At 34.2% G+C, this 72,089-nt stretch overlaps 2 protein-coding genes across 3 annotated transcripts; one reads left to right on the forward strand and one right to left on the reverse strand.

Annotated features, from left to right (window-relative positions):
* The first annotated feature begins 17,361 nt into the window (after nt 1–17,361).
* Nucleotides 17,362–18,096, forward strand: LOC139848872 (uncharacterized). The gene has a single exon (XM_071838558.1). It carries the CDS (start codon nt 17,362–17,364, stop codon nt 18,094–18,096), a length of 735 nt encoding a protein of 244 aa, XP_071694659.1.
* Nucleotides 18,097–20,219: 2,123 nt separating this feature from the next.
* On the reverse strand, nt 20,220–27,364 carry LOC139846912 (uncharacterized). 2 transcript variants are annotated; one of them, XM_071836487.1, is made up of 14 exons: nt 27,063–27,364; nt 25,958–26,662; nt 25,505–25,711; nt 25,105–25,413; nt 24,811–24,893; nt 23,278–24,225; nt 22,912–23,053; nt 22,669–22,828; nt 22,417–22,580; nt 22,182–22,267; nt 21,860–21,959; nt 21,538–21,599; nt 21,236–21,374; nt 20,220–21,112 (listed from the first exon to the last, which is right to left on the reverse strand). In XM_071836487.1, the coding sequence occupies exons 1-14, from the start codon at nt 27,228–27,230 to the stop codon at nt 20,936–20,938; spliced, it is 3,450 nt and encodes a 1,149-aa protein (XP_071692588.1). In that variant the 5' UTR covers nt 27,231–27,364; the 3' UTR covers nt 20,220–20,935. The 2 variants fall into 2 exon arrangements, with proteins under 2 accessions (XP_071692588.1, XP_071692589.1); XM_071836488.1 differs by lacking the exon at nt 20,220–21,112 and having other exon boundaries at nt 21,860–21,925.
* Nucleotides 27,365–72,089: the final 44,725 nt, after the last annotated feature.

Here is a 72,089-nt window from a genome sequence, read left to right on the forward strand (position 1 = left end):
TAAATAGAACAATTGTAACTAAAAGCTTGTCTTTCTTGAGGGATAATGCTATGAAATATATGTTCGTTTTTAGCATTATCAAATATTCCCACACTTGAGCGTTGCTTGTCCTCAAGCAATATAGTCTTGAAATAAAAATATTAGAATCACTTCTTTATTCTTCACACTTTGTACATCAGTGATTTTTAATACTGCGGTATGAACAATGGTAGTAGCGATGTGGTTTACAGTCCCACATGACTATGAAAATTTAGATCCTTAAGGAAATTGGATCTTTATGAAAATATTTGATCTTTTGAAAATTCAATCTAGCTTTTACCCTAGATAAATTTTCCGGAATAACTCTTCACCGGTGTTTGCAAATTGTTTTTGTGGGTTTGGTGGGTTTCAGATTTGAAAATTTTAGCTCAAAACTTACGGATTTGTGTCACCCACTTGATAACCTTGTATTAGGAAAGCAACACGTCCAGTATACTTTCTCCGTATATTACCTTTCGGTACACTATCGTCCGGTTGTAAAGGAAAGCATTGAACAAGCAACTTTTAAGGTAATGTCCCGTGACATGCTTTTAATTATGGTCTATATCGTGTCGGATGCAATTACTATCCTTTGTAGGAGCAATGGTAAAGCTCACCCTTATGGTTTTTCGGTCTGGCACAAGGTCCTGTCTTCGATCATGCTATGCAACCACCGTTCTTACGGTTGACACCTGATTTGGTTCAGGTGACCTAATGAATTCCAGGTGAATTCCTAGGATTTTACGTTCAATGGTAATGAACACATTAAAAATGGGTTTTTCAGAAAACAAATCGGTTTGTAATTTTTATCAAAATATTTTCTCGTTCAAGCTCGAGTTTAGATATCATCGAATTCCATGAGTTTGTAATTCTCAATCTTTAAAAGTCAATCTCAAGGATTGAGTAATATCAGTCTTAAAAGTTGATTTTTGATCTTTAAGGAGATTATCTTTTCTGGGGATCTGATTCATTAGTCTTATCAAGCTAATTTGCACGGCGCCCTCTCCATTTTACGAGACAGATCCTCTCATAGTTAGGATAAGTCTGACCACTTGGCGACCCTGTTTGATGCTGAGGTCCGTGGATTTCCTGCTGATTTTAGAGATGACTTTTCTAGATTTTTCGTCAACCTACAGCTGGTCTGGACGACAACTTCCTGACCTAAATCAAGAAAAGCGTGTCTTTTTCGGAAGACTTACTTCCTTTTAATGATGGAATTGATTCATCGTGTAGATCCATCTTTCTTTCAAATATCTTATAATTTACCGGGTAAAACGGTTAACTTTGTCCAAAACAAAAGTATCTTCAATTATTTGTACAAAAATATGTGATATATGTTTTAAATAACTTGGTAAATTTTCCCACACTTGGCTTTTATTTTCCTTTCTTTGCCTTTTTATTGTCCTCTATTCCATTTTAAATGAATTCTAACATTTTGGGTTGTTTCTCAATTTATGTCCTTTCCGAGGTAACAATAATTTCGGTGTTAACACCTAGTTTTATTGTTCATAAATTTGTATAAACATGATTTTGAATTCATTTATTTGAAAATTTTGAGCAATTTTACTAGAATTGGGTAGTCAGTATATAAGACTAGGGCTGTTCTTTATTATCAGAGAGCACTAGATTCTAATACAACTACTGCGTTACTAGTATTTTTAATGGTAACCAAGTGTTTAAGTCAAAAAAATTTAAAAATCCGAAAGAATTTAACCTCTTCCCACACTTAAGACCTTGCAATGCCCTCATTTGCAAGAAATCAGTTTTAATTTAAATTATAGAGGGTGATTAGCGTAGAAAAATGATTAAATTTTACCAAAGTTTCCAAACATATTGGCGTTTGTTTAATGAATGACAAATGGTGCACATCATTTGTTCATTCCGTCTTGTTGTTACATCACATTTGTTTTTCGTTTTGTCTTCAAAATTAGTAGCTTTTGCTGAACTTAATGTCAGTCTTTGAAAATGCGCTGTTTTACCCTGTTGTGTACAATTGACAAAATACATACATACATATATTAACATGCATGGTAATTTGAAATGGGACTTAACATCCCACCTTCAAATCAAATATGAAATATTAGTACAACATAATAAAAAATGTTTAAAACTTACATAAAAGTATCACAATATAATATGTTTAAACATAAATAAATAAAAATGATAAAAAGATAAAAATCATAAAAATCACCAACGGAACTATATCAATCTGGATAGGGGTTCCAGTTCATGTCGTCGGGCGGGTTCCATGGTTGGTTATAGGTGTACTGATAGGCCTGGTTAGGGTCGTAGAGAGTAAATGGTGGTCGCATATCGGGCTGGTGTGGAGGATAGTAAGCAGGTCGGGTCAGTACGTAGTGATCCTGAGGTGATAGCTGGCTCATGATCTGATGCTAATGATAGTGCCATCTATCATGCTGTCGTTGCCTAGAATGCTCGTACTCATTCCGGGCTTGCCACTGCTCGTATCGACTATGTCTATCCTGGTTTGTCATTTCTACCTCATCTATATGCTGGTAGACGTCAGTCATAGCCTCCCTAATGACATCCCTAATGTCATCCGCTTTCTCCATTTCCTCATCTGAACCTCTCTCTACCTGTGGATGACGACCAACACATGGTACTGCCTGATTGCATCTGCTCTTCAATACCTTAGCACCCTGATAGACCTTCAATCCTAAGGTATCATCCTGTTCCCTAAATACCATAAGTGGACCCCCTTGATCCCTATCTACACCCAAATACTCTCCAATGAGAGTAACAAAAATACCTCCTCCTATTATTCCCCCTTCCTGTATTCCGGCTACCACTTTGGACAGATAAAAACCAACACAGTAGGGAATATTAACAAAGCTTCTATTGTTTCGAATACACTTAAGGTAAAATAAGTCATGTAATGTCATCTTCTCCTTGTTTTTACCTCTTTGTGTAATCGAATTAGCTAAAAATCTATGTATAATACGTAGCTCTGCTTTGTTAATATCTAAGTAGGAGTGTCTTCCTCCTAGCGAAAAAACATTATAATTTGACATACGCCTCCAGACGGCGTTCGCGTCAAAATTCCTATCTACCCTTTCACCATGATAAATCAAATTCATACAATCAGGTAGTAGTAATTCACTAGGAGTGTAAATCTGTAAAGCCCTGGCCATGTCCAGCATGGACATCCTATACATCCTACGGCCAAGTATAAATCTAAGAAAACTTCTATCATCTAACCTATCTACATTCGCATTTAATGCTATAGTACTCATAAGCTCAACACACCATTCCTTATATACAGGCCTACGAATGGTGAATAAACGTTCCCAATCGGGAAAAGAAGAGCTGCCATACCTTTGGATCAGATGCAATCTAACTGAGTTAGCTAGTTGGACCCTTTCCAAAGGCTCCCAATCGATTACCCTCGGCACTTCTACATTTTTCGTTACCAATTTGAATTTGTTACTTTGATATGTTGGGTAATCTCTCCAGCTTCGATCAAATCTCAAATTGGGATGCAACTGTGCTTCATGAATCGTTGGGTGTTCTACTATCGGATGAATCGGAAAAATTACGTAGGCATTAATATATTCTTGCTGCGCATCATAATATGGTACGTGTTGATCAGGTTGTTGTTGTTGTTCCTGTTGTTGCTCCGGTTCATATTGCATTTCTGGTTCAGGTTCTGGAGCAGGTTGCCTAGATGATGATGATGCACCATCAATATCGGTAAATCTCTGCAAAACACATTAAACACAAAATTTGTGCATCCAAATATGCATTAGTGTTAGCAAAATAACAAATTAACACAATTACAATAACATGTTCAATCAAAATTAAACTTATACACATTTTCACAATTTTAACAATTCTACATTTTTTCAAATAAGCATTTATGAAAATGTTTACAAAGTTCATAAACATTCAACTCAAATAACATGTTAAAATAACCATTACTAGCAATTAAACAAGTTTCAAATGGCATTTACATCAATTTAATCAAGTTCATGAATTTTATAACTAAAAAGTCCACTTTAATTCTCAAAAATCATGTTTAGGATCAAAGTTTGGATCATTTAGCTATCTAAACATGTTACACTACTTAATTTAGCAATAATTCATGACAAAAATCAGCCATAACCTGTTTATATCAAAAAGCCCCAAATTGCTCAAGAACACAAACCCTAGATTTCTAAAAATTTTGAAGTTTTTGGCTTCAAATCATGTTAAATAGCATCAATCTAGGTTATACATGCATAATATACTAACAATTTAACTCTAATTACACTAGAAATTAACAAAATCAAATTAGGTAAATTATAGCTCAAGAACACTAAATATCAAATTTAAAGAGGTTTAGGGGTGAAATCTTTACCTTTTTTGATAAACTTCTGAACAATTTCATGATTAGAGCAAGAAATTTGATGAATTTTGGTAAAAAAATGCGAATTTTTTGAGTGTGTTTGGGAGAATTTTCGGGTATGTGTGTGTGTTTTGTGTTGAAAACAGAACTCGTCTGTCTTTATGATCTGCCCAGCATTTTTACTCTATGCGATCGCATAGATTTGAAGTGTAAACCCCATGCGATCGCATGGGGTCCGGGTTTTTTTTATTTTTTATTTTTTTATAAAAAACCTTATACTTTTAAAACATGAATCAATAAATTTTAAAAATTTGTTTCTTTTTATGAGTGAGGGCGTTTCGGATCGTTGTCCTAGTCCGTCCCTCAACAAAGTTTTAAAATTTGTTACTTTTTAAGCGTCGTTTTTAAAGCAAAGATTTTTTTTGGGTTTTTTAAATGTTTTTGGCATACTTTAATTCAATAAGATTAAAAATAATGATAATAAAAGTTCTCGTCCCGCCCTCGGGTAAAGCAATTTCGGTTCAACGACCTAGTTTTCAAATCACGACGAATTTTTAGAAATCACATTTTTAACTTAATGAAATAAAGTAAATTTTTGTTTTTAAATTCACACCAAACTTAAATTTAAAATGCATAAAATTAAAAATTCATATTAATATTATTAAAAATTCACACCAAATTCATATTATATTTTTGTTTTTATCCATACAAAATTATATTAAAAATATTAATTTTTCAAATATTTACAAACTTAAATATATTAATTTAAAAATTTACAATATTAATTTAATATTTATATATTAAATTTAAAAAATGGTAAAAATTAAAATTAAAAATCTTTTTGGTCTTTTATCCCACTTTAATCAATCAAATATTATCAAAAATATATGCCCCTCTTTTCGGTAAAATAATTTCGGCTATATTACCTAGTTTTACTCCTGACGAATTTTTGAAATATTTTGGGTTGATTGATTAAAGATATTTATACCTTAAGAATAAACGGTAAATTTCGCAGTGATGTAATAAATTTTTGTATGATATTAATAATTTCGGTTACGCATACCTAATTTTATTGAATACCAATTTAATACTTTATAGCGAACGATTCAGCATTTATTATCAAAAGGTTAAAAGCAATAAAAAAATAAAAACTGTACATACTTACCTGTGAGAAAGAATTCTCAGAGACCTGCTTTAGCCGACTCATAGGAAAGTAGTGTGATTTGGTTCTCCATAGCTACATAAGTGTAACCTCGATTCTTTAATATCTTTTCTTCTAAACATATGAACGGTCCTTCTCTGCATAGAGTAACAAATTCGGTATTTGAATATGTTTGATTATTTGAACATTTACCTTCGTGTGACCATTTTCCGCATTTATAACATCTTTCAAGGTGTCGTGCTCTTCTTTTTGTTGCGAATTTTGATTTTCCTTTACCAAAATGTATCTTATGTTGATCTTTCCTGATATTAGAGGAACTCGAGAATCTTCTTCCATGTCCAGAATAACAAAATCTACTGGAAATACTAAAGTACCAACTTTAACTAGCATGTTCTCCATTATCCCTCTAGGATATTTTACTGATCGATCTGCTAGTTGTATGCTTATTTGTGTTGGTTTCAATTCTCCAAGGTCTAGTTTAGCGTATAGTAAATACGGCATTAGATTTATACTAGCACGTAAGTCTGCCAATGCTTCTATTGAACTAAGACTACCCAGAAAACATGAAATTGTGAAACTTCCTGGATCAGATAATTTTTCTGGTATCTTATTCAACAGCACTGCGGAACAATTAGCATTCATTGTAACAGCCGAGAGTTCTTCCATTTTCTTTCTATTTGTGATTAGATCTTTCAAAAATTTAGCATATCTAGGCATTCCTGAAATCACATCAGTGAAAGGAAGGTTGACATTTATTTGTTTAAACATATCCAAGAATTTGGATTGCTCGGTTTCAAGTCTCTCTTTTCTCATTTTACTCGGGTAAGGAAGTGGTGGTTGGTATGGTTTAACATACGGTTTAGCCTTAACTGTGTTATCTTCATTAACCTTTTCAACTACCGGTTCTGTTTCCTTATCTTGCTCAGATTGTGGTTCTTGTGGAGTAGGAATAGCGTCATCAGAAATTACAGGTATTTCATGTGGTTTAAGTGTAATACCACTTCTTGTGGTGATGGCTTTAGCTGTTTCATTCCGGGGGTTAGCATTTGTATCGCTAGGTAGACTTCCCGGTTTTCTTTCACCTATCAACCTTGCTAGGTTGCTCACTTCTTGTTCCAAATTTTGAATCGAAGCTTGTTGATTTCTAAATGCTTGAGCATTTTGTTCATTGGTTTGTTTCTGAGATGTGAAAAACTGCGTTTGAGATTCAACTAGCTTCGACATCATATCTTCTAAATTTGGCTTTTTATCATCGGTTTGTGGTGGTTTGTTTTGAAAAATAGGCCTTTGCTGATTGTAAGTATTATTAGGTACTTGTTGATTTCTAGGACCTTGCTGGTTGTTGTATGGAACATTTCGATTATAATTCTGGTTTTGATTGTAGATTGGTCTTGGCGGTTGATAATTATTCTGATAATTATTTCCAGGCCTTTGGTTTATATATGAAACATTCTCTCGTTGTTCCATTGTTTGTTCAATACTGAGACAATCTTTTGTCAAAGGTGGTCCTCCACACTGCTCACAACTAATTCTTATTGAGTAAATATCTTTAGTCATCTTTTCCATTCGTCTCTCGACAGCATCTATCTTTGCAGAAATGGAATCAAAGTCATGGCTAGAATCGGCTCTAGCTGCTTTAGATGATCTAACGATATCTTTTTCTTGATGCCACTCATGTGAGTGGGAAGCAGTGTTATCAATAATTTTGTAAGCTTCAGTTGCTGTTTTCTTCATAATGGGACCACCAGCTGCTATATCTATGTCTTTTCTTGTAGTGATGTCGCATCCTTGGTAGAATATTTGTACTATTTGATAAGTGTCTAAATCATGTTGCGAACATCCTCTCAATAACTTTCCAAATCTTGTCCACGCTTCATATAGAGTTTCATTTGGCTTTTGTGTGAACGTAACAATTTCTCCTTGAAGTCTCACGGCTTTAGATGCCGGAAAGAATTGTTTAAAAATTTTTTCAACTAAAACATCCCATGTATCAATCGCCCCTTCAGGTAACGATTCTAACCAATCTTTGGCTTTTCCCTTTAAAGTCCAGAGAAATAACATGAGATATATCTGTTTATCCTCCACTTCTCTTATTTTAAATAAAGTTCAGATCCTATTAAAGGTACGAAGATGTTCATTTGGATCTTCCTTCGGCGCACCACTAAATTGGCATTGATTTATAACCATGTGTAGGATTTGTCCTTTTATTTCATAATCTGGCGCATTAATGTCTGGTTGAGTAATTGCGTGACCTTGGCCAGTGCGTTTAGCTCTCATTCGGTCTTCCATACTTAGAGGTTCCGAATTTTTCATGATTGAATTTGTTGAATCTGAATCACTAGAGGATTCTGATTTAATGGTTTGTTCCTCGACAATTTCTGTTTGAATGATTGGTGGTTCCGGAGGAAAGATTAGTGGTTCGGGATCTCTAAATTGTCCCTGAATATCCTCCGGATTCTCAATTGTGAGGTCGGGTTCAAAAAATGGATTATCGGAAATTTAAATTGGAGTACTTGGTTGACTAGATGACGATTCTAAAGAAAAATCAACGGCGACAATATTGGCTAGATGTCTTGATCGAGTTACAGGTGGTGAACGTATGAAAGGTGGTGAACGTTTTGCTCGGTGCATTCACTGAATATCTTATTAGTTATAAAAATAAAAATTATATAAGTTATCAAATTAATAGACTTTTCTGATTTTGCCCACGTTTCGAATAGCCAATAGATGCAGCAGGTAGCCAGGACCCTTTAAATCGGAAGCCCACAACTCGCCACTAACAAATCCAACTATTACTATGAACCAGAAAATTTTGGATGTCTATCAATTTAACCACTTAAAATAATTTTTCGTTGAAATTTAAAGAAATTTTAGAGAAGAAATAGAAAATTCTATGTCCTAAAAACTAGAGCGTCGTGAAATAAGAAAGAAAAAGAGCGCGTCGGAAAAACGTCAAAAAATAAATGGTCGAAAATTAATAAAAAGAATGTAGCGCGTCGAAACTTAAAAGTCTAAAAACTAAGAATTAAAAGTTGCGTCTAAAAATATTAAAGCTTAAAAGAAATTCTATATCCAAAATGATAATAACTTAAAAAGTACTAAAATTTATAAAACGGCATCGCAAAATTCTAAAGCACCTATATCTTAGTCTAAAGAAAAAGCACTTAAGGGATTTTACGGCAAATCGTAAAAATCTAGAAATAAAAATAACTACGGCAAAAACTATATCTTAAAACTAGATACGAACGATAAATATACAATTGCGTACTAAATAATAAAAAGATACAGAAATATAAAAATAAAACTAAAGTTATCAAAATACAATTTTTTTTATAAAAAATATATTATTTTATATTATTTATATAAAAGTTTTAGTTTTTTTAAAGTATTAAAACTAATTAAAACTAAAAAAACAAATTAAATACTAAAACTAAAAATAAAAACTAATTAAATATCTATAACCTAATTAGGGTTAATAATAATAATTATTATTAATTAAAAACCCTAATCGTACAGACTTAGGTACCAGGCCTGTCAACTCAGCTCATGCGATCGCATGAGTTGAGGATTAATTTTCCATGCGGTCGCATGGATCCAGAAATCAGGCCGGATAGTTGGGCTGCTACAGTACCGGGCCGAGTTCTTTTTATTTTTTTAAATTTTTTGTTTTAATATTTATATAAAATATTTATATAAGATAAATAAAAACTTAAATTTAAAAAAACTAAAATAGAAATAAAAATACTTTATAATTTATATATTTTAAACAACTCTTAAAAATATATATTTTTTTTTATTTTTTTTTTGTATTTTTAATATTTAAAACGTATTTTTACAAAAATAAATTAATTTTTTTTATATATATAGCGTTTCACTTCCGGCGTTTAAGCAGTCCCCGGCAGCGGCGCCAAAAATACTTGATGTTAAAGCGAAGGGGTATAAAATACTATTAATTTTTACTAGGAAATACTATTAAATACGATACAATTTTATACAAGTTATTTATTTATTTATAGAGTGGATATACCTAAACCTTGCTACAACACTTATAGGCAGTGTACCTAATCGTACAGTAGTGTAGTTTTTAGTAAGTCCGGTTCGTTCCACAGGGAGCTAGCTAAGTTTAACGCTATATTTTTAAAACTATATTTGTATATATATATATATATATATATATACATATATATATATATATATATATATATATATATATATATATATATAATATTATTATTATAAAAAGGGGGGTTTTTACCGTTTAATGACCGGTTTGTCGATTTTAAAACTTTAGTCGCAGTTAAAACCTAATGTAAAATATTAAAAATATAAAAGACTTAATTTAAAGCGTAAAGTAAATGACAATAATGAAATTGCGATAAATAAAAGTGCGATAAATAAAATGACGATAAATAAAATTGCGATAATTAAAAGTGCAATAATTAAAATGACAATAAATTAAAGTGCGATAATTAAAAGTGCAATTAAATATGAAATAAAGGAATTATGCTTATTTAAACTTCCGTAATCATGATGTTTGACGTGTTGATTTTAGTTTATTACCATGGGTTAATTGTCCTTTGTCCTGGATTATTCAATATGCCCGTCTGGTTTTTGTCCATAACAGTCCATCAGTCATAAATATAAAGTGCGAGTGTCCTCGTCAAATTATTCTTATATCCGAAGTCAAATATTCCAACTAATTGGGGACTTAAACTATAATTACACCAAGTGTCCTTGTATGTAATTCACCCCTGTTTTAATAAGTCCATTAACTATTAATCCATTCCCGTGTCCGGTTAATTGAACGATTATTAGTACTTATAAATATCCCGCCCATCGTGTCCGATCGAGTGTATATGGTTATTTATAGGTACATCCAATTGTAAATCTTTATATTAAATTAACAAACTATCATTTAACTAAACAAATATAAAGCCCATTAATAGCCCATAGTCTAATTTCCACAAGTGTCGTTCTTTTGTCCAAACCCCAATTATGGTACAAAGCCCAATTACCCAATCTTAATATTTTAGCCCAACATCATGATTACTTCGGCTTAAATAAGCATAATAATAACTTAGCTACGAGACATTAATTTAAAAAGGTTGAACATAACTTACAATGATTAATAATAGCGTAGCGTTACACGGACAGAATTTCGACTTACACCCTTGCAACATTCGCTAACATACCCTCAGTATTATATAAATGTACTCATATATATATATATATATATATATATATATATATATATATATATATATATATATAATACGTTGATAGATAGAGAAGAGAAAAAGATGTGTTAATATTCGGCCGAAACTGCGAAATTTATAGATGTGGCCAGCAATTTGGCTCCATGCGATCGCATGAAATTCCTTCTTCCTGGCCATGCGATCGCATGGCCAGCTAGGACAGCTTACATTTAGTTGTTTTCTTCTTGCCGACGGTTTTATTAAATAATATAATATATAAATAATTTTAAGAATTAATTATATATTATATTATATTCATGTGCATAGTTGACTTGTAATTTTTAGTCCGTTGCGTCGAGCGTTGAGAGTTGACTCTGGTCCCGGTTCTGGATTTTCGAACGTCCTTGCGTACAATTTAATATCTTGTATTTTGCGTTTTGCGTCTTGTACTCTTGTAATTTTTAGACGTTTCTCATCAATAATTTGAATCACTTTGATTGTACTTTGTACTTTTTAGCTTTTTGGTCGTTTGCGTCTTCAATTCGTCGAATCTGTCTTTTGTCTTCACCTTTTATTATTTAAACGAATATCACTTGTAAATAGAACAATTGCAACTAAAAGCTTGTCTTTCTTGAGGGATAATGCTATGAAATATATGTTCGTTTTTAGCATTATCAAATATCAAGTGTGTCTAGGTTTTGTATACAGACACAAATTGCCAATAAACCAAATTAAAAGTAATTATGAGTCAAAAAGGTATAAAAATAATCACTAAAATTACAAATTCAAGAGTTCACATTTCTTAAAGCAACATAGATAAAGAGTAAATTACCAACATAACTTACAGAAACAGAGGATGTGTCATAGAATCTTCTAGAATTAGTAGAAGACGTTGAAGTGGTAGGAGTGGGACCACTTTCAGTAGGTATTGATTCCCAAGGTCTAGGTGGAAGACATGGATCTTCTACTTTTAATTTATTTAATAGCGATTTGAAGTTTGTATCAACAGCCATGCGAGGGGTATGGTAATAGATTGGTGTTTATTATATTATAGGTTAATGTGAAATAGGGTTTCGGGAGACAAACGGCGAATTGGATATTGGCTGGGGGTGATCTCCGGCAATTGAACGGAGGGAGTGCGAGTGTGAGTTAAGAGGGGGGTGGAATTTAGTTTCTGAACTATTTTTGCTAAATGTTTTGTAAAAACTTCCCTCAAATATGAATTTCACAATTTTATGAATTACTAAATAATAAATAATAGTCCCCCTTCCATATTAATATTCCATTCCACAAATAAATTACCATATTACCTATTAGGCAAAAAAGGTGAACAGTACCAGCGGTATTTTCGTCATTTTTTTTTACTAACTTCCATTTTGGCAAAAAAAAAAACCCCCCACACTTTGTTCAAACATTAAAACCGGCCCCCCAAACAGGGGGGGTCAAATGCCAAATCAACATTTTCATAAAAAATCTTAAATAAACTCCACCCAAATATTCAACAGGTCATATCTTCTCGCTCGCAACGAGTTAAATTTTTCCGGCATCATCGTTAAACTCGAAATAATTTTACGAACACAACGTCACTAACTATACGCAAAACGGATTCTTTTAAAAAAACGCTAAATATTTGGGGCATACACATTGATTTTGCGTTAAATTTTTGAAAGTCGACAATTTCATAGCGAAACGTGGAGATGCACATATATTGTTAATTTAAAATAACATTTAAATCTTTCACGGGTTATACCTTTTAGTTCGACTCGAGTTGCGCTTCAACGACATTATCGTTAGCCACGAAATAATTTTACAAACTAAACGCATTAAAATACATTGAAAACCGAACCCCCGGCGCGAAGCGAGGGTTCGAAATCTAGTTAAAATAAAAGATCAATGGCTTATATGTAAATCTTCAAGGGGTGAAAGTGTAAAACAACAAGCTACATTATGCACATTGCAGATGCTTCCAATAACCTCAATCTGATTCCTCAGTTCTTTTGTATGAAGGTAAACCTCCAAAAGTGTAATTTCAGAGTGCCCAACAATTGAAAGACAGCCAAATCCCAAAGTAGAAACAGATGGCATATTTTTATCATTATTGGATAACCATCTGAAACAAACAGACGAAGATATTGTATCCAACGCAGCAATGTAACCATCCAAGATATCTTTAATCGCAACCGCAAATGCCTGGTTAACCAAACTGTATGGAGGATAACTTCTTGCTTTTACTTTTGACTCAACTTACATATTGCTTCTTCTTGAAGTGACATCATCCCAATTTAAGCTTGTGAAATGATCAACAAATTTATGAAGCAGGAAAACTTCAATTCCCATGCAACCTAAGGATCTAAGTATCTTCTCGAGAGCAAGTGTACTTACAGACTTATTCCACATGTTAGGAATTTGGTGAAACATTCTGCCTATTGGATCAGAACGGAAAATTGTGCATAGTTTCTCGATGCTTATTAGAGATGACTCTAAACCTTGAAGAGCATTCATGGCCAACCTAACTAAGCTAGCCTCGTGAACAATTCGCAATTATCAGTTTATCTGTTTGCTATCAGAGATATATAAACTCAATGACATTTGATATAAACAAATTCTAAGCCATATAAGAAATGTGAAATTCATCCAAATTTAATTCAAAGTACAACATTAAGTATAAAGAACTTTGTCGAAACCAAACTAAAGAATCTAGCTTGAGTTGCTTCTTACATTCACAGTGCTAAAATATGTATATGTAACATAAGTATTAACCTAAATTGGCCAAACACTTGAATATCAAGAGTGTCTAGGTTTTGCATACAGACACAAATTGCTAATAAACCAAATTAAAAGTAATTATGAGTCAAAAAGGTATAAAAATAATCACTAAAATTACAAATTCAAGAGTTCACATTTCTTAAAGCAACATATATAAGGAGTAAAGTACCAAAATAACTTACAGAAGCAGAGGATGTGTCATAGAATCGTCTAGAATTAGTAGAAGGCGTTGAAGTGGTAGGAGTGGGACCACTTTCAGTAGGTATTGATTCCCAAGGTCTAGGTGGAAGCCATAGATCTTTTATTTTTAATTTATTTAATAGCGATTTGAAGTATGTATCAACAGCCATGCGAGGGGTATGGTAATCGATTGGTGTTTATTATATTATAGGTTAATGTGAAATAGGGTTTCGGGAGACAAACGTCGAATTGGATATTGGCTGGGGGTGATCTCCAGCAATTGAATGGTGTGAGTGTGAGTTAAGAGGGGGTGGAATTTGGTTTCTGAACTATTTTTGCTAAATGTTTTGTAAAAACTTCCCTCAAATATGAATTTCACAATTTTATGAATTACTAAATAATAAATAATAGTCCCCCTTCCATATTAATATTCCATTCCACAAATAAATTACCATATTACCTATTAGGCAAAAAAGGTGAACAGTACCAGCGGTATTTTCGTAATTTTTTTTTACTAACTTCCACTTTACCAAAAAAACCCCCCCACACTTTGTTCAAACATTAAAACCGGCCCCCCAAACAGGGGGTCAAATGCCAAATCAACATTTTCATAAAAAATCTTAAATAAACTCCACCCAAATATTCAACAGGTCATATCTTCTCGCTCGCAACGAGTTAAATTTTTCCGACATCATCGTTAAACTCGAAATAATTTTACGAACACAACGTCACTAACTATACGCAAAACGGATTCTTTTTAAGAAACGCTAAATATTTGGGGTACTTTTCATACACGTTGATTTTGCGTTAAATTTTTAAAAGTCGGCAATTCCATAGCAAAAAACGGAGATGCACATATATTGTTAATTTTAAATAACATTTAAATCTTTCACGGGTTATACCTTTTAGTTCGACTCGAGTTGCGCTTCAACGACATTATCGTTAGCCACGAAATAATTTTACAAACTAAACGCAATAAAATACATTGAAAACCGAACCCCCCGCGCGAAGCAAGGGTTCAAAAACTAGTTAAAATAAAAGATCAATGGCTTATATATCTTATATTCAAAAGTTAAGGACATAAAAAAAATTATCTTATTATTTTTATCTATTTATAGAAATAAATTATTAATTTGGGACAACTCAAAAAGTAACACTGGACTATCAAGATGGAACGGAAGGAGTACTTCATACAAGCTCCACTTACTTTTATACGTATATATACTTTAGAAAGAAATTATTAACTTCATTTTCTACCAATAAAATATTTTAAGTATCTATTATAACATCTACTAATTTGTTAAAATATACAAAGTGAATATTTGAAATAGCACATTTATAATAATGTGGACACTTGAACTAAGAGGGTAAGAGTAAATAACATTAATTAGTCATTGGGTTAACCGTATTTAGAAAACATTCCAATTAAGAAGTTCTAGTTCGAGTCTAATAGGGAGCATTTTCTATAACATTGGTTTGAGCTATGCTTGAAATGTTAAACATAATATTTTGAGCTATGCTTATTTCATGTTAGTTCAATTTACAATCGGCAACCGAGTTAATGCTCCCACATCTATAACATTGGTTTCAAACGACTTCTAAATTTATAGTCATTATTCTTAATGTCTATGTAATACATAAAATAACGGGTTGGTTCCATACGAGGCAAATCTAAAGCATGTGAAGTGGAGTCATAGGATTCCACTATTTTAAAAAAGAAATTATATAATTTATTTTTTAAATTGTATAGAACACCATTAAAATTAACTACGAAACTCCATATAGTTTTAAAATTTATACTTTTTTTTAGGTAAACAATAACTAATTATCCTTCAAATATAATTAATTTTCAAAAAAAATTCTTAAACCCATTAAATTTTCATCCGGACTCAATAAGGGTTCCACACGCCTTTTAAAATTCACGTCACAACATGTCTATGTTTTACCCTAAAGTCCTAAACTCATACTTCTCAATCTCAAAATAACTATCCATCTTTATACTTCGATCAACTTCCAAAGTGGAGTTAAATATTAACTTTACTATTTCACGTGCTATTTCTTAAGGTTGTGTTCTTGAGTTTCTTTTGAGATAGAAAGTAAAGGGTTTGAGAGGAGAAATGAATAATCATTGATTCTTGAGTTTTTTTTAAGAAAGAAATGAGTAGATTGGAAAGGGTTTGAGATGATACTACATGAGCATTTTTTATAGATTGTAATCATCTCAATTTTGGGATGATTGGAGTGGAAAACAAATTAATAACCATTATTTATCAACTTTTACGTTTTTTTTATTGTTTGTTTCTCCAATCTTGAGAAGTAACGTAAGTAAATACGGAGTAATATTCATGAATATCATTATGCTTCGGTGAGTATTATATACGTTGACTAATATATATATATATATATATATATATACATGATCCTCTGCTTTGTATATTATAGAAAATAATCAAAAATGCATGTATTAATTCATATACTGAGTAGTATACATTTAGTTATTATATGTTTGGTAAGTTTGATTTATTTGCTTATGTTCATAAAAAAGTTTTATTTTTTGTTGCGCTACTAGCTTTACCATCAACGATAATTTATATCTTGTGGGTATTAAAGTCGTAGTTAAAATATTATGTAAATAAATCATTCTATTTTTTTTTCTTTCACTTTCCTTTTAACTCAAGAATACACTTTATTTCATATTATTACATCACTCTTCATCCTTATTCTTTCCTTCTCTCTCCACTTCACTCTTTTCCACGTAAAAAAAACTCGATTCATAGCAACTAGTGTTAGGTTGCGCGCGATGCCGCGCCATCGTATAATTTTTTTTTGACAATGTTTAGGAAAAATTGTAGGGGAAAAGAAGGGTAAAAATAACAAAATAAGAGGTAAACATAACGTTTTTTTATGAAAATTAGTTTAAAAAAATTGGGGCAACGTTTTTGTACAGTCCTTTAGTAAAGTTTGTAGGGGATAATGAGGAGGATGATTTAAAGAAAACACTGTTTCTGCACAACGTACAAGTCGATAAAATGTAAGAGTGGTTACTTTTCAATTACCGTTCCCAAACTATGTCAATTAGTATGTAGTAGTAAAGTAATTAGTATATAGTAGTAATTTTGATGAAAGTTAGTTTAAAAAAATGGGAGCAACGTTTTTGTACAGTTCTTTAGTAAAAATTTTAGGGGAGAATGAGGAGGAGAGTTTTTTTTAAAAAAAAAAAAAAAAAAAAAAAAAAAGGTTACTGTAGCACAGTAGTAGCCTTGTGGGTACAACTGTGCATGCAGAGCATACAAGTCGGTAAAGCGTGAAAGTGATAATATTCACTTACGACTTTGTCTATTAGGTTGCTCCCAACGTTGCCGTCCACCCAGCTGCCCAGGCCACCGCCCACCTGGGCGCCGTTGGCAGTAATCCGCCCAGGGGGGCCGCCCAGGCCATCGTCCACCCAGCCGTGCTCCCGTTCGTGCTTTTTGGTCATATCTGTGGATGGATCATTTGAATGAAATCAGACTCCAACGGTCAAATTTTTGGCCGTTGGAGATTAATATATTTTTTTTTTTATTTTTTTTTTCTTTTTTAAACTCTATATATACACACATATTTCATATACATTTCATACACACACATCTCATTCACATACATTTCTTACTCAACATCAAAACTATCTCAAATTATCAATCATTTTATAAATTAAAATGAATTCAAATAACTCAAATTCCGATCCCGATATAAATTTGGTATTAACGGTCTTGAATATCACAAATAATCGAGCGCTTGAAGATATCGCAAGACTTGATCATTTAGATGAGTTAAACGATGATGAAGAAGTTGAACCCGTACCAAGGACACCTAGAAGATATTTATATAGAGATCGTGAAGGCCGCACAAAAGCATTATGGAATGATTATTTTTCCGACAATTGTACGTTTCCAGACGATTATTTTCTTAGACGTTATCGAATGCGCAAACCTTTGTTTCTTCGTATATGTCAAGGTATAATGAATTTTTCCCAAACTCCGATTCCTGAGTATTTTACTTATTTTCATCAAAGACGTGATGCTTGTGGGCTACTTGGTTTTAATATTGTTCAAAAAGTAACATCAGCCATATGTCAACTAGCGTATGCTGCGACGGCCGATATTTTTGACAAGTATTTGCATATGGGTGAACAAACCTCATATAGTTGTTTAAACAAATTTTGCAAATGTATTTTTCACTTGTACGCAACAGAATATCTGAGAAAATCAACTGCACAAGATGTGCAACGTTTGACCACTAAACATGCTCAAATTCATGGATTTCCGGGGATGTTAGGAAGCATCGATTGTATGCATTGGAGATGGAGAAATTGTCCAGCACGTTGGAAGGGTCATTATACACGAGGTGACCATGGTTACCCGTCAATTATGCTTGAAGCGGTAGCGTCTTAAGATGGATGGTTTTGGCACGCTTTCTTTGGTACTGCGGGATCAAATAATGATATCAATGTACTTAATCAATCTGATTTGTTTAACGACTTATTAGCCGGCGAGGCTCCACTGTGCAAGTTTACGGTGAATGGGTGTACGTTTGATAAGGGTTATTATTTGGCGGATGAAATTTACCCGGAATGGTCCACACTAGTTAAGTCGTTCAGAAACCGATTGATCTAAAACAATCAAAGTTCAAGAGGTATCATGAATCGGCAAGAAAAGATATTGAACGAGCATTTGGAATACTACAAGGTCGATGGACGATTATTCAACATCCGGCAAGACCATATTATATCCGAAAAATTAGAAGGATTATGTTAACATGTGTGATATTAAACAATATGATAACCGAGGACAACGGCCGTGCATTTTGTGGACTTGAAGAGAATTATCGTCCGATTCGACGTGCACGAGGAACATTCCAAGAAAGGGTTGACGCGCATATCCGGGCGGACGCGGAATTAAGAGATGTGGGCATTCATCGACTACTACGAGATATGCTTGTAGAAAACGTTTATAATCTTCCACTTAATTATCGAATTTGACATGATCCAACAAGAAATCCAAACAATCAAGATGAGGAGGGACCTTCACATGTTAACGATGACGAAGACGAAGACGAAGACGAATAATTATTAAGTGTTTATGTAATTTTATTTTAAATTCTATGTTTTAATTTTAATTATTTGTAATTTTTTTTTTTATTTATCAATGAAACTTTAGTTTTATGTTATTAAATATTTATTATTTATAATATATATAACTAAATTAATATTATTTTTGAAATAAATAAAAAAATTTAAAAAAGGAAGGAAGGAGTGTCATGGTTGGGAGTGTTTAGTCCTGAGAATGAAGTAAGAAGAAAGTGCTGATGTGACGCTGAGGACTAAGATGGAGAAGTGTCTCCATTGGGAGCACTCTTAGTATATAGTATAGTATAATATAATATAATGTGTAGAATGCGTGAATAAAATTATCATTCCATTACACCATATAATGATTATGTGATTTCGATTGTATACCCTCGTTATGACTTATGAAACCAAAGAAAGAGTGAGGTTTTCCAAGTTCCGGTTATCACGAGGTTGAAAATGTTTACCTAACCGGATTATTTTTTGTCCTTTTTCAAAATCTTCCTGACAATCTTAATTTGAAACCTCTCGTAGGTCAAGTGTATAAATAATAGTCAAGTAAACTTTTCTCTACATCACTAATGGCTAGTAAAATAAAATGAAAATAATATAAAATTCCATTTTACTACTGTTTTATCTTTTAGGGGAGTTTTAATTTTGAAAGAAATGAAATGAAAGGAAGAGAATTTTAAAAAGATTGGTGTTCCTTTAGTTTTGATAGGAAGGAAAGGGAAAGAAGTGGATGGATGATTTCAATGTAATTTTTCATTAGACATTTCCTTTCAAATTGGAAGGATTCAAGTTCCCTTCCTTTCATTTCCCTTCATCTCATTTCATTTCTTTTATGAAAAAACTCTAGAACAGACCCTTAGAGCTGGTTAGATGTGAATCAACCAATTATCTACTATAGTTTGTTAGACAGAGATCAGCTACAAACAGAATAGCACTCTCACTCAGATGCCTCATCCCTATATCAGGTCTCTATGTAGTGCTTCAACAAGTTCGTAAATGTTACACCAACTAGAATATCACAACATATCACATGAATATATTTTTTTGAACAGCTGAGAACATATCACATGAATATCAAAGTACCTTCTAATCTAATCTAACTTTATTTAACAAACTATGTTTCTTTGAGACCCCGTAGGTATCAAGTATGTAATTCAAACTCATGATAGAGCAGCAGACGTTTTCGATCGAGAACCTTCTAATGTAACAGGCTGTGGGCTAAGCCTTTCCCTCAGCATCCTCTTCTTCGCTAATTCCTTTAAACAAGGCGTGAAAAACTCACGAGAGCTTCTTCAGCACTAATCCACAATCGTGGGTTCACTGTCAAGCACTTATCTACAAGATCGATAAGTGATGTTGGTACAAAATCTGGCCTTCTTGTATTTTTTTTTTACACCATTCTTCTAGTTTTATAGACGTCAAGGATTGTATGTCCAACAGTTCCTGTAACAATAATGCGTGTTACTTTATGTTACATAGGAACAGCTGTGAACAGTGGCTGTTTGATCAAATCAAAACAGGTTTGAATTAAGACGTCTACTTTTAGTAGAGATCATAAAGGGTCAATTTTGATCTAAAAACAATGTGACAATTTTTTTTAACAATTTTAAGTCTTTATATAATTTAAGTTAGGAGGCTATACAGGTAGCAACCTGCTTGACCTATTTCCCTTCTAAGTTCTAGCTAAGTTTTTTTCCCCTAATCTTCTTAAAAGAAAGCACAACTCCAGATAGACAGAATATTAAGAATTTGGGTCAAAATTGCCACCTCACAAAGGTGTTACATTTCTGTTTTGATTCCCGGGTCTTAAAGAGGACACCCAGATACAGGATTAATCAATGCTACTTTGATCATACCTGTGGAAACGATGATTCTAACACACCTACAACTAAATATACAAGACCGTTTTAACACATACAATCAGCAGCAGTCCTTTGTGTTGAGACCTTTTGTCCATCGGTATAACTGATCTCGCCGGCCCGTATAATAATGGGACAAACAAACAAGATATGAGATACATAAATAATTACACACAAAAGTTGCCACCAGCAGCATCAAGCTCGGCACACACTACCACACCTGAGTGTTCCAAACAAGGAAAAGAAACCCTACCCACTTCTCATTTCAGATATTTTGAAGCCCCGGCCAGAAATTTAGAATGAAAAAATATTGTGACCCATTTGTTTGTGGATGACATGAGAGAAATAGTCATTGTAGTTAAGGTACTCCCAGAACCGTGGGAGACTGAACTCAACATTCTTAGGAGAGTTGTGATAGCATGCATACAGTTGTCTCACGTTTTCGTCAAACGTTTCTTTAATTGTCAGAACCTGCAGCCACCAGCAAAAATAAAACAAGGGCATCAATTCAACTTTTTTGCTTTTATCATTTAAGTTACTACGTAATTATTTAATATGAAACAAAAGTAATTGAATCGACACTCTAAAATTTACCTGAGTGGTGTTAAGCTGACCTCCATCTTGTCCAGCAGAACTCATGTTTGGTACGACAACAGATCTGAAGTCCAATGCGCATTGGAAAATGCTTTGAATGATGTCAGCTATTTGTTTCATGTCATTCGATAAGAAACATCTATAAAGAAGATGCAGATAAAATATCTATAAGTGATTGCTTTTACATAAACAACATTGAAAGTTTACAACTGAAACTCAAGAAATTAGTGTGAATATTTGTGTCCCCATAAGCGTGTAATGAAGACATAAATGCATAAGACAAAAAAGAGAGAAGACCTTACATGCATTGTGAATCATTAAGATAATCCATATGCACAACATCAAGATCTGTCAAATCTTTAACCTATAGGGGTACAGAAAACACAGCATGGCAAGTTAGATAAAGAAAAGAATAACCAAAACTCTGCACTCGGCAGACTCTAAAATAACACAACTATGTTATGATTATAGATACATTCTACCCAGCTATTACCATGTTATTCTAAAATAACACAACTATAGTTGTGTTATTCTACCCAACTATTACTGAAAAAGTGAAAATGCATCCTGTTAATATGATGTGAACATTAACTTGTTATGTGTGTGATAAAGTTTGCTTCAAACCTTATGCTTGAGAGACTGAAGAAATCTGCACCAGGATATATGTGATAACTGAGACTGAACATATTGCTGCAACGTTGATACAAAATGATAAATCTGGTGCCTGAAACATATAGATTTGATAAAAAAAAAAATGGCATCCATCACCAAAGAGTACAACGCATTATACTAAGAAGAAAGAGCAACCCCATGATAGAGAGGGAAATCTTTATTGTACAAAGCCCATAAAAATGTAATTTTCATGAAAGTTGGCTTTATAAGAAGGAAAAAAAAAAAAAAAAAAGTGGAATAATATGGCAGCTGCAAAATGAAGTTTCAAACATACCTCAATTTCACCATGATATTGAAATGGTGGAACTCTGATTTACGTAAACCAAAACAACGATTCTGGTTTGTGAAATGGATGAATTCCTGTACATCCACAAAACACATTAGCTTACATTATAAAAATTTGACTAAAAGCTCAAAAGTTTTAAATGGCAACTACGGTGAAATTTACTCAAAAGACGGAAAATGTAATGAACAACAACAAAGTAGATAAAGCAAGTCACTAAGCATACCTTAAATGAGCACCAAACTTCAGTTAAAGATGATAATGCAAGCTTGACTTGTAGTAAAAAACTGAAGATTTGAGTATATATCTTCAACGCACCAGGAGTCAATACAATGCTTACTGGCCAATCTACTCTATAACCCAGTCCTAAAGCATTAAACGACTGTATACCTGCCAGTACACCACATGCCTTCATCACTTGATATAATTAAAAATGTGATATTTTACAAATAACTTTTATTATTTGTATAAAATATACCATTTGCAAAACCAGGAAGAGCTGAAGAGCCTGTTTCTTTCATATACACGAACACTCTATCCTTATAACGGTCTCTTTCACATGAAGACCTCTGAACTGAGAATTCTAGAAGCCCCTGAATTTCAGATATGCTTTTATCCGCCTCTGTTGCATACCATTTCTTAAAGAGAAAACAGAATTTAGTATAGGATCATCGAACAAAACATAAGATGAGTAACAGACTAACAGGTATTAACATAGTACATGATGTCGGAGTGACATGATAAATAAGTCCGCCCAGTCTGCCGATTCCATCATGTGGTAACGTCGCAAAGCCAATAAATGTTCTTGTAAAGAGAAACCTTCCTCAAGTAGCTTTATTGTCAATTTACTGACATATGTATATCTATTCATGTTAAGTAGACACATGAACCCCTACTGTTGTGTGTCAATTTCAGAAAGGCCAAATATAAGCCTAATTTAAGATGAGACAATACCAAATTGCTTAGGTAACTGGTTTATTGATGAAATTATTCATACACAAAAACATAAAAAAAACCCAACATAATAGAAAAGGCTGTGATAAAAAAAATATTAATAGGTTGATTGAAAAAAAAAAAAAAAAGATACTGCAGTTGAATTTCCTCCAACAGGCACTTCTCAAGAACAAAATCCAATGGTATCTCAATATCAGCAGCCACACTGGTTTTATGGTTACCGGGGCGAGTATCATTTTTGTTGTAGGTACGATCAAGAAGACTTTCCCAACAACCACCACCAGATACGTTTGATAAAAATGCTTGTTCTCGATGATAAGTTTCCGTATCGAGACGTACATTAGTACGCAATGAATTCTTCTCTACAGTAGACACATCACCACATTGCTCTTTCTTATCGGAGTTTCTCTTGGTAACAACATTATTAGCTGAAACCGAGAACTGGTCAACTCGGTCATAATTTCCTAACCTATCCACACATTCAGTAAATGGATCTCTAACAGACTTAAAGTCAAAAGAAGGAAAAGAGACTTTAGTCCATTTTTCTCGAAGCTTGCTTGTTCCTAGTATTTGGTTAGAACATTCAACCTCCCATGAGTTCATGTTTCTCAAACTCAAATTAGCAGTCTCGTTGTCTATCTCATTGTCGTTGGATATTTGATCCAACGGATAAAATTTAGTTTGTTCTAGAACTCGTGAGCTTAGATTATATTCGTGTTTGTAGATCGAAGCATTTGACCATGTATCATCTATATTCCCTATGCCATTACAAGTAGAGTTTTTTGCAGTGGGATTAAATGGCCATCCACCATTAAGTTTGCCATTAGTAACTGGAATTTCATCATGAGAAGACTTTTTTAGCATGATGTTGACAGGGGTATCTGAACTAATTTCTAAAGCGGACAAATACTTGTTCTCCAGATCTTTTGAATCATGAACCAAATCAACTATTTTCTCAGATGCAGATGCATTTTCTTCGTCAGAATTGTTAATAGATGAACAATCAGATGATGAATCCCATGGATCATCCATATAAGATAATTCATCAGTCATGCTACATTCATCACCTTCTTCAAGAGGCCTGATGGTCATAAAGTTTAAGAGGATTAATGCTTCAGAGAACTTATTAGTAACTCAAAAAAGAAAAAAAATAAATAAATAAATAAAATAAGAAGTGTGGTATGCATGTGCCGTATGCGTAACTAGTTCTATGAGATTTGTCAGAGTTGATGTCATTAGGTGTACTATTTCAGTACAACCTACATTATTTACAAAAAAAAGGAGCCTTGTCAGGGTATGTCTAACGATTAAATCTTAATCGTTACTAATAACCATATATATTTATGAATATATGTAGTCAAGGGAATCTTCACATATTTCTCTGTATATAATATTTTCTAGGCATTCAAATTTTATTAAGTGAGTATACCTTATTATACAGATACAGATCATCTATTAATAAGGATTATAAAATATTTTTCATACACCGATAAGAAAAAAACAGGCCTTATAGTCACCAAATTCCAATTTTAATATATTACTCTGTCTAAAAGGAGTTGATAGCCTATGATTTTACTGTTACTTATCATGAATGGACATCGTGCTATTTTATAAACACGAGTGCAATGTTGATTATTATATACATACATAAACACATAGATCTTACAAATTTTGATCCACATTATTCACTGAAGGTGAGACTGATGTACCAATATCTGCAGATGTGGGTAATGTAGAGTACGCAATTACCTGTGAGCCATAACCTCCACGTAAGCATTACATTATTACATTAAGAGATAAACCATACACACAAATAAATAAATGTTCTTATACAAGCGAAGAAAACTAGCATTAAATCCTACTTGGCTACTTGTAAATGGTCAATGATTGCTTACCACTTACGAAATAAACATTAAAAAAAGGTCAAAACAGATTGAATCAATTGGTGAAGGAAGCTCACCTGGTGATATTTGAATTCTAAGTTTGGCAAATGACTTTCAAGTTTTTCCATCATGATTTTGTAGTAATCACTCCTTTCAAGTACCACCATTTCAATTCCTTCCTTACTGAAACTCATATTTGAATGTGACAAACGACAACTTGCCATTTTACTCCAGTAAGGAAGAAAATCCTCATATGTACGGTTCCAACTGCCAACACCGTCAGAAAATTCTAGCAATTTTATTAATACTTGAAGCTGTTGACCCGCTCTAAAAAGGGGAATTAAAAAGTCCTTCAGAAAACAAGGAACGATAGCTCCGTCTTGTTCCTGGAATACAAATTAGGAATTGCATAAAATAAGCATCACAACCCTTAGTAGAAGATTAAAGACAATATAATATACAGTATCATTTATTTACCCTGATGGTAGCTGATGGAAAGTCAATTAGGAATCCAGTGTTAGAAATGGAACAAGGTTGTTCAATCTTAGCCTCGGCCACTATAAACTCATTAAAAGGATCAGTAATTTTGGCTTTGAAAATCCATGATCTTATAAACCCGAAATACGGTTCACATGAGCGAATGAAGAGAGTTTTGAGAAGAGCACAATGAGCTGGATCAGCAACCTGATATGTTCATAACAATGTTTTAAAAAGAAGACATATATGTCATGCAGTGTAACATTTCATCACTAATCATAATTCCAAGATCCTGGAACTCAAATAGGAAAGGATCATGAGAATAAGAAATGAAGCCTAGTCTAAAAGGGATGATGCTAACAGGGAATAGAATGAAGATGAACATAACAAAACATATATATATCAAGTGGAATTATACATAACAGAAAATAATAATCGTAAGAAAATGTGGACCTTCAGCTCTGTATACAGGTAGGTGAGAAGGTTTCCACCTCTAGGGAAGTCACCAAATTTTGTTCGAGTATCTAAATCTTCAAGGGGTGAAAGTGTAAAACAACAAGCTACATTATGCACATTGCAGATGCTTCCAATAACCTCAATCTGATTCCTCAGTTGTTTTGTATGAAGGTAAACCTCCAAAAGTGTAATTTCAGAGTGCCCAACAGTTGAAAAACAACCACCAATCCCCAAAGTAGAAGCAGCAGATGGCATATTTTTATCATTATTTGATAACCGTCTGAAACAAACAGATGAAGATATAGTATCCAATGCAGCAATGTAACCATCCAAGATATCTTTAATAGCAACCGCAAAAGCCTGGTTAACCAAACTGTATGGAGGGTAAGTTGTTGCTTTTACTTGTGACTCAGCTTGCATATTGCTGCTGCTGCTTCTTGAAGTGGCATCATCGCAATTTAAGTTTGTGAAATGATCAACAAATTTAAGAAGCAGGAAAACTTCAGTTCCCATGCAACCTAAAGATGTAAGTATGTTGTCGAGAGCAAGTGTACTTAGAGAGTTGTTCCACATGCTAGGAATTCGGTGAAACGTTCTGTCTGTTGGATCAGAACGGAATATTGTGCATAGTTTCTCAATGCTTATTAAAGATGACTCTAAACCTTGCAGAGCATTCATCGCCAACCTAACTAAGCTAGCCTCCTGAACAATTCGCAATCATCATCAGTTTATATCTGTTTGCTTGCTATCAGAGACATTTGATATAAACAAATTCTACGCAATGTAAGATGAAATTCATCATCAAAATTTAATTCAAAGCACAACAACATAAAGTGTATGAAAAACTTTGTCGAACCAAACTAAAGAATCTAGGTTGAGTATATGTAACATACGGAGTAAGTATTAACCTAAATTGGCCAAACAGTTGAATATCACACAAATTACCATAATAAACCAAATCATCAAAAAGTAATTATGAGTCAAAAAAGTATGAAAAAATAATCACTAAAATTACAAAAAAATTCAAGAGTTGTTTACAGTTGTTAAAGCAACATAGATATAGATAGATAAGTAGTAGTAGTAAAATACAAAATAAACTTACAGAAACAGATGATGATGTGTGATTGAATCGTGTAGAATTAGTAGAAGACGTTGAAGTGGGACCACTTTCAGTAGGTATTGATTCCCAAGGTCTAGGTGTAAGCCATGATGGATCTTCTACTTTTAATTTGTTGTTTAATAGCGATTTGAAGTCTGTATCCACAGCCATGGATCAAATGGGTGTATGCTACAGACGGTGGTTGAGTCTTGTTGTCGATTGAAGATGTTCGTTTGGATGGGGGGGTGTTTTGAACCTAGGGTTACGGTGCTCTCTTCAATTTGGGGATGTTTCGATCTGCAATGTCGTCTGCAAGCGAGGGAGGATGTTTCGGTTTTTTTTTCTTTTTCCGATTAAATTAAATGGCTCCTGTTCTCAATAAGTTCGCTGGCTGGGTCTTGTGTAGAGATGGCAATGGATAACCGATCCAGTAGATATCCATCCGATCCACTCGACTATTCATGGATATGGACCATCTAAATGGATATAGATATGGATATGGACGAAAAAATTTCATGCACGGATGAACCCGCTTCCACCCGAAATAACTAAATATATAAATTTATCACTCAAATTAGTATCATTTATGTAGTGATATTTCATTAATTATATTCATATTCATCTTTCGTTATATTTTCTCCAAAAATATAACTTTATTCTTATATTTTGTTTTATTTAATTTAAATGTATTTATCGTACTTTGGTGGTTTAAATATGATTTCATGTAATTAAAAGTAAGCAACTTACATGTCGATATCTTTACACATTTAATAGAGGCTATTTATTGAATATTTGTTATATAGATTAGTAAAAATGTGACTTTCGGTCGCATAAACTATTAAAAAATATTACTTTTAATCGTTTATAATGAACCACCGCTTATAATTGTTAAAAATAAGATAAATTTAAATGGATATGGATAATTATCCATTAACCCGCTTCACCCGGCGGATATGGATATGGATGGATGAAAACTAAAAAAAATAAATGGATATGGATATGGATACGGTCTCACCCGATCCATATCCGATCCATTGCCATGCCTAGTCTTGTGTTCTTTGTGAGCCCAGTTTCGTATGGGCCTCTAAGCCTTTCAACTGTGGGCTTATGGTGTTTTTTTAGGTTGATCGCCTCTTATGTTTCTTTTCGGCTCAATCGCCTCTTTCAATAATGTATTATGTTGAATGTTGATTGATATTCTTCATCGGAAGATGAAGGCTTAATTAATATATTTCTTTTTTCGCAAAAAAAAAAAGTATTATTTTTGTTACATATTTTGTGAAAATTTACCTCAGTTATGAATTTCTCAATTTTATGAATTATTATTAAATAATTGAACATTTGAATTTATAAATTAAGTTGAGATCCAAATGACCAATGAGAGTGCGAAATGTGACGCGAAAATCACATGTGATTGGAAAAAAAATTAAATTTTTTTTTCGAACAAATTTTTTTTTTTATTTTTTTCAAATTTTTTTTTTATAATCACATGTGATTTACCTGCACAATCAAATGTGATTGAATTGTACAATTACATTTGATTGGATTTGACATGCATAATCACATGTGATTGGGTTTACAATCACATGTAATTGGGTTTACAATCACATGTGATTGACATGCAAAATCACATGTGATTGTAAAAAAAAAATTCGAAAAAAAAAATTTATTTTGGTAATTGTACATGAAGTATATGATTACCATATTACCATATTACATATGAAGTATATAATTAGATGTTGCATGATTTAATGTTAGATAAATTATTCTTGCATTTAACAGAATTATTTTGCCATTGAATAGCATCATAAAGAAGCGGCTAAATGGAGAAACAAACCATTTCCTCACTATAATGAACTGTGTACTGTTTTTGGAAAAGATCGTGCTCGCGGGAGTGGAAGTAGATCATTTGGTGACATCGATGAGGAGACGAATATAGGAGTGCAAGAATCCGATGAAGATGTTCAAGTCGAAGAAAATACAAATACTCCAACTAATGAAAATGTTCAAGTTGAAGGAAATACAAATACTCCAACTAATGAAAATGTTCAAGTCGAAGGAAATACTATTATTCAAGCTAAAAATGTTTCAAGTGTTCGTAACATGAAAAGAAAAAGAAAAGATCAAACTGGTCCTTTGGTTGATGGATTGCATGAAGTAGTTAATGTACTTGGTAACACTATAAGCGAAGCGGCTAGCACAATTAGTCGAGACATTGACTTTCAAGTGGATTTAAAAATGAAAAGGGCCAAAATCACTACTGATATTTCAAAATGTCATCACTTACTCAAGAAGAAAAGTACCATGTAATGGAAAAGATTATAAGTGATTCCGATTATGTTGAAGCCTACTGGGATTTGGATGAAGAAAATAGAGAGGGTTGGGTGAAGTATATGTTGAAAGAGTAGTTGGGTTATATGTGGTACGTTTTAACAATATTATGAAACTTTCATGGATTAGTTTTTTGATGCTGTGAATGTTTAGCTAGCCTTTTGGTTTGTGATTATTAGCAAACAAATATTATGAAAGTTGTTTTGTGTAAGGAATGTAAATTACATAAGCACTGATGTAAATCTGGTTTGACTATTTTGTAATTAGAAAGCTCCAGCTCTATTTTGATGTCATGGCAGCTCATTTGTGTTTATTGTTTTAGCATCAAGATATATGGTCACAATTCTATCGTTATGTATTGATAACAAAGGCGGTAGGCTTTGAAGACCCAACAGGGTCAAGACCACCCCATCCATTTAGCCCACTATTGTAAATTTTATAAATTTTCATGGGGCCAAACAAATTTATACCTTATTGGGCCTCCCTGAATTATTTTGTAATGTACTATTTTTAGTTAAAAAATTTTTTGGCCCTCCTATTTAAATATATCACCTTCCGCCACTGATTGATAAGTAATTGTGGCATATATATTTTATCAACGAAGGGTAGTTTTGTCAATTAATCAGAAATCCTTTCTAAACTTTTAACAAAAAAATGTCAACCAAACACGTTATGGGATTTAAAATTCCAGGCTCGAACCAAACGGCCCCTAATAATAAAAACAAATGCTATTGTACATCTACACGTAATTATAAATATCTTGAGTGTAAATCTACATATACGTAAGAGTATAATTAATTTTATATACAGTACTTATTTAAAGTTATACGTATATACTTAAAATTGTAGAAATACATAATAGAAAAATTAGCAATTATGTGTGTATGTATCAAACAAGATTAATGATAATGGTATGGTATGATATAATGATAATGGTTCCATTCCTTTACCATTTTCTTTACTTTTTCCATTTTTATTCCTTTGATTTTAACCAAGCACCGCCTTAGAAATACTTAAGTATCAATTGAAATTGTTTGTATTAGTGTAGACAAAGAAACTTCTACATTTTTTAATATATTTTTTTGAACAACAAAAATTTATTAAACCGATAAAGTAAATTTCTACATAAATATATACTATCGAATATAATCGCATAATACATAATATATATACAGAGTGGTGGATGACTCGAATACAATTTATAAGTGATTCTTATATATTACTCGTATTGATTTTTTTTTCTTTTCTTGAAAAGCAGGCATAAAACTATATAAAACGAAACGGATTTACAAAATGTACAAAGAACCATGAACAACAAACAGACATGAAGCAAAGGAAATAGCCACACACAAAAAACGACAACAAAAAGCCTATGTACAGAGCACTAAAAGAAATGCTATTGATTAAACTTATGTATTATTCATTCTATCCATCAATGGTTACAACAATTTTTTTAGAAGCAAAGTATATGTGATTCTTGCTGAACAAGTAGCTGCTACGGAGCTATAGAAGTTTATTTGACGATGGTACTGTGGATTTCGGCCTTTTGGGTTATGACTGGAATAATTAAATCGGGTCAGTTTTCTCAGCCCATATATTAAATTAAATAAACCATCGATGCTTTGGGCCTTTGGTCCTATTGTCTAAGGCTGCGTTTGTTTGTCTCTTAATAGAATGGTTCAGCACTGAATGCTGAAACACTGAATGCTGAATCATTTAGCATTCAGTGCGTTTGTTTCTGACCTCTGAATGACATATGGTGCTGAATGGTTCAGAATTCAGCTCTGAACCATTCAGAGATGAAACACTCTCTTAACCATTAAGAGCCTAAATTATCTATAATATTCTCCTCAAATCATATCCTGGTCACCTAACTAACAAGTATATTAATTTTTTTTATTCATGTCACACGTTAATAAGGTATTTTAGTCAGTTCATATCGTTCATTCTAAATGATTATCAAATAGCTTATTTTCATTCAGAGCAAACCTTATTTAGAGGCTATAGACCATTCAGATTCGGAATCATTCAGCACTAAATCATTCAGTTTTATCAAACGCACCATAAGTTAGATAGCCTACTAGCGTTCATGTTAGATTTGTTTGAATTTATTCCGGAGTAAATTCCAAATGTAACTTATGTCTGATACTCTGATTTAGTGAGTTTTTATTATTATTATTATTTTTTTTTAATATTGAGACAATAAACAAATAAACGGGTAAACAGATGAAATATGTATGCGATATAGACCTGGAAAACAAGACCAAAACTTATAAAATGGGTCCATTTAGTTTACTTAAAAATTCAAATGGGTCCAAGCATATAATATATAAAATTACATGAAGACTGATATGAGACCAATCACATAATAGAAAATTACTTAAAGATCCAAATGGGTCCAAATGGATTTACTTCAAAACATTCGATTTCAATACACGATTTCTACACGCGTTTTCGGCGGGGGCTTTCGGCGCGCGTTATCGGAGCGCGTTTTCGATGCCCGTTTTTGACCCGCGTTTTTCGGCCAGCATTTTGGAAGCGCGTTTTTGGGGCCGTTTTCGTGGTTCATTTTTGAGGCGCGTTTTCGGCGCTCATTTTCAGGGCGCGTATTTAGCGGGCGTTTTTTGGCCCGCATTTTGAGGGCGTGTTTTGAAATGCCCCGTTCATATTAATTATAAACGTTTCATATTAATTGGCTTCTTTGCGAAGTTTTGACCTCTATATGAGACGTTTTTCAAATCTTGCATTCGTTTTTTAAAAAAACAACCATAACCTTTATTATTGAATAAAGGTCTTAATGACATAATTTAGATTGTCTATAAAAGACAATCTCCTCAAATAAATAAGTTTTTACACAACCCATTACAATATGATCAAATATATTACAACAAATACTCCGAATGCAAGTTTAAACAATATAAACAATTATGCCGACTCCAAATCTTGACCTTGGGTTGGCATACGACAGCGGAAGCGTTTTTAATATTCACCTGAGAATAAACATGCTTAAAATGTCAACAAAAATGTAGGTGAGTCATAGGTTTAATTTCTATATAATAATCATAACATTTAATAAGCCACAAGATTTCATTTAATTAAATGTGCAGGATCATTACAACTGCAAAAATCATTCATACGATGAGTCGCCTGGTAACCGACCTTAACATAGAGCGCTTAAGATATCTGGCATCATACATTTCACTATTCAAATGTATGACAAGAACCCTTCGAAGTACTAAAGCATTTTCACTATTCGAAAATGGGGGTGGTTGGTGCCCGTAGATCTACCTTTAGGATTCGCGTCAATTAGTGTTTTTCACTAATTCTTAGGTTACCAAGCATAATAATAATAAGTACGGATATCTGGTATAACAAAACAATCGTAGAATGTAGTTTCATGAACTTGTGCTTATTTTGTAAAACATTTATAAATTTTGCATGTATTCTCATCCCAAAATAATTTAGATAGTAAAAATGGGACTATAACTCACTTGTGATGATTTCCGAATAGATGGTGATAAGACTTGGCCTTTTGACAAATTCACGAACCTAATAATAATATTCTTGCGTCAAGATATATATATATATATATATATATATATATATATATATATAATAATTAATATTCCATACTTATGATACTTGTGATAATTTTAATTGTCCATTGTTAGTAGTCCAACGTTCGTAGTCCAATAGTCCAATAGTCCAACAGTATAAATATATATATATAAATATAAATGCGTATATTGTGTTAGAATTCACTTAACACTATAATATATTGTCTTAATATAATAAGACACATAATATTTATATTGTCTGAAGCAATCCGCGACCCATTATATACATGTCTCAGGCTCGATCACAACTCAAAGTATATAATATTTTGAAATCCACTTCGACCCACAGCTAACTCGAGATTACTGCCAATGGTGTCTAATAGTTCGTTCCAATAATATATATAGAAGAAGTCAAAATGATATGTCAAAACTTTGTATACGAATCCACGGTGATCAAGTCACACACACACACACACACATATATATATATATATATATATATATATATATATATATATATATATATATATATATATATATATATATATATATATATATATATGGTGCCTTACGATCTTTATTAAGACTATAATATATTGTCGTAGAACTTAATCACGACTATTATAAATTGTATTTCCATAAGTTCGGGAACAAGACATGTATAAATACATGTAGGATACAAGGTAAGTTAGCTAGGGTAAGGTTAGCATCCATTTTTATAAATCATGTCTGTAGCTAAAAATTAAGAAAAATATCCAATTTTGTTTTACCCATAATTTCTTCGTTACAAATCCGTTTTGAATGATTCGAGTTGCCATGGTTTCGTATCGAACTCAACATTATTAATATTAACAGAAAAAGTATAGGTTTATAGTCGAAAATACAGCTTAGGTGTCAAATAAGAGAAGATAATCATATCCGTCGTAAGAACGACATCTTGATGACCCTTTTGAAAAACATACTTTTACTTAGAGTTTAACCATGGATTTAGGATATATTTCATATCCATATAAAATAAGATTTTTTACCAAAGGAAATCTTTTAATTCAAAGTTTAAGATAGGTTTTTAAAATTAAACCCAAAACAGCCCCCGTTCGACTAAGACGGCGTATATTCGATTTTCAGGTGTTCTTCATGTTTACAAGTTTTATATCCTTATGTTAGCTTGACATACTGTCATAATACATGTGTTGAAGTATTTTAAACGTCAATTTAGAAGGATTAAGTTTATTTGCAAACAAGTTTATAAATAATCTAAACTATGTTCTTGTTGTTATTAGTTATAAACTCAAAATAAGATAGCTATATGAATATGAATTGAATAAGATTATGAATAAGGTTACTACCTCAAATCAAATGAATAAAGTTGCTGGAGAAATATGGAGAATATCTTGAGTTCAAAGATATCCTTGATGGCTTGGAATTCTTGAAGTAAAATCATGAAATGAACAAAAGTTCGAAAAAGAATTCTATCTTGATTTTAAGATAGTTATAGTTATATAAATTGAACCAAAGCTTATATATGATTATTACCTTGATTATAAGATGAAATACTACTGGAATGAAAGTGGAATTCTTGATCCTAAAGAGTTTTTGAGTTGGATTAAAAAGGTTGGAAGTAATCTTCTTCAAATGGGTGGTTATTTTGACATGTTCTTGAAAGAGTTTTCTTATGGTGTTTAAGGCTTAGCTTGTAGTGATCCGAACTTTTCCATGTTTATATATATATTAAATGAAATTGTTATTAACATGATTAAGTGTTTCCAACATGTTAAGCAATCAAACTTGTTAAGACTTGATTAATTGAAATAGGTTTCATATAGACAATTGACCACCCAAGTTGACCGGTGATTCACGAACGTTAAAAATTGTAAAAACTATACGATGACATATATATGGTTATATATATAGTTAACATGATTTTATTATAAGTATGTATCTCATTAGGTATTTTAACAATGAGTTATATACATAAAAATGAGACTATTAATTTAAGAAACTTGAAAACGATATATATAACGATTATCGTTATAACAACGTCTTACTAGGTACATATGAATCATATTAAGATATTGATACACTTGGTTAATTATGTTAAATGATAATTAAATATATTATTAAGTGTATTAACAATGAAATACATATGTAAAAATAAGACTACTAACTTAATGATTTCGAAACGAGACATATATGTAACGATTATCGTTGTAACGACATTTAACTGTATATATATCATACTAAGATATATTATATATCATAATATCATGATAATATAACAATTTAACATCTCATTTGTTATAATAAACAATGGGTTAACAACATTCAACAAGATCGTTAACCTAAAGGTTTCAAAACAACATTTACATGTAACGACTAACGATGACTTAACGACTCAGTTAAAATGTATATACATGTAGTGTTTTAATATGTATTCATACACTTTTGAAAGACTTCAAGACACTTATAAAAATACTTCTACTTAACAAAAATGCTTACAATTACATCCTCGTTCAGTTTCATCAACAATTCTACTCGTATGCACCCGTATTCGTACTCGTACAATACACAGCTTTTAGATGTATGTACTATTGGTATATACACTCCAATGATTAGCTCTTAGCAGCTCATGTGAGTCACCTAACACATGTGGGAACCATCATTTGGCAACTAGCAGGAAATATCTCATAAAATTACAAAAATATGAGTAATCATTCATGACTTATTTACATGAAAACAAAATTACATATCCTTTATATCTAATCCATACACCAACGAACAAAAACACCTACAAACACTTTCATTCTTCAATTTTCTTCATCTAATTGATCTCTCTCAAGTTCTATCTTCAAGTTCTAAGTGTTCTTCATAAATTCCAAAAGTTCTAGTTTCATAAAATCAAGAATACTTCCAAGATTGCATATCCTTTACTTCCAAGTTTTCTAAATCCATTCCAAGTAATCATCCAAGATCAAGAAACCTTTGTTACTTATAGTAGGTTATCTTTCTAATACAAGGTAATAATCATATTCAAACTTTGATTCAATTTCTATAACTATAACAATCTTATTTCGAGTGAAAATCTTACTTGAACTGTTTTCGTGTCATGATTCTGCTTCAAGAACTTTCAAGCCATCCAAGGATCCTTTGAAGCTAGATCCATTTTTCTCATTTCCAGTAGCTTTATCCAGAAAACTTGAGGTAGTAATGATGTTCATAACATCATTCGATTCATACATATAAAGCTATCTTATTCGAAGGTTTAAACTTGTAATCACTAGAACATAGTTTAGTTAATTCTAAACTTGTTCGCAAATAAAAGTTAATCCTTCTAACTTGACTTTTAAAATCAACTAAACACATGTTCTATATCTATATGATATGCTAACTTAATGATTTAAAACCTGGAAACACGAAAAACACCGTAAAACCGGATTTACGCCGTCGTAGTAACACCGCGGGCTGTTTTGGGTTAGTTAATTAAAAACTATGATAAACTTTGATTTAAAAGTTGTTATTCTGGAAAAATGATTTTTATTATGAACATGAAACTATATCCAAAAATCATGGTTAAACTCAAAGTGGAAGTATGTTTCCTAAAATGGTCATCTAGACGCCGTTCTTTCGACTGAAATGACTACCTTTACAAAAACGACTTGTAACTTATTTTTCCAACTATAAACCTATACTTTTTTTGTTTATATTCATAAAATAGAGTTCAATATGAAACCATAGCAATTTGATTCACTCAAAACGGATTTAAAATGAAGAAGTTATGGGTAAAACAAGATTGGATAATTTTTCTCATTTTAGCTACGTGAAAATTGGTAACAAATCTATTTCAACCATAACTTAATCAACTTGTATTTTATATTATGTAATCTTGAGATACCATAGACACGTATACAATGTTTCGACCTATCATGTCGACACATCTATATATATTTCGGAACAACCATAGACACTCTATATGTGAATGTTGGAGTTAGCTATACAGGGTTGAGGTTGATTCCAAAATATATATAGTTTGAATTGTGATCAATACTGAGATATGTATACACTGGGTCGTGGATTGATTCAAGATAATATATATCAATTTATTTCTGTACATCTAACTGTGGACAACTAGTTGTAGGTTACTAACGAGGATAGCTGACTTAATGAACTTAAAACATCAAAATGTATTAAAAGTGTTGTAAATATATTTTGAACATACTTTGATATATATGTACATATTTGTTATAGGTTCGTGAATCGACCAGTGGCCAAGTCTTACTTCCCGACGAAGTAAAAAATCTGTGAAAGTGAGTTATAGTCCCACTTTTAAAATCTAATATTTTTGGGATGAGAATACATGCAGGTTTTATAAATGATTTACAAAATAGACACAAGTACGTGAAACTACATTCTATGGTTGAATTATCGAAATCGAATATGCCCCTTTTTATTAAGTCTGGTAATCTAAGAATTAGGGAACAGACACCCTAATTGACGCGAATCCTAAAGATAGATCTATTGGGCCTAACAAACCCCATCCAAAGTACCGGATGCTTTAGTACTTCGAAATTTATATCATATCCGAAGGGTGTCCCGGAATGATGGGGATATTCTTATATATGCATCTTGTTAATGTCGGTTACCAGGTGTTCACCATATGAATGATTTTTATCTCTATGTATGGGATGTGTATTGAAATATGAAATCTTGTGGTCTATTGTTACGATTTGATATATATAGGTTAAACCTATAACTCACCAACATTTTTGTTGACGTTTAAAGCATGTTTATTCTCAGGTGAATACTAAGAGCTTCCGCTGTTGCATACTAAAATAAGGACAATGATGTGCAGCGGGGTGTATATAAAATACTATTAAATTTTACAAGGAAATACTATTAAATACGATACAATTTTACACAAGATATTTATTTATTTATAGAATGGATATACTTAAACCTTGCTACAACACTTATAGGCAGTGTACCTAATCGTACAGTAGTGTAGTTTTTAGTAAGTTCGGTTCGTTCCACAGGGAATCTTTTTTAAACAAAGCTCAACGCTATATTAGTTTACTTTTATAAAAATACAAACATATATATATAAGTAATATTATTATTATAAAGGGGGGTTTTTACCGTTTAATGACCGGTTTGTCGATTTTAAAACTTTAGTCGCAGTTAAAACCAAATGTAAAATAATAAATAAATACAAGACTTAATTTTAAGCGTAAAGTAAATAACGATAATGAAATTGCAATAAAAGTGCGATAAAATAAAATTGCGATAATTAAAAAGTACGATAATTAAAAGTGCCATTAAATAACAATAAATAAAAGTGCGATAATTAGAAGTGCAATTAAATATAAAATAAAGGAAATTAAATATGAAATAAAAGAATTATGCTTATTTAAACTTCCGTAATCATGATGTTTGACGTGTTGATTTTAATTTTATGCCCATGGGTTAATTGTCCTTTGTCCTGGATTATTTAATATGTCCGTCTGGTTTTTGTCCATAACAGTCCATCAGTCATAAATATAAAGTGCGAGTGTCCTCGTCAAATTATTCTTATACCCGAAGTTAAATATTCCAACTAATTGGGGATTCGAATTGTAACAAGGTTTTAATACTTTGTTTAATGAATACACCAGGTTATCGACTGCGTGTAAACCAAGGTTTTACTACTTTGTTAACAATTACACCAATTACCCTTGAATGTAATTCACCCCTGTTTCAACAAGTTTATTAACTATTAATCCATTTCCGTGTCCGGTTAAATGAACGATTATTCGTACATATAAATACCCCGCCCATCGTGTCCGATTGAGTGTATATGGTAATTTATAGGGACGCCCAATTGTAAATCTTTATATTAACATTAACAAACTATCATTTAGTTAAACAAATATAAAGCCCATTAATAGCCCATAGTCTAATTTCCACAAGTGTCGTTCTTTTGTCCAAACCCCAATTATGGTACAAAGCCCAATTACCCAATTTTAGTAATTAGCCCAACATCATGATTACTTCGTTTTAAATAAGCATAATAATAACTTAGCTACGAGACATTAATATAAAAAGGTTGAACATAACTTACAATGATTAAAAATAGCGTAGCGTTACACGGACAGAATTTCGACTTACACCCTTACAACATTCGCTAACATACCCTTATTATTAGAATTATAATTAAAATTAAAATATAAATTATAAATATATATATATATATATTTTACGTATGAGAAGAAGAAGAAAAAGATGATGGATTACGATCAGAATGTGCGAGCTTTATAGGGATTTTCTGAAATTGGGGCTCTGCGACTCGCGGCATTTTTGGCCTTCAAACTCCGCGAGTCGCGGAGAATGAAATTACAGCTCACAGCTTTGGAGTCTTTCTCTGCCGACGGTTTTTATTTATAAATATAATATATATAATTAATATAATTAATTATATATTATATTATATTTATATACATAGTTAACTTGTAATTTTTAGTCCGTTGCGTCGAGCGTTAAGAGTTGACTCTGGTCCCGGTTCCGGATTTTCGAACGTCCTTGCGTACAATTTTATATTTTGTACTTTGCGTTTTGAATCTTGTACTCTTGTAATTTCGAGACGTTTCTTATCAATAATTGGAACCTTTTTGATTGTCTTTTGTACTTTTGAGCTTTTTGGTCGTTTGCGTCTTCAATTCGTCGAATCTGTCTTTTGTCTTCACCTTTTATTATTTAAACGAATATCACTTGTAAATAGAACAATTGCAACTAAAAGCTTGTCTTTCTTGAGGAATAATGCTATGAAATATATGTTCGTTTTTAGCATTATCAAATATTCCCACACTTGAGCGTTGCTTGTCCTCAAGCAATATCGTCTTGAAATACAAGAATCACTTCTTTATTCTTCACACTTTGTACATCAGTGATTTCTATACGGTGGTATGAACAATGGTAGTAACGATATGGTTTACAGTCCCACATGACTATTAAAATTTAGATCCATTAAGGAAATTGGATCTTTATGAAAACAATTGATCTTTTGAAAATTAAATCTAGTTTTTACCCTAGATAAGTTTTCCGGAATAACCCTTTACCGGTGTTTGCAAAATATTTTTGTGGGGTTGGTGGGTTTCAGATTTGAAAATTTTAGCTCAAAACTTATGGTTTTGTGTCACCCACTTGCTAACCTTGTATTTGGAAAGCAACATGTCCAGTTTACTTGTCCCGTATATTACCTTTCGGTAAACTACCGTCCGGTTGTAAAGGAAAGCGTTGAACAAGCAACTGTTAAGGCAATGTCTCCTGACATGCTTTTAATTATGGTCTATAACGTGTTGGACGCAATTACTATCCTTGGTAGGAGCAATAGTAAAGCTCACCCTTATAATTTTTCGGTATGGCACAAGGTCCTGTCTCCGACCATGCTATGCAACCACCGTTCTTACGGTTGACACCCGATTTGGTTCAGGTGACCTAATGAATTCTCGGTGAATTCCTAGGATTTTACGTTCAATGGTAATGAACGCATTGAAAATAGGGTTTTCAGAAAACAAATCGGTTTGTAATTTTGATCAAAATATTTTCTCGTTCAAGCTCGAGTTTAGATATCATTGAATTCCATGAGTTTGAATTCTCAATCTTTAAGGTCAATCTCTAGGATTGAATAATATCAGTCTTAAAAGCTGATTTTTAATCTTTAAGGAGATTATCCTTTCTGGGGATCGTATTCATTAGTCTTATCCAGCTAATTTGCATGGTGCCCCCCCATTGTACGAGATAAATCCTTCTCATGGTTAGGATAAATCTGACCACTTGGCGACCCTGTTTAATGCTGAGGTCCGTGGATTTCCTGCTGATTTTAGTGATGACTTTTCTAGATTTTTCGTCAACCTACAGCTGGTCTGGACGACAACTTCATGACCTAAATCAAGAAGCGCGTTTCTTTTTAGGAAGACTTTACTTCCTTCAAATGATGGAATTGATTCATCGTGTAGATCCATCTCTTCTTTTCTTTCATCGGATAAAACAGTTGATTATCGTTCAAAACAAAAGTATTTTCAATTGTTTGTACAAAAATATGTGATATATTTTGAATAATTTGGTAAAGTTTTCCCACACTTGGCTTTTATTATCCTTTCCGAGGTAACGATAATTTCGGCATTAACACCTAGTTTTCATCGTTCATAAATATGTATAAACATGATTTTGAATTCATTTTGTTGAAAATTTTGAAAAATTTTACTAGAAGTGGGTAGTCAGTATATAAGACTAGGGCTGTTCCTTGTTATCGGAGAGCACTAGATTCTAACACAACTACTGCGTTACTAGTATTTTTAATGGTAACCAAGTGTTTAAATCAAAAATTTTTAAAATCCGAAAGAATTTAACCCCTTCCCACACTTAAGATCTTGCAATGCCCTCATTTGCAAGAAATCAGTAACAATTTAAATTATTGAGGGTGATTAGCGTAGAAAAATGATTAAATTTTACCAAAGTTTCAAACATATTGTCGTTTGTTTGTTGAATGATAAATGGTGCACGTCATTTGTTCATTCCGTCTTGTTGTTATTTCACATATATCTTGTCGTCAAAATTAGTTGCTTTTGCTGAACTTAATGCCAGTCTTTGAAAATGCGTTGTTTTACCCTGTTGTGTACATAAGATAAACTGCAAACATATATACATATTTTTGAAGTTTGGTATATTACCCCACATTCAAAAATTATTAAAATCTAAGAATAAAAGTTAGATAATTATAAAAATGATTACAATATTAACAAAAGTATTAAACGTATCAATAATTACAAATTACAAAATAAATAAAACTAAGTATACTAGGGATGATACTGGTACCAATAGGGGTTCCAGGCATAACCATAGGTGCTATAGAATGCTTCGGCAGGGTTATACGTAGGATATGGTGGTTGCATCTCTATAGTCCAGGGAGGGAAGATGGGTTTCGGTGTAGGAATATAGTTTCTACCTATATGTTGGCAATGAGCTATGATTTGGTTCTGATGAACTTGCCAATCTTCAAATGCTCTCTGTCTAGCATTTTCGTATTCCTGAGAAGCTATAAACCTTTGCATTTCTTGCATCTCATTCCCCCCTCCTACATTACCTTGCTGTTGGTTTCTCTCCACCTGTGGATGTCTACCATGGTATTGTACTGCGGCGTTATTTCGCCTCTTCAAAACTTTCACACCATGGTATACATTTAAACCTATAGTATCGCGGGGTTCTGGTTCTTCTACTAATAATCCCCCCGACTTATATCCACACCGAGATATTCACCAATCAAAGTAATAAAAATACCACCTCCTATTATGCTATGCGGTCGCATCCCCCGAACCATAGCTGATAAATAATAACCCACACAATATGGTATACTTACAGCGCTTTGTGGGTCTCGAATACACATATGGTAAAACAAATCTTGTTCATTTACCTTTTCCTTGTTCTTACCCCTTTGTGTAATCGAATTAGCTAAAAACCTATGAATCACTCTTAATTCGGCTCTATCTATATCCAAATAAGAGTAATTTCCCCCTTTGAAACGGTGATGGCTTGTCGTTTGACTCCACACACCGTGTGTATCAAAATTTTCATCTATCTTTCTACCGTTTAGTATCAATCCTCTACAATCGGCAGATGCTAACTCCTCAGGCGTATATATACGTAAAGCCTGAGCCATGTCCAGTAAAGACATGTGGCGCATCGAACCGCCTAACAAAAATCTAATAAAAGAACGATCGGTTAAACTAGCTACCCGATCATTTAACTCTATACTACATAACAATTCTTCACACCATACTTTATATACAGGTCTACGCATGGTGAATAAACGTACCCAGTCATTAAAAGAAGAATTACCATACCTCTGTACAAGTAATTCCCTAATTGGCCCGGCCAATTCTACAGCTTCTAAGGGTCCCCATTCTATGACCCTCGGTACCTCAACAACCTTAGAATGAAGAGTATGCAAACCCCTTTGATATTTTGGATAATCTATCCAAAGTCTGTCAAATCTCAGGTTCGGGTGCAACTCTTCCAAGTGCATATCAGAAAAGGTCATGACTGGATGAGGTATATCCTGCTTGTAGTAGTTATCCACCTCCTGTTGTTCCACATTCTCAGCAGGAGCATTGCGGGCCTGGGATGAAGATTCACCCCTTTCAGTCTGCAAAATACATCAAACACAAATTTTGTGCATCCAAATATGCATTAGTGTCAGCAAAATCATCAATCAAAATAATCACAATGACATGATCAATTTATATCAAACTTAAGCTCATTTTCACATTTTTATCAAATTTACACTTTTTCAAATAAGCATATACGAAAATGTTCGCCAAGTTCATAAGCATTCAACTCAAATAACATGTCAAAATAATCATTACTAGCAATTAAACAAGTCTCAAATGGCATTATCTTTCAAAAATCAAGTTCATGAATTTTAGACTTGAAAAGGTCCACTTTAATTCTCAAAATCATGTTCAGGCTCAAAGTTTGGATCATTTAACTACCTAGACATGTTACACTACTCAATTTAACAACAATTCATGACAAAAATCGGCCATAACCTGTTTATATCAAAAAGCCCCAAATTTGCTCAAGAACACAAACCCTAGATTACTCAAAATTTGAAGTTTAAGGCTTCTAATCATGTTAAACAGCATCAATCTAGGTTATACAAGCATAATACATAAACAATTTAAGCATAATTACACTAAAAAGCATCAAAATCAAATTGGGAAAAAATGGCTCAAGAACACTAATTTCGGATTAAATGGTGTTTAGGTGTAGAAATTTACCGTTTTTCTTGAGTAATTCCTAGATAGCATCCTTCTCAACATGATTTTAGTAAAAGATTTGGTGATTAACGGTTAAAAATTGTGATTTTTGAGGTGTTTTTGGGTGTATTTTCGGAGTGTTTTTCGCTGTGTTTTTCGAGTTGGGGGTTGGACTGATCAGTTCTTGCGTTATATTTTTTTTCTGTAAATTGGTCCTCCCGCGACTCACAGTGAATAACCCTTCAAACTCCGCGTTTGATATTTTTTTTTTTATAATCATTAACTTATAAAACAATTAAGTACTTAATTTTTAAAATTTTGTTTCCTTTGTTATTTAGGACGAGGTCGTTTCGGATCGATGTCCTAGTCCGTCCCTCGACAAAATTTTAAAATTTGTCTTTTTTGTAGCGATTGTTTTAAAAGCTAAGATTTTTGGTTTTTTTAATGTTTTTGGCATACTTTAAATTAATAAGATTAAAAATAATGATAATAAAAGTTCTCGTCCCTCCCTTGGGTAAAGCAATTTCGGTTCAAAGACCTAGTCTTCAACTTACGACGAATTTTAAAAATCATATTTTTAACTTAATGAGATAAAGTAAATTTTTGTTTTTAAATTCACACAACTTAAATATAAAATTCAAAATTTATATTAAAAATTCACACCAAACTTAAAATTTGAAATGCATAAAATTAAAAATTTATATTTTAAAAATTAAAAATTCACACCAAACTTAATTTAAAAATTTATAAATTCATACCAAACTTATATTAATTTTTCAAATATTTACAATTTTAAAAATATTTTTTTACAAAGTTTACAATATTAATTTAAGATTTATATATTAATTTTAAAAATATGGTAAAAATTAAAAATCTTTTTGGCTTTTTATCCCACTTTAATCAATCAAATATTATCAAAAATATGCGCCCCTCTTTTCGGTAAAGTAATTTCGGTTCCAAAACCTAATTTAACTCATGACGAATTTTTGAAATATTTTGGGTTGATTGATTAAAGATATTTATACCTTAAGAATAAACGTTAAATTTCGCAGTGATGTAATAAATTTTTGAATGATATCAATAATTTCGGTCGCCAAACCTAATTTTATTCAATACCAATTTAATACTTTTTAGCGAACAAATTAGCGTTTATTATCAAAAGGTTAAAAATAAAAATAAAAATAAAAACTGTACAGACATACCTGTGAAATAGATTTCTTAGTTATATGATCTATCCCATTCATATGATAGTCGGTTTAATTGGTTTTCCATGGCTACATAGGCGTAACCTCGAGCATTCAGTGTCTTTTCTTCTAAACATATGAACGGTCCGTCTCTGCATAAAGTAACAAATTCGGTATTTGAATAGGTTTGATTATTTGAACATTTACCTCCATGTGACCATTTTCCGCATTTGTGACATCTTTCTAGGTGTCGTGCTCTTCTTTTCGCTGCGGATTTTGATTTTCCTTTACCAAATTGTAACTTATTATCTTCGCATCTGGATTCTTTTCTAACTCCGTCCATTCTTTCTCTGATTACTGATACTATTTCACTTGGTAGTATGTCATTATTTCTTTTAGTGATCAAAGCGTGTAGCATTAGACCATGGTTTAGTTCACAGGCAGTCTTCATTTTGTAAAAACCTAAAAAAAATAAAAATTCAGAATGGGGGGAGAAGACTAGTTCTTTAGGGTCTGCTAGGGAAAGACCATTCGGGTTCCATTTTCGAGAACTACACGAAAACAGACAATCTAACTCTAACAGAAATACATATTATCCTTTAAAGACTTGATTCTCCCCACACTTAGTTAGCTGTGGTGTCGAAATTGTGATTAACTTCGTTGTCGACTTCCATCGGACCATGTATGTAATGTTTAACTCTGTGACCATTAACTTTAAATTCAATCCCATTTGAATTTATTAATTCTATCGTTCCGTATGGGAAAACTCTTTTGACTATGAATGGTCCAGACCATCTTGATTTCAATTTTCCTGGAAATAGCTTGAATCGTGAATTGAAAAGAAGAACTCTGTCTCCTTCTTTAAATTCTTTTGAACTTCTGATTCTTTTATCATGCCATTTCTTCGTTCTTTCTTTATAGATTAACGAATTTTCGTATGCTTCATGTCTTAATTCTTCTAATTCGTTTAGTTGACTTAATCGTAGACGTCCGGCTTCATGTAAATCAAGATTACATGTCTTCAAAGCCCAAAATGCTTTGTGTTCAATTTCTACTGGAAGATGACATGCTTTTCCATAAACAAGTCTAAAAGGTGTGGTTCCAATTGGAGTTTTGTAGGCTGTTCTAAAAGCCCAGAGTGCATCCTCCAATTTAATGGACCATTCCTTCGGATTTGATCCTACGGTTTTCTCTAGAATACGTTTTAAAGCTCGGTTGGTATTTTCAACTTGTCCACTTGTTTGTGGATGATATGCGGTGGAGATTTTATGAGTTACTCCATATCTTTTAAGAACTTTCTCAAGTTGATTATTACAGAAATGAGTACCCCGATCACTTATTAAAGCTTTCGGTGTTCCAAACCTTGCAAAAAGACGTTTTAAAAAGTTGACTACAACTCGTGCATCGTTAGTTGGGAGAGCTTGTGCTTCCGCCCATTTAGATACATAATCAATGGCTACGAGTATATATAGATTATTATGAGATTTTGGAAATGGACCCATAAAGTCAATACCCCAAATGTCAAATACTTCACATACTTGGATGACATTTTGTGGCATTTCATCACGTTGACTTATTTTTCCTGCCCTTTGACATGCATCACATGATTTGCAAAGAAGGTGTGCGTCTTTGAAAATTGTAGGCCAATAGAATCCAGCTTCATAAACTTTTCTTGCTGTTAGTTGAGGTCCATAATGCCCTCCTGTTGGTCCTGTGTGACAATGGTTTAATATTTTACTAGCTTCATCTCCAAATACACATCGGCGTATTATTCCATCGGGACAACTTTTAAACAGATGTGGATCTTCCCAAAAATAGTGTTTTATATCACTGAAGAATTTCTTTCGTCTTTGGTACGTTAATCCTTTTTCAAGGAATCCACAAACTAAGTAGTTTGCATAGTCTGCAAACCATGGGATTTCTTTATAATCTATCTTCAATAGATATTCATCAGGAAAGTTGTCTTGTATGGCCGATTCATTTAGAACTTCTAACTCAGGATTTTCAAGACGAGAAAGATGATCAGCGGCGAGATTTTCTGCTCCTCTTTTATCTCGGATTTCAATATCAAACTCTTGTAAGAGTAAGATCCAACGAATTAATCTTGGTTTAGCATCTTGTTTTGAAAATAGGTATCTAAGAGCAGAATGGTCGGTATAGACCACCGTTTTTGCTAGAACGAGATATGATCGAAATTTGTCAAAAGCAAAGACAATAGAAAGGAGTTCTTTTTCAGTAGTTGTATAGTTCGTTTGTGCTCCTTGTAACGTCTTACTAGCATAATATATAGGTTGAAATCGTTTTTCAATCCTTTGTCCTAAAACGGCTCCCATTGCAAAATCACTTGCATCGCACATTAGTTCAAATGGTAGATTCCAATTTGGTGTTATCATGATCGGCGCATTAGTGAGTTTTTCTTTAAGAATATTAAAAGATTTGATACACTCATCTGAAAAGATGAATGGAGCATCCTTTTCTAGGAGTTTATTCATAGGAGTGGCAATTTTAGAAAAATCTTTTATGAAACGTCGGTAAAAACCGGCATGCCCTAGAAAACTCCTAACTCCTCTAACATTGATGGGATGTGGAAGTTTAGCAATTACATCTACTTTAGCTCTATCCACTTCAATTCCTTCTTTTGAAATTTTATGTCCAAGAACGATGCCTTCTTTAACCATGAAATGGCATTTCTCCCAATTAAGTACTAGATTTGATTTTTCGCATCTAATTAGCATTCGTTCCAGATTAACTAGACATGATTTAAATGTATCACCGAAGACTGAAAAGTCATCCATGAATACTTCCATGCATTCTTCTATCATGTCGTGAAAAATCGCCATCATACACCTTTGAAAGGTTGCAGGGGCGTTACAAAGTCCAAATGGCATGCGTTTGTAAGCAAAAGTACCATAAGGGCACGTGAATGTGGTTTTCTCTTGGTCTTCGGGTGCTATTGGAATTTGAAAATATCCGGAAAATCCATCTAGAAAACAATAGTAACTATTTCCGGCTAATCTTTCCAACATTTGATCTATGAAAGGTAAGGGAAAGTGATCTTTTCTGGTGGCGTCATTTAATTTTCTATAATCAATACATACACGCCATCCTGTTACAGTCCTAGTAGGAATAAGCTCATCTTTTTCATTTGTGATGACAGTCATGCCACCCTTCTTAGGCACGCATTGAACTGGGCTTACCCATGGACTATCAGAGATTGGATAAATTAAACCTGCATCTAGCAGTTTAATAATTTCTTTCTTAACTACATCTTGCATATTAGGATTTAGTCTTCGTTGGCGTTGCACATACGTTTTATGATCTTCTTCCATAAGGATTTTATGTGTGCAATACGAAGGACTTATTCCTTTAATATCATGAATCTTCCATGCAATGGCTGGTTTATGAGCTTTCAACACAGAAATGAGTTGTGATTTCTCATTTTCAGTAAGAGAAGACGATATTATTACAGGTAATTCAGATTCACCATGTAAATAAGCGTATTCCAAATGGTTTGGAAGTGGCTTTAACTCTAATTTCGGAGGTTCTTCTATCGATGATTTGTATCGATATCTGTCTTCTTCTTTTAGCATTTGAATTTCTTCTGTTGTTGGTTCATATCCATTAGCTATTAGTGTAGCTAACATTTCAGCTTCATCAATTGGTTCATTACCTTCTCCTAAAGAACATTCTCCTGTTTCTTGTAATTCTGGAAATTCTTCTAATAATTCTGCATGTGCATCTATAGTTTGAATATAATAACATGTATCATCTGCAGATTGTGGTTGTTGCATTGCTCTATCAACTGAAAAGGTAACACTCTCATCCTCTATACTTAGGGTCAGTTTCTTACCGAACACGTCTATCATTGCTTTAGCCGTGTTTAAGAATGGTCTTCCTAATATGAGAGGAACTTGAGAATCTTCTTCCATGTCCAGAACAACAAAATCTACTGGAAATACTAAAGTACCAACTTTAACTAGCATGTTCTCCATTATCCCTCTAGGATATTTTATTGATCGATCGGCTAGTTGTATGCTTATTCTTGTTGGTTTCAATTCTCCAAGGTCTAGTTTAGTGTATAGTGAATACGACATTAGATTTATACTAGCACCTAAGTCTGCCAATGCTTCTATTGAACTAAGACTACCCAGAAAACATGGAATTGTGAAACTTCCTGGATCAGATAATTTTTCTGGTATCTTATTCAACAGCACTGCTGAACAATTAGCATTCATAGTAACAGCCGAGAGTTCTTCCATTTTCTTTCTATTTGAGATTAGATCTTTCAAGAATTTAGCATATCTAGGCATTCCTGAAATCACATCAATGAAAGGAAGATTTACATTTATCTGTTTAAACATATCCAAGAATTTGGATTGCTCGGCTTCAAGTTTCTCTTTCTTCATTTTACTCGGATAAGAAAGTGGTGGTTGATATGGTTTAACATAAGGTTTATCCTTAACTGTGTTATCTTCATTAACCTTTTCAACTACCAGTTCTTTTTCCTTATCTTGATCAGGTTGTGGTTCTTGTGGAGTAGGAATAGTTTCATCAGAAGTTACAGGTATTTCAGGTGGTTTAAGTGTTGTACCACTTCTTGTGGTAATAGCTTTAGCTGTTTCATTCCGGGGGTTAGCATTTGTATCACTAGGTAGACTTCCCGGTTTTCTTTCACCTATTAATCTTGCTAGGTTACTTACTTCTTGTTCCAGATTTTGAATAGAAGCTTGTTGATTTCTAAATGCTTGAGCATTTTGTTCATTGGTTTGTTTTTGAGATGTGAAAAACTGCGTTTGAGTTTCAACTAGCTTCGTCATCATATCTTCTAAATTCGGCTTTTTATCATTGGTTTGTTGTGGTGGTTTGTTTTGAAAATTCGGTCTTTGCTGATTGTAATTATTATTAGATACTTGTTGATTGCTAGGACCTTGTTGGTTGTTGTATGGAATATTTCGGTTATAATTCTGGTTTTGATTGTAAATCGGTCTTGGCGGTTGATAATTATTCTGATAATTATTTCCAGGCCTTTGGTTTATGTATGAAATATTCTCTCTTTGTTCCATTGTTAATTCAATACTGAGACAATCTTTTGTCAAATGTGGTCCTCCACACTGCTCACAACTAATTCGTATTGAGTGAATATCCTTAGTCATCTTTTCCATTCGTCTTTCCACAGCATCTATCTTTGCGGAAATGGAATCTAAGTCATGGCTAGAATCGGCTCTAGCTGCTTTAGATGATCTAACGATGTCTTTTTCTTGGTGCCACTCATGTGAGTGGGAAGCAGTGTTATCAATAATTTTGTAAGCATCAGTTTCGGTTTTCTTCATAATAGAACCACCAGCTGCTATATCTATGTCTTTTCTTGTACTGATGTCGCATCCTTGGTAGAATATTTGTACTATTTGACAGGTGTCTAAACCATGTTGCGGACATCCTCTTAACAACTTTCCATATCTTGTCCACGCCTCATATAAAGTTTCATTTGGTTTCTGTGTAAACGTAACAATTTCTGCTTGAAGTCTTACGGCTTTAGATGCAGGAAAGAATTGTTTAAGAAATTTGTCAACTAAAACATCCCATGTATCAATCGCCCCTTCAGGAAACGATTCCAACCAATCTTTGGCTTCTCCCTTTAAAGTCCAGGGAAATAACATGAGATATATCTGTTCATCCTCCACTTCTCGGATTTTAAATAGTGTGCAGATCCTATTAAAGGTACGTAGATGTTCATTTGGATCTTCCTTCGGCGCACCACTAAATTGGCATTGATTAGTCACCATGTGTAGAATTTGTCCTTTGATTTCATAATCTGGCGCATTAATGTCTGGATGAGTAATTGCGTGACCTTGGCCAGTGCGTTTAGCTCTCATTCGGTCTTCCATACTTAAAGGTTCCAGATTCTCCATAATTGAATTTGTTGAATCGGTATCACTAGATGATTCTGATTTAATGGTTCGTTCCTCAACAATCTCTGTTTGAATGATTGGTGGTTCCGGAGGAATTGTTAGTGGTTCAGGATCTACGAACCGTTCCTGAATATTTTCCGGATTCTCAATTGTGAGGTCGGGTTCAAAAAATGGATTATCGGAAATTTGAACTGAAGTACTTGGTCGACTGGATGACGATTCTAAAGAAAAATCAACGGCGGTTATATTTTCTAAATATCTTGATCTAGTTACAGGTGGTGAACGTACAAAAGGTGGTGAACGTCTTGCTCGGTGCATTCACTGAATATCCTATTAGTTTTTAAAAGGAAAGAAAAATTATAATAAGTTATCCAATCAATATACTTTTCTGATTTTGCTCACGTTTCGAATAGCCAAAAGATGCAGCAGAGGGGCAGGATTCGTTTGGTCTCAATATAATTGAGGACTGTTTGGCTCCAATAACCCGGTCCACGTACAAATCCAACTATTACTACGAACCAGAAAATTTTGATGTCTATTAATTTAACCACTCAAAATAAATTTTCGTAATTTTAAGAAATTTAGATAAGAAGTAGAATAAAAATCTATGTCCTAAAACTAGAATAGCGAGAAATAAGAAAGAAAAAGAGTTCGTCGGAAAAAGGTCGAAAAAGAAAAATGGTTGAAAAATAAAAGGTGACGGAAAAATAAAAGAAACTTATAAAAACTTAAAAATACTTGACTAACCTAACCTTATTACTACAACTAACTTAAAATTATAATCGCAAATTGAAATTACTAATTGGAATGATAATTGATACATAGGTAAAAGTCGTCTAAAAATATTAAAGCTTACAGGAAAAACTAAATCCCAAATGGAAATAACTTAAAAAGAAACTAAAACTTAAAAAGGCGTCGCAAAATTCTAAAGTACCTAAATCTTAATCTAAGAAAAAGCACTTAAGGAATTCTACGGCAAAGCCTAAAAATCTAGGAGTAAAAATAACTATGGCAAAAACTAAGTTTAAAATTAAATATGAGCGAAAAAATACAAATATTACGCTAAAGCGATTAAAAAGGGACAAAATATAAAAATATACAAAAAGTTGTAAAATTACAATTTTTATAAAAATATTATTTTTTATATTATTTATTTAATAAAACTACTAATTTTACAATTTAATTAAACTAATTAAACAAAATATAAAATAAATAAAAAGTAAAACTAAAATTAAAACTAATTATAAAAACTAGGGTTAATAATAATAATAATAATTAATCACCCGTAATTAATGCTAATTTAGGGTTTTGTCGCCTGTCAGATAATCTCCGCGACTTGCGGTACTCAAAACATCAAACCCCGCGAGTCGCGGGGTTTCAAATTTCAACTGACAGGTTTCAAATTCGACGCGTTTTTCTTTATTTTTTTTTATTTTATTTTCTGTTTTTAAATATGTGTATTAATAAAACTTTATATTTAAAACTTAAATAAAAATAGAATCACTTTATAATTTTATAAATAAAAATCTTAAAACTAGATTTATATATATATATATATTTTTTTTATATTTATATGTTTTTAAATAAAAACAAAATACTTAAATAAAACTTATGTTTTTATAAAAACAAAGAAACTTTATAAAACTTAAATATTTATCAAACTCCTAAAAATATTTATATTTTTGTTTTTCTTTTTATATTTTCGAGTATTTAAAACGTTTTTTTTTTTTTTTTTACAAAAACGAATTTTAATAAAAGTAAACTAAAAATCTTTTTTTTTATATTAGCGTTGCGCTTCCGGCTTTTAAGAGAACTCCCCGGCAGCGGCGCCAAAAATACTTGATGTGCAGTGGGGTGTATATAAAATACTATTAAATTTTACAAGGAAATACTATTAAATACGATACAATTTTACACAAGATATTTATTTATTTATAGAATGGATATACTTAAACCTTGCTACAACACTTATAGGCAGTGTACCTAATCGTACAGTAGTGTAGTTTTTAGTAAGTCCGGTTCATTCCACAGGGAATCTTTTTTAAACAAAGCTCAACGCTATATTAGTTTACTTTTATAAAAATACAAACATATATATAAGTAATATTATTATTATAAAGGGGGGTTTTTACCGTTTAATGACCGGTTTGTCGATTTTAAAACTTTAGTCGCAGTTAAAACCAAATGTAAAATAATAAATAAATACAAGACTTAATTTTAAGCGTAAAGTAAATAACGATAATGAAATTGCAATAAAAGTGCGATAAAATAAAATTGCGATAATTAAAAAGTACGATAATTAAAAGTGCGATTAAATAACAATAAATAAAAGTGCGATAATTAGAAGTGCAATTAAATATAAAATAAAGGAAATTAAATATGAAATAAAAGAATTATGCTTATTTAAACTTCCGTAATCATGATGTTTGACGTGTTGATTTTAATTTTATGCCCATGGGTTAATTGTCCTTTGTCCTGGATTATTTAATATGTCCGTCTGGTTTTTGTCCATAACAGTCCATCAGTCATAAATATAAAGTGCGAGTGTCCTCGTCAAATTATTCTTATACCCGAAGTTAAATATTCCAACTAATTGGGGATTCGAATTGTAACAAGGTTTTAATACTTTGTTTAATTTTTTTTTTTTTTTTTGAAAAGCAAGAAGGACTTATATTAAACAATCACGAATAGTACATGATTGACTGGGCAACCTTAACAACACAATACATCACGAAAGAAATAGAGAAAACAAATTACACCGCCCTAAGCTAATTGCAAAGATTGCAACTAACAAAAGAGAGAAACTAAGGTTGTGAGAACCATTGAAGCCAATCCATAATATGACCCTTGCAACGTCGTGAAATCCAATCTTATGAAAGAACTTGAACCTCGCTAAATAAAGATGGGACCGTCTCGAGCTTATTCTTGAACACCTTTGCATTTCGATTCTTCCATATAATGTAACAAACCACCCAACAAACCGCTTGCCATTGGTTCCTTTTGTGATCATGTGCTACGTAGCCGAAGGTACCATTAAAAATATCCTCATACCCGAATAAAGCCGAATTATACCCCCACCATTTAAGGACTTTCGCCCATATGTCTTTGGCCATTTGACAAGAAAAAAGTATATGTTCCACCGTCTCAATGTCACCATCACAAATCGGACATCTCACGCTGTTCAAATCGATGCCCCGTTTATCTAACTCGAACCTTACCGGTATACGACCTAATCTCGCCCGCCAAATAAACACCTCTACTTTTTTTGGAACCAAACCATTTCGCAACGACTCAATTGAATTAACCGCACGTGGTAGGATGACTTTGTCCACTAGAACCGAACAGTCCTTGACCATATATGTACCCTTCGAATTGAGATTCCAGCTCCAACAGTCTTTTTTATCTTCGATCAGCTGCAAGTTCCGAACAGTATCTCGCAATTCAGTTAGTTCACTATTCGTTCGTCCCATAGGTGTATAGGCCCAATTGCCGAGCCCATCTCCCTTAAATTCTTCGGTTTTGTTACTGATGTTGATATCTTTGTCAATCTCGAGCCTGTATAATCTTTTGAATTTGTCTTTGAGGCTTGCGTTCCCCACCCAAATGTCATTCCAAAAAGAGGTGCTTTTCCCGTCCCCGAGCAAGCGTATGAAAGACTTAGAGAAAGGAATCCCTAACCCGTCCACATGTTTTCCTGCAACACAAATAGAATTCCAAAGGCTAGCGTTTGGTTTTCGGACACGCCCGTTTCCAAGCACAAGACCTCCATTAGAACCATAAATGCTACGAATTACGGCGACCCACAAAGTGTTAGTTTCGGTTTTAAACCTCCACCACCACTTACAAAGAAGAGCTAAATTTTTACTTTTTAAGGACATGATATTTAAACCTCCTTCTTCGTGAGGAAGAAGGATTTTTTCCCACTTAACCCATGACATTTTAGATTTAGAACCCGTCCCGCCCCAAAAAAATTTCCGTCTCACACTCTCGAGAGAATTTAGCACACAAGTAGGGGCACGAAAGAGCGAGAAGTAATAGAGAGGTAGGCTAGAGAGAACCGACTTAACTAAAGTTAACCGTCCACCGAATGAAATCATTTTTGCTCTCCAGTCCGCTAACCTCTTGTTAAATTTCTCGATCACCGGGGACCAATCATTCAATTTCTTCATCTTATTACCCACGGGAATACCCAAATACATGAAAGGCAACCGACCTGCAAGACATGAACACCAAGACGCAAGAGCTTCCACGTTATCATTACTAATGCCTATCCCAAATAATTGACTTTTATTATAATTAACCTTCAACCCCGAAGCCCGTTCAAAACATTCCAACAAGTACATTAAATTTCGCGCATTACGTCTACTCCATTCGCCAAAAAAAATCGTATCATCCGCATATTGCAAATGAGAAATGACGACTTTATCTTTACCCACCTCCACCCCTTTATACATCCCTCTCTCAACCGCCTTTTTCGTTAGGATATTAAGTCCCTCCGCTGCAATAATAAAAAGGAAAGGTGATAAGGGATCACCTTGGCGAACGCCCCTTTTAAGATTAAACTCACTTGTCGGAGACCCGTTTATGAGAATGGAGATTGTAGCCGATTTAAGACACGAGGAAATCCACTTACACCATTTGGTACCGAACCCCATACATTTCATCACTTCAAGAAGATAATCCCAATTAAGCGAATCAAAGGCTTTCTCGAAGTCTACCTTAAAAATTAGGCCGTGCTTTTTGTTTCGTTTAAGATCTTCGACCACTTCATTTGCAACTAACGCACCGTCTAGAATATATCTACCCCCAAGAAACGCACTCTGTTCCTTCCCTACAAGACTAGGTACCACTTTACAAATTCTCAAAGACAGCATCTTCGCGATAATTTTATAATAACTGCAAATAAGACTAATCGGGCGATAATCACTAAAACTCAGCGGGTCCGATTTCTTCGGAATAAGGGAAACAAAAGAGGCATTGCAACCCTTTGAAAACTCGCCAAAAACCCAAAACCAGTTGATAGCACCTACCAAATCATCTTTGATTATGGACCAAAACTTTTTGAAAAAACCAAAGTTGAACCCATCCGGTCCCGGGGCCTTCGAACTACCACAACATTTGACCGATTCCCAAATTTCCCCTTCCGTGAAAGGAGCTTCTAAGAGCTCGTTGTCCGCTGATGTAATCAATTCAGAAAAAAGCCCTTCAAGGCTTGGTCCATCCGAATTATGTACCTCGAATATGCTCTTAAAATGGTTGAAAGAAACTTCTTTGATTGTATTAGGATTTTCACACCAAGACCCATTAACATTAATCCCCCGGATGTTGTTTTTATTATATTTCCTCTTTAAGGAATTATGAAAATATTTTGAGTTTTCGTCTCCATCGATCATCCAACGAACACGAGCTTTCTGTTTTAGCATCCCTGTCTTGATTTTTTCCTTTTCCATCCATGTTTTTCTTGAGTTTAGCCATTTAGTCCGCTCTTCATCCTTTAAACTACCTACTTCTGCTTTCATTTCAAGATCCGTTACCACCTTTTTAACCGACTCAATCTCACAATCAAGCTTGCCAAAGTGAACTTTACTCCATTCTTTAAGGTCTCCTTTTAATCTTTTTAACTTGTTACGAAAAACGCAATCCTTCCGGTTACCCCCCATTGGACCAGACCAAGAATCGGCAATAACCTTGTCAATACCCTCAACCACGAACCAATCATCAAAGATTTTAAACGGTTTAGGCCCAAAATCCACTTCACCATCCGACATCATAATAGGACAATGATCCGATACAGTTCTATCTAAAGCCACCACTTTTAGATCGGTCCAAAAGCTAAGAAAGTCATCCGAAACCAAGAATCTATCTAGTTTACTCATTTTCAACCCATCATCACTAACCCTAGTAAATTTTCTCCCACCCAAAGGAATGTCCACTAAACTATTTCTATCAATAAACTCGTTAAACCTCCTAGCCCGGTTATAAAAAAATTCACAATTCAATCTTTCCGACTTATCTCTAACCTCATTAAAGTCCCCACAAATGACCCACGACACACCATCAATACACAAGATCTTGTCAAGCGAATCCCAAAACTTACATTTATTGGCGTCATCATGCGGACCGTACACATTGACAATAATCGATTCATTTCCCGACTGTTTCCATTTCCCCCGTATAGCAATAAAAAAGTCACCAATTAGCTCACTATAAACCTCGAAGATGTTTTTATCCCAAATTATTAATTGTCCCCCCGACTTACCAATCATTTCTTTTTGAACATACCCACAATCATTAGAACCCCAAAGCCCGAATATCCAATTGTCGACAAGGTTATGACATTTAGTTTCTTGAAATGCTAGAATAGAGGGCCTTTCGACCAAACATAAGCTTTTAACATCACCAAACTTACTTTCTTTCCCGGACCCGAACCCACGAATGTTTAAGGAAATAATATTCATAAATAAAAAGAAGATACGAACAGAGAAAGAAGACACTTACATATCTTTCTTGGTCCATTTTAGACCAAGATTGGTGCCGAATTCCTCAACTCCAATACTGTTTTCCGATATCAATTGGCTCACCTCCTTCTTCTTGCTATTCCTAGACGACGATGGCTTCTTACTCAGTTTCGATCTTCTACTACCACATGTCACACAATTAATCCCACTTGGATCCTCAACGCCTTTCCCTTTCCTAGTCGATTTTTTCGCATGTAAAATTTTCGATGAAGCTTTCCAGTTGCCGATGGAATTCCAGCAGCAATTGGACGAATCAGAAGCATAAACAACCCCTTTACTTGCTTTTTTAGGCAAATAGTTGTTTGCGGTATCCATAACATTCAACGAGGATGTATCACCGGAAATCTTAGCCTTCTCCACCCCGTCACCACCGTAGTTCTTAACTGGACTTTTACATTCTTCTTCATCCGATGAGCAATCGGTATCACCGAGATCCTCTATCACCACATTATCTCTTGGATCGGCCGGCCTAATGATATTAAACTTATTTTGATTAATAGGCCCATCAACACTAAGCACCTTTGCTGGATTATCACGAGATACTGGGCCAGATTTATCAACATGAAAGTTGGGCCCATTTAAGTTGAAGTGAGCTGACCCAACACTAGTACCCGAATAACAGCCCTCAGGATTTACTTTTTTATTCGAGACATCAGACCTCACCTTGGTATCCGGAGTCTTGGACTTGGAGATATTTGCATCTATAGGTGATTCTTGCACATTGGACAAAAAAGCATCATCATTATTATCTTTATCAAAAGGTTGCTTAATTCCCATGCAGGAAGACCCATCATCTTCCACCTGCAATGGTAAGCTGCCATAACCGCCACCATTCACCTGACCTTTTTCCGATCGAATCTCCCCATCTTCAAGTTCATCGGAAACGTCATCACCGGACAAAGAATCCGGAATTTCTTCCTCATCTTCCGAGCTGTCCCAATCCGACTGTGGAATATTTTCCAAATCAAGTTCTATTTTATCATCACATTCTGAAATACCAACATGTTTGCACCAGATGCCTGCGACCAATTTTACTATTCCATTGATGCGTTCGTCATTCTTAGTATGAATCAAGACTTTACCCGAAATTAGATTTTGATTACCACGAATAATATTGCAATTCTTGAAATCCAGGGCTGGCCCCCACCACTCCGCAATTGATTTAAATGTACTACAAGACCAATATTTAAACGGAACCCCTATGATCTCGACCCACGTTAATCTACCCGAATTGACTGAACGGCCATCCCACAATTTTAACTCATTAAAGCACTTTTTCACCGGCGAATTAGCATCACATACAATATTTTTGGCCGTAACACTGTTGGCACATATCAATAACACATGTAGGCCACCAATGTACTTAATATGTATACCATCGTATCCGTTAGCCAGCCCTATCGTGGTAATAAGGTTAAGTGCACCAATGTTTTTCAGTTCACCAACAATAATACAATCTTCCATCCCCACCAATGGAGAGTTATCTTCAACCTCCACCGTACGAAACCTTTCAGCTTCTTCCGATTTCCAGCCCTTTCTCGATCTAGATTTGATCAGCAGTGTTCTTAAATCCTCCTGAGGTTTAGGTTTACCGAATAACCTAGATTTAGGTTCACCGAATACCTCATTGAGAGCCGGAAAATCATCTCCACGACTAGTGCCCACCTTTGATGACCCCTTTGGTATCCAGACAGCACCACCAGTATTACCTTTTGGTCCGTTGCCTTGAAAAACAGGCCTGGTATTGAAACGATTTGAGTCAGGGTTTTGCGAACGGTTGACGGCTCTAAAAACCCTAATTGGTCTTGAATCAAACGTTATGCTTTCTAGTCGACGAAGAAACTGTGCTTCATCTCCAACACCATGGAACCTAGCAAAAGCGAACTTGAGTCCATTTCTTAGTCGTTTGCCTGCCAAGTAGATGTCCCTAAGATCGCCGAATTGCTTGAAGACCCGCCAAAGATCAGAAATAGCCCAATGATCACCGAAATTAAAGAACATAAATGATGTCAAACGATGCCCGAAAAACTTTGTTGTCGTCGGAACCCTAGGCTTTCCCTCTCCGCGATCTCTCTGCCCCGTCGTACTAAACCTGTGTGCATGACTCTCTCTCCTCTCACTCTCTCCCCTCTCACTCTCTCTCACACACTCCATTTTTACACTTTGGTGGTGGATTAGGGTGGTTTTACGGTGGTGGGAATTTGGTGAGAAGAAATTGGAAATGGGGATGAAAGTTAGCAGAAGATGAAATGGAAATTGTGCGAACTTAATTTCATTTACATCTAGATCAATTATTTTCGCAAATTGATGTCTGGACCACTCGATCGATTTGCAAGGCCGTGTAAGCTTTCAATCAGAAATAATTGAGCGATCGGTGAAAGTAATCTGAATTATACAACAGGACTAACTATAGCTTTCAGATCAAGCCAAAGTTAGAGAAAGGCACAAGTTATACAAATTAGTAATCAAATTTGCATAACAGATCGTAAACGAATTGACAGATTTGTAGTTCGTGATTTACCTCAAATTACGTAGAAACAGATTTACTAAACGAATATCGAATAGCGAAGAAGGTGTGTAATGATTAATAAGCAGATTAAAATAACTGAATTGAGTATTGATGATTTGAATACCTGGTGAGGCGATGGATTAATGAGCTGAAAGACAGTTAGTATCCTGAAATTGAGTATTGTTAATACTTTGTTTAATGAATACACCAGGTTATCGACTGCGTGTAAACCAAGGTTTTACTACTTTGTTAACAATTACACCAATTACCCTTGAATGTAATTCACCCCTGTTTCAACAAGTTTATTAACTATTAATCCATTTCCGTGTCCGGTTAAATGAACGATTATTCGTACATATAAATACCCCGCCCATCGTGTCCGATTGAGTGTATATGGTAATTTATAGGGACGCCCAATTGTAAATCTTTATATTAACATTAACAAACTATCATTTAGTTAAACAAATATAAAGCCCATTAATAGCCCATAGTCTAATTTCCACAAGTGTCGTTCTTTTGTCCAAACCCCAATTATGGTACAAAGCCCAATTACCCAATTTTAGTAATTAGCCCAACATCATGATTACTTCGTTTTAAATAAGCATAATAATAACTTAGCTACGAGACATTAATATAAAAAGGTTGAACATAACTTACAATGATTAAAAATAGCGTAGCGTTACACGGACAGAATTTCGACTTACACCCTTACAACATTCGCTAACATACCCTTATTATTAGAATTATAATTAAAATTAAAATATAAATTATAAATATATATATATATTTTACGTATGAGAAGAAGAAGAAAAAGATGATGGATTACGATCAGAATGTGCGAGCTTTATAGGGATTTTCTGAAATTGGGGCTCCACGACTCGCGGCATTTTTGGCCTTCAAACTCCGCGAGTCGCGGAGAATGAAATTACAGCTCACAGCTTTGGAGTCTTTCTCTGCCGACGGTTTTTATTTATAAATATAATATATATAATTAATATAATTAATTATATATTATATTATATTTATATACATAGTTAACTTGTAATTTTTAGTCCGTTGCGTCGAGCGTTAAGAGTTGACTCTGGTCCCGGTTCCGGATTTTCGAACGTCCTTGCGTACAATTTTATATTTTGTACTTTGCGTTTTGAATCTTGTACTCTTGTAATTTCGAGACGTTTCTTATCAATAATTGGAACCTTTTTGATTGTCTTTTGTACTTTTGAGCTTTTTGGTCGTTTGCGTCTTCAATTCGTCGAATCTGTCTTTTGTCTTCACCTTTTATTATTTAAACGAATATCACTTGTAAATAGAACAATTGCAACTAAAAGCTTGTCTTTCTTGAGGAATAATGCTATGAAATATATGTTCGTTTTTAGCATTATCAGACAAGATTTGGAGTCCATGTTTGTATGATATTGTGTAAAAACTGCATTCAAAAAACTGATTTCGATGTAACATATTTGTATTGTAAACCATTATGTAATGGTCGTGTGTAAACAGGATATTTTAGATTATCATTATTTGATAATCTACGTAAAGCTTTTTAAACCTTTATTTATGAAATAAAGGTTATGGTTTGTTTTAAAAATGAATGCAGTCTTTGAAAAATGTCTCATATAGAGGTCAAAACCTCGCCACGAAATCAATTAATATGGAACGTTTTTAATCAATAAGAACGGGATATTTCAGTTGGTATCAGAGCGTTGGTCTTAGAGAACCAGAAAATTTGCATTAGTGTGTCTTATCGAGTTTGTTAGGATGCATTAGTGAGTCTGGACTTCGACCGTGTTTTCTTTAAAAATGATTGCTTAACATTTTTGTTGGAAACTATATATTATTAACATGTATATATTATGTGATATATTAATCTCTTAACATGTTTGATATTGTGTGATAGATGTCTACCTCTAGCACAAATCCCACTGACTCACCTAATAATAAAAAAGAGTCGAATATATATTGGACTGATTCACAAGTTCCCGAAGAAGAACCGGAAGAAGAATCAGAACCGGAAGAGGAGGAACCGGAGGAGGAAATAGAACCGGTGGGGGAAATAATAAAACGGTTAAGTAAAATAAAATCCTCAACCAACCGACCAAGGTTAATTATGGTCAATGGTGTTTCCGTCAAGGAAGCAAAATATTGGGAGGATTACCAATTCTCCGATGAATCGGATTCCGACGAGAATTCCGATGATGTTATAGAAATTACCCCAACTGAATTTAAAAAGGCAAAAGAAAATAATAAGGGAAAGGGCATAAAAATAGAGAAATCTAATTCCAACCCCGATGAACTTTATATGTATCGTCAACCCCCGAAGCCCTTAAGTTGTAACAATGACCCGGGAACCTCTAAACCACCAGGTTTTTCTAAACCGTTATGGAAAACGACAGCTCGTATTAGGGGAACATCATATATCCCTAGAAACTTAGCAAAACGAACCAAAACCGAAGAAAAAGAAACGAGCGAGTCGGAATAAGATAGTTGTATTCGTGTGGTGTAATATATGTAATATAGTGTGCTTATGCTTTATGATATATGTAAAAATTGCTTGTATTAATAAGTATTTTTTTTTATGAATCTAGCTCTTGTCTATTTTACAGTATAAAAACACAAAATGGATAGACAACCCAATATTTTAAGAGACCTACCCGGAGACATGATTGATGAAATCTTGTCTAGAGTCGGTCAGAATTCTTCGGCACAACTATTTACGGCAAAATCAGTTTGTAAGACATTCGAAGAACGTTCCAAGAATGCCTTGGTTTATAAGAGACTTTCGTTTGAAAGATGGGGGATATCACATTGGGAAACCCATAAGTTGCGATGTGTTTACTTTAACGCATATATTGCGGGGAACCCAAATGCTATTTTACGCAACGGGTTAAGAAATTATTTTGACTCAATGTATCCGAATATAGGACTTCATGATTTAGAAAAAGCGGCTAACATGCAACATAAAGAAGCATGCTATGCTTACGGGTTAGTAATGTTCGCTTCTCACCAAAGTGAGAAAAAGAACATCGGGCTACAACTATTAAACAAAACGTTCCCACAAGTGACGGAGTCGGTAATTGGGGTAAGAAATGAGGTTTTTAGGTTAATACGAGACTGTTGGTCATTACTTAACCCTCGTCCCTTTGACGACGTTACAACACGCTGTCTTATCAACGGCCATAACGGTTATGTTCCACAAGACCAAGGATGGGAAGTAGTCCTAGTAAAACCAGAATGCATGACTTGTTTCTGGACGTATGAATTACGTGTCTTTATTGCCTTTGCTGAACGACTTGTGTACTAGCTAGAATTATCTTCACAACTATCTTGTATCAAAGTTATTGTGTGCTATAATTTCATGCTATATGTAAAATAAGCGGTATTGTAAGTTTGTAAAATATTGTATAAAAGTTTGAACGCGAAATATTATTATAATCAGTTTTTCATATAGAATTGTAGTAGTTGAATTGTATATTAGCTACTAAGTATGAACTTAACGGGTAGGTACTACCTGAATTTAAACTTATAAAATGCTAATATGAAGAAAAAGCTTTTATAAGTGAGTTCATATTATGCTACGAAATACTATTAACTACTCTTAATATTCTGTATGATTAACTTGTTTCATTTGACTATTTTGAAGGAAATGGCACCGACTACTCGACACACCGTGAATATGAATGAAGAGGAATTCCGTACTTTTATAGCTTCAAACATAGCCGCAGTACAGGCTGCGCTACATACCAACAATAACCTTGGATCTAGCAGTACAGGAAATCGTGTAGGATGCACCTACAAAGAATTCACTGCCTGCAAACCTTTGGAATTTGATGGAACCGAAGGACCGATCAGATTGAAACGGTGGACCGAGAAGGTCGAATCGGTGTTTGCCATAAGTAAGTGTACTGAAGAGGACAAAGTGAAGTATGCTACGCATACCTTCACAGGTTCTGCGTTAACATGGTGGAATACCTATCTAGAGCAAGTGGGACAAGATGATGCGTACGCACTACCGTGGTCAGCATTCAAGCACTTGATGAATGAGAAGTACCGTCCTAGAACCGAGGTCAATAAGCTCAAGACAGAACTTAGAGGGTTACGAACCCAAGGATTTGATATTACCACGTACGAAAGACGATTCACAGAATTGTGCCTATTGTGTCCGGGAGCTTTCGAAGATGAGGAAGAGAAGATCGACGCGTTTGTGAAAGGATTACCGGAAAGAATCCAAGAAGATATAAGTTCACATGAGCCCGCCTCCATACAACAGGCATGTAGAATGGCTCACAAACTAGTGAACCAGATTGAGGAAAGAATTAAAGAATAGACGGCTGAAGAGGCCAATGTGAAGCAATTCAAAAGAAAGTGGGAGGAAAACGGTGATAAGAATCACCAATACAACAACAACAGCAATTACAATAATAATCGCAACAATTATCCCAACAATCGCAACATCAATCGCAACTACAACAAACGGCCCAACAACAACAACAATAACAATAACAACAACAACAACAACAATCATCCCAACAACAATAACAACCGCAATAACAACAACAATCAGAAGCAGCTATGCCAAAGGTGTGAAAAGTATCACTCGTGGTTCTGCACCAAATTTTGCAACAAGTGTAAAAGAAATGGTCATAGCGCGGTGAAGTGTGAGGTCTACGGACCAGAGGTTAACAGAACGAAAGGAACAAATGGTGTCGGAACGAGTAATGGCGGAGCAAGTAGTGTCGGAGCAAGTTATGCCAATGTAGTTTGTTATAAATGTGGAAAATCGGGCCACATTATTAGAAATTGCCCGAACCGGGAGAACACGAATGGACAAGGCCGCGGAAGAGTTTTCAATATTAATGCGGCAGAGGCACAGGAAGACCCGGAGCTTGTTACGGGTACGTTTCTTATTGACAATAAATCTTCTTACGTTTTATTTGATTCGGGTGCGGATAGAAGCTATATGAGTAGAGATTTTTGTGCTAAATTAAGTTGTCCATTGACGCCGTTGGATAGTAAATTTTTACTCGAATTAGCAAACGGTAAATTAATTTCAGCAGATAATATATGCCGGAATCGAGAAATTAAACTGGGTAGCGAAATATTTAAGATTGATTTGATACCAGTAGAGTTAGGGAGTTTTGATGTAATAGTTGGCATGGACTGGCTGAAGAAGGTGAAAGCAGAGATCGTATGTTATAAAAATGCAATTCGCATTGTACGAGAAGAAGGAGAACCCTTAATGGTGTACGGAGAAAAGGGCAACATGAAGCTACATCTTATTAGTAATTTGAAGGCACAAAAACTAATAAGAAAAGGTTGCTATGCTGTTCTAGCACACGTCGAGAAAGTACAAACCGAAGAAAAGAGCATCAATGATGTTCCCATCGCAAAAGAATTTCCCGATGTATTTCTGAAAGAATTACCGGGACTACCTCCACATTGATCTGTTGAATTTCAAATAGATCTTGTACCAGGAGCTGCACTAATAGCTCGTGCTCCTTATAGACTCGCACCCAGCGAGATGAAAGAACTGCAAAGCCAACTGCAAGAACTATTAGAATGTGGTTTCATTCGACCAAGCACATCACCATGGGGAGCTCCTGTTTTGTTTGTCAAGAAGAAGGATGGTACATTTAGGTTGTGTATTGACTACAGAGAGTTGAACAAACTTACCATCAAAAACCGTTATCCACTGCCGAGAATTGACGACTTATTTGATCAACTACAAGGCTCGTCGGTTTATTCGAAGATCGATTTACGTTCTGGATATCATCAAATGCGAGTAAAGGAGGATGATATTCCAAAAACTGCTTTTAGGACGCGTTATGGTCATTACGAGTTTATGGTTATGCCGTTTGGATTGACTAACGCACTAGCTATGTTCATGGACCTTATGAACCGAGTGTGTGGGCCATATCTTGACAAGTTTGTCATTGTTTTCATCGATGACATACTTATTTACTCAAAGAATGATCAAGAGCACGAAGAACATTTGAGAAAAGTGCTAGAAGTATTGAGGAAAGAAAAACTGTACGCTAAGTTTTCAAAGTGTGCATTTTGGTTGGAAGAAGTTCAATTCCTCGGTCACATAGTGAACAAAGAAGGTATCCAGGTGGACCCGGCAAAGATTGAAATCGTTGAAAAGTGGAAAACCCCAAAAACTCCGAAGCATATACGTCAATTTTTAGGATTGGCTGGTTACTACAGAAGATTCATCCAAGATTTCTCCAAAATAACAAAACCCTTGACTGCATTAACGCATAAAGGGAAGAAATTTGAATGGAAGGATGAACAAGAGAAGGCGTTTCAATTATTGAAGAAAAAGCTAACTACGGCACCTATATTGTCATTGCCTGAAGGGAATGATGATTTTGTGATTTATTGTGACGCATCAAAGCAAGGTCTCGGTTGTGTATTAATGCAACAGACGAAGGTGATTGCTTATGCGTCTAGACAATTGAAGATTCACGAGCAAAATTATACGACACATGATTTGGAATTAGGCGCGGTTGTTTTTGCATTAAAGACTTGGAGGCACTACTTATATGGGGTCAAAAGTATTATATATACCGACCACAAAAGTCTTCAACACATATTTAATCAGAAACAACTGAATATGAGGCAGCGTAGGTGGAATGAATTGTTGAATGATTACAACTTTGAGATTCGTTACCACCCGGGGAAGGCAAATGTGGTAGCCGACGCCTTGAGCAGAAAGGACAGAGAACCCATTCGAGTAAAATCTATGAATATAATGATTCACACTAACCTTACTACTCAAATAAAGGAGGCGCAACAAGGAGTTTTAAAAGAGGGAAATTTAAAGGATGAAATACCCAAAGGATCGGAGAAGCATCTTAATATTCGGGAAGACGGAACCTGGTATAGGGCTGAAAGAATTTGGGTACCAAAATTTGGAGATATGAGAGAAATGGTACTTAGAGAAGCTCATAAAACCAGATACTCAATACATCCTGGAACGGGAAAGATGTACAAGGATCTTAAGAAACATTTTTGGTGGCCAGGTATAAAAGCCGATATTGCTAAATATGTAGGAGAATGTTTGACGTGTTCTAAGGTCAAAGCTGAACATCAGAAACCATCAGGTCTACTATAACAACCTGAAATCCCGGAATGGAAATGGGAAAACATTACCATGGATTTCATTACTAAATTGCCAAGGACTGCAAGTGGTTATGATACTATTTGGGTAATAGTTGATCGTCTCACCAAGTCAGCACACTTCCTGCCAATAAGAGAAGATGACAAGATGGAGAAGTTAGCACGACTGTATTTGAAGGAAGTCGTCTCCAGACATGGAATACCAATCTCTATTATCTCTGATAGGGATGGCAGATTTATTTCAAGATTCTGGCAGACATTACAGCAAGCATTGGGAACTCGTCTAGACATGAGTACTGCCTATCATCCACAAACTGATGGGCAGAGCGAAAGGACGATACAAACGCTTGAAGACATGCTACGAGCTTGTGTTATTGATTTCGGAAACAGTTGGGATCGACATCTACCGTTAGCAGAATTTTCCTACAACAACAGCTACCATTCAAGCATTGAGATGGCGCCGTTTGAAGCACTTTATGGTAGAAAGTGCAGTTCTCCGATTTGTTGGAGTGAAGTGGGGGATAGACAGATTACGGGTCCGGAGATAATACAAGAAACTACCGAGAAAATCATCCAAATTCAACAAAGATTGAAAACCGCCCAGAGTCGACAAAAGAGCTACGCGAACAGTAAAAGAAAAGATATAGAGTTTGAAATTGGAGAAATGGTCATGCTTAAGGTTTCACCTTGGAAAGGCGTTGTTCGATTTGGTAAACGGGGGAAACTAAATCCAAGGTACATTGGACCATTCAAGATTATAGATCGTGTCGGACCAGTAGCTTACCAACTGGAGCTACCTCAACAACTCGCGGCTGTACATAACACTTTCCACGTCTCAAATTTGAAGAAATGTTTTGCTAAAGAAGATCTCACTATTCCGTTGGACGAAATCCAAATCAATGAAAAACTTCAATTCATTGAAGAACCCGTCGAAATAATGGATCGTGAGGTTAAGAGACTTAAACAAAACAAGATACCGATTGTTAAGGTTCAATGGAATGCTCGTAGAGGACCTGAGTTCACCTGAAAGCGTGAATGTAGCGACCCGACAAAATCGTCATTGGCGGCGCCGTCTACTTAGGTCCCGTTACGTGGTCATAAGTCTTTAAAACAACGTTTGACCAAAAGATATGTCACATTCATTTCAAATGTAAAGATTGTTCAAAGTTTACAAGAATAGTTCCACCACAAGTTACGATACAAAGTTTTAAGTACAAATGAAACTTATGCGACACAATTTAAAAGTAGCCAAAAGACGCTCCATGTATGCATATATACTCGACATCCAATGCAAGTATCAAAATAATGAGCGGAAGTATGTATCATGTATCGTTCAAGGACCTGAGAAAAACATAGAAATCTGTCAACGAAAACGTTGGTGAAATCATAGGTTTAAGTAAGTAAGTACAAGTGAACCACAAGATTTGCAACCATGAGATAATAGTAATACATTCCAAAAGTTCGTTTCACGAGCACCCAATTATCAATGCTTAACATTCCTTCCATAGAACCCCATCACAATAGTGTTAGAACATACACTGTTTCTCGAAAATACATTTCATTCGTAAACGGTAGCGAACCGTTTGATTGAGGGTTTGTCAAACCCATATGGCCATATAACATAAGTTCTCGCTTACACCCGGCAAGTGTAACTAATGATAATCGAATTGAGGATTTTTGTTCAAACTCGTATGTAGAATGTTTGTTTTCCTGTACTTGTGTTTACTTAGTATAAAGAAACGTTTATGTTTTTCTCATCCCAAATGTAAGTGCAAAAGAGTAAAAAGTGGGACTATGATCTCACCTTTGATTGCAAGAGTGTAATAGTACTCCAACTAGTAAACGTGCAAAGAACAATGCTAGTCTCGACCTAAACAAATAGGTTGTATCAATAACGATAGTCACGAAGGGTCAAAGATGTTCAATTAGTCCTATGGCTCGACACGACTCGATTATGTAGCATGTGAAGCAAATTGTCAAGTTTCATGCAAGATACAAGTATATAATCATGTTAGAAAGATTGCATAATTAATTGGTTAAGTTTGACAAAAAGTCAAACTTGGTCGGGTCAAAGTCAACGAAAAAGTCAACATGTTCGGGTCGGGTCCCGGACAAATTTTCTATGCTAATTATTCATATACAAGTATATTAAAACAAGTTTCATGTGAATCGGAGGTCGGTAGCTAGTCAAACATTTCACGTGAAATGGGTCCAAGAGGTCAGAATCTGGCCAGGTGATTCTGCGCGCCGCGCGGGGATGTGGCGCGCCGCGCCACTACCTGGGCAGAGAATTCTGGTCAGTTTTTCCAAGTGTGCACGAACCAAAACCTTTTCTAACACAACACTTGACCCGCAAACACTTATAACGCCTATCATACATCGTTGGAAAGGTATTTTGACGAGGAATGCAACTAAACACATCCCATCAATCAAACTTCTACTTGCAACAACCAAAAACCGCAATTAATGTTCCCCATTCAATGCATATAAGTCATAAATGCAATTTAATGATTTGGCAACCAAATTACATGAACGATACGCCGTTTCGAAGGTAATTAAGCATACAACACAACCTAACACTTACAATTAACATTATCAAGCATTTAAAGCATCAAAATTCAATTTACTTCTATCAAACCCTAACTCAAAATCACAAATTCAACAATCTTGCATATGAAACTAATCTATGTCAACCTACATACCAATTTGAAGCTAGTGATGTTAGGAACACAATTAAATCATGAACTTTCATCATTAAACAACATATGAACACCTAAAACTCAAGATTAAGCAAGCATTCTTTCAATATGAACTAGTTACACCAAAATAGCAAGAACAAGCATACAAAACACATAATCATACTAGACTTGGGCCATAGACACTAATTAACAACCTTTTAACTCAAAAATATCAAGAACACATAAAATTAGTGATTTTAGAAAGTTACCCAAATTTGATGAAATCGGTATGGAATCGAAGAGGAGATCACGAGGAGTTCAAATATGTAATTTGTTTGGCCCGAAGCTTGATCGATTGAATATGGATGAAGATTTGCTTTTTGATGAATTTAAAGAAAATATGAAAGTAGAGAATAAAAAGAGAAAAGAAAATGAAAAAATGGAGGTGGAAGATGGTTGACTAGTCAAGTGCTAGTCACCATTTTGGGGTTTTGGCAAAACAAGTCCCTCAAGTCGTAGTCGGGTGCGTTAAATTACCTAAACGAGATAATTTGAAACGCGTATTAACGGGAGATGTTATAAACATATAACGGAGTTTAAAATAGTTAAACGGAAAAGTAAACAGAAAAAGGCGGGATGTTACATTACCTACTCCTTAAAAGAAATTTCGTCCCGAAATTTAAGTAGGCGTAGTAGTTGTTGTTTCTGCCTCGAAATTTTGCGTTTCCGGAATCGGGAATAAGTGAGGGTATTTCTTTTGCATTTGATCTTGCCTTTCCCAAGTAAACTCGGGTCCCCTTTTGGCGTTCCAACGGACTTTAACAATCGGGATTCGGCTTTGTTTCAATGTCTTGACGGAGGTGTCCACAATTTCAACTGGTTTCTCCACAAAATGAAGTTTGTCATCAATAGTAAGTTCCTCGAGAGGGATGACGATATCGGGTTCGGCAAGGCACTTTTTCAAGTTAGATACATGGAAGGTAGGATGAACGGAGTTCAATTGAGGCGGAAGATCTAAACGATAAGCAACGGTTCCAATACGCTCCAAGATTTCGAAAGGACCAATATACCGCGGATTTAGCTTCCCGCGTTTCCCAAAACGGATTACACCCTTCCAAGGTGCGACTTTTAACATTACTCGGTCACCGACTTGAAATTCAAGATCGTTGCGTCGTTTGTCGGTATAGCTCTTTTGACGACTTCGGGCCGTCCTAAGCCTATCTCGGATTTGAACGATTTTCTCGGTGGTTTCGTGAATGAGTTCGGGCCCGGAAATTTGCACGTCACCCACTTCGGCCCAACAAAGAGGAGAGCGACATTTTCGACCATATAACGCTTCAAAAGGTGCGGCCTTAATACTCGCGTGATAACTATTGTTATAAGAGAACTCGGCGAGAGGTAAGTGCTTGTCCCAAGCTTTTCCAAAATCAACCACGCAAGCTCGTAACATGTCCTCTAAGGTTTGAATTGTACGTTCGCTTTGTCCATCGGTTTGAGGATGATATGCGGTGCTCATGTCTAAATGCGTTCCCAACGCTTCTTGCAATGTACGCCAAAATCTAGAAACGAAACGGCCATCTCGGTCGGAGATAATCGATAAAGGTACACTGTGTCGGGCTACGATCTCCTTAATGTAAAGTTGTGCAAGTTTCTCCATTTTGTCCGTTTCTTTCATGGCCAGGAAGTGTGCGGATTTGGTGAGACGGTCAACAATAACCCAAATGGTATCATAACCGCCCGTCGTTTTTGGTAGTTTGGTGATAAAATCCATCGTTATTCTTTCCCACTTCCATTGCGGGATCTCGGGTTGTTGAAGTAGTCCGGACGGTCTTTGGTGTTCGGCTTTGACTTTGGAACATGTCAAACACTTGGAAACATAAGTAGCTACGTCCCTTTTGATGTTCGGCCACCAATATAGCTGTTTAAGGTCGTGGTACATCTTATTGGCACCGGGGTGAATCGAGTATCGTGACTTATGGGCTTCGTCTAAAATAAGGCTTCGTAGGTCCCCATAACTAGGCACCCAAATTCTTCCGGCAAAATATCGGAGTCCGGTTTCTTTAACTTCGAATCGAGAGGTGAGGACGTTCAAGTGTTTGAGAGAGATGTTTTCATCCTTGAGAGCCTCATCTTGGGCTACCCGAATTTGGCTATTAAGGTTTGTGTGGATGGTGATGTTTAAGGCTCGGACACGAAGAGGCACCGCTCTTTCTTTTCGACTTAAGGCATCGGCTACTACATTTGCCTTCCCGGGATGGTAACGAAGCTCGCAATCGTAATCGTTTAAGGTTTCAATCCACCTTCGTTGTCTCATGTTTAATTGCTTTTGATCGAAAATGTGTTGGAGACTTTTGTGGTCGGTAAAGATAGTACTCTTGGTTCCATAAAGATAGTGTCTCCACATTTTAAGTGCAAAGACAACGGCTCCGAGTTCGAGATCA

The sequence above is a fragment of the Rutidosis leptorrhynchoides genome, chromosome 5, assembly GCF_046630445.1.
Source record: "Rutidosis leptorrhynchoides isolate AG116_Rl617_1_P2 chromosome 5, CSIRO_AGI_Rlap_v1, whole genome shotgun sequence".
NCBI classification, from domain to species: Eukaryota; Viridiplantae; Streptophyta; class Magnoliopsida; order Asterales; family Asteraceae; genus Rutidosis; species Rutidosis leptorrhynchoides.

Bases quoted from the DNA above. Each gene is read 5' to 3' on its own strand.
- LOC139848872 (XM_071838558.1), top strand. From the start codon at position 17,362: ATGAATTCAAATAACTCAAATTCCGATCCCGATATAAATTTGGTATTA.
- LOC139846912 (XM_071836487.1), bottom strand. From the start codon at position 27,230: ATGGCTGTGGATACAGACTTCAAATCGCTATTAAACAACAAATTAAAA. The intron at 24,894-25,104 runs GTGAGCTTCCTT...TATGGCTCACAG, and splicing joins TAGAATTCAAATATCACCAG to GTAATTGCGTACTCTACATT. The intron at 23,054-23,277 runs GTATCTTTTTTT...TAACATGAATAG, and splicing joins TTGGAGGAAATTCAACTGCA to ATATACATATGTCAGTAAAT.